The 72,089-nt window shown below is 47.2% G+C and overlaps 2 protein-coding genes and 2 pseudogenes across 2 annotated transcripts; 3 read left to right on the top strand and 1 right to left on the bottom strand.

Moving 5' to 3' along the window:
• Nucleotides 1-22,018: 22,018 nt before the first annotated feature.
• Nucleotides 22,019-23,308, bottom strand: LOC147984182 (uncharacterized). The gene has a single exon (XM_087540999.1). The coding sequence runs from the start codon at nt 23,306-23,308 to the stop codon at nt 22,019-22,021; it is 1,290 nt and encodes a 429-aa protein (XP_087397125.1).
• Nucleotides 23,309-29,103: 5,795 nt separating this feature from the next.
• Nucleotides 29,104-30,127, top strand: LOC147984181 (uncharacterized; annotated as a pseudogene).
• Nucleotides 30,128-32,482: 2,355 nt separating this feature from the next.
• On the top strand, nt 32,483-33,064 carry LOC147984180 (uncharacterized). The gene has a single exon (XM_087540998.1). It carries the CDS (start codon nt 32,483-32,485, stop codon nt 33,062-33,064), a length of 582 nt encoding a protein of 193 aa, XP_087397124.1.
• Nucleotides 33,065-51,672: 18,608 nt separating this feature from the next.
• LOC125535282 (uncharacterized) lies at nt 51,673-54,201 on the top strand (annotated as a pseudogene).
• The last annotated feature ends 17,888 nt before the right edge of the window (nt 54,202-72,089 follow it).

Below are 72,089 nucleotides of genomic sequence, written 5' to 3'. Positions count from 1 at the left end.
TGCATGATCATGTAGTTGACATCGTATTTGTGGCAAAGCCACCATGCTTAATTTTTCATACATGTCACTCTTGATTCATCGCAATCCCGGTACACCGCCGGAGGCATTCACATAGAGTCATATTTTGTTCTAAGTATCGAGTTGTAAGTAAATAGAAGGTGATGATCATCATTAGAGCATTGTCCCATGTGAGGAAAGGATGATGGAGACTATGATTCCCCCACAAGTCGAGATGAGACTCCGGATGAAAAAAAAGAGAGGCCATAAAAAAAGAGAAAGAAGGCCCAAACAAAAATAAGAGGAGAGAAAAAGAAAGAAGGGCCAATGTTACTATCCTTTTTCCACACTTGTGCTTCAAAGTAGCATCTTGATCTTCATGATAGAGAGTCTCTTATTTTGTCACTTTCATATACTAGTGGGGATTTTTCATTATAGAACTTGGCTTGTATATTCCAATGATGGGCTTCCTCAAATGCCCTAGGTCTTCATGAGCAAGCATGTTGGATGCACACCCACTTAGTTTCTTTGATGAGCTTTCATATATTTATAGCTCTAGTGCATCCGTTGCATGACAATCCCTACTCCTTGCATTGACATCAATCGATGGGCGTCTCCATAGCCCATTGATTAGCCGCGTTAATGTGAGACTTTCTCCCTTTTTGTCTTCTCATACAACCTCAATCATTATATTCTATTCCACCCATAGTGCTATGTCCATGACTCGTGCTCATATATTGCGTAAAAGTTGAAAGATTTTGAAAAGGCTAAGTATGAAACAATTGCTTGGCTTGCCATCGGGGTTGTGCATGATGAGAGCATTTTGTGTGACGAAAATGAAGCATGGCCAACCTATATGATTTTGTAGGGATAAACTTTCTTTGACTATGTTATTTTGATAAGACATAATTGCTTGGTTAGCATACTTGGAGTATTACTATTTTTATGTCAACAATAAACTTTTATCTTGAATCTTTCGGATCTAAACATTCATGCCACAATAGAGAAAATTACATTAAAGAATATGCTAGAAAGCATTCCATATAAAAAATTCTGTTTTTATCATTTACATACTCGAGGACGAGCAAGAATTAAGCTTGGGGATGCTTGATACGTCTCCAACGTATCTATAATTTTTAATTGTTCCATGCTATTATATATTCTGTTTTGGATGTTTAATCGACTTTATTATACACTTTTATATTTTTTTGGGACTAACCTATTAACCCATGACCCAGTGCAAATTGCTATTTTTTTGCCTATTTCAGTGTTTCGCAGAAAAAGAATATCACACGGAATCCAAACGGAATGAAACCTTCGAGAGAGTTATTTTTGGAACAAACGTGATCCAGAGGACTTGGAGTGGACGTCAAGAAATCATCGAGGATTCCACGAGGCAGGGGGGCGCGTGTAACACCCCGGATGTGATTTACCCAATATGTACTCCAACTCTTGCCGTTTCCGGCCTTAAGTTATTTTATTTTCTCGGGTTCGGGTTTTTGTCTTCGTGTGTCGTTGTCGTTGTCATGCATCTCATATCATGTCATCATGTGCATTGCATTTGCATACGTGTTCGTCTCATGCATTCGAGCATTTTCCCCGTTGTCCGTTTTGCATTCCGGCGCTCCGTTCTCCTCCGGTGGTCATTTCTACCTTTCTTTCGTGTGTGGGGATTAAACATTTCCGGATTGGACCGAGACTTGCCAAGCGGACTTGGTTTACTACCGGTAGACCGCCTGTCAAGTTTCCTACCATTTGGACTTCGTTTGATGCTCCAACGGTTAACCAAGGGACCAAAAAGGCCTCGTGTGTGTTGCAGCCCAACACCCTTCCAATTTGGCCCAAAACCCACCAAAACCCTCTCCATCATCTAGAGCGTTCGATCACGATCGCGTGGCCGAAAACCGCACCTCATTTGGACTCTCCTAACTCCCTCTATGCCTATATAAAGGTCTCTCCCCGAAATTTCGGATGAAACCCTAGATCCCTCCCTCTCCTCGCGCGCCGGACAAAAGCATCGCCGGCGGACATGTCCGCTTCTACCTCCGCCGCCGCCCGCAGCCTATCCTAAGGCGACACGTGGCCTGCCGTCGCCTCCCACCGCCGCGGCCCGAAGAGGCACGCCGCCCCGCGCCTTCGCCCCGCCGCCGCCTTCCTCAACGGCGGCGCACCCCGCCGCCGCGCGCAGGTCGCCGCCCGAACTCCGCCGGCAGACCTCCTCGCCGCCTCGCTCCTCGCCGGCCGGATCCAAGCTCCGCCGCGGCCGGCCAGCGCCTCCTCCGACCTCCGGCCTCGCCTCCCCGCCCGGATCCGGTGGCCCCCCGGTCTTCTTCTTCCTCTCCGACGAGCTCCGGCGCGAACTCCGCCCATCCTCGATCCGCGCGCCGAACCGGATCCAGATCTGGAAGTTGGGACGGTTGACTTTTGCCCTAACCCTAATTTATTTATTCATGTTCATCGTGCGCATCCGTAGCTCCGTTTTGGGCATTTAGCATATCAAAATGTTCGTCTTAGAGAGCACATCAATTCATCTCATTGCATCATTTTCATTTGAGTTCGTCTTGATGCACGAAATGCTGTTAGAAGAGTGCTACTTGAGATAATTGTCAGATCTGCTGCTCCAATTAGATATTTGTCATTTTTGCCATGATTATTGTGTGCATGATATGCCCATGAGCTCTACATACATTTTGTTAAGGGTTTTGCCATCTTTCTAGAGGTGCAACCCATATATTTTTGTGATGTGTGTGGTGACTAGCACAAGCTTGCAAAGTGAGGCATTTGTTAATGCTGATTTCAGGGACGTAGCATTTCCACTAAGTCCTTGGCCTGTTTATCTCATATGGCCATATGTTCATGTTGTTTCATAGTGATCCGTGCCTCTTTTGAGGATGATCAGTAAGGATTTTTTGTTAATCTTGTAGTGCTCTATCCATCCATGCCTTTGTTTGCAATTATGGAGCACGCTAGCGTGAGTCAATCGAGCTCTACTTTTGTCATTTCGTGAATCTGGGCAGATTGTCTACTTGTTAGCAATTTTGCCGAGGATGTTGTAGTTGATCCGTGCATGCTATGGTATTGTTCTCGCCATGTATAGCTTGTATTTTGTGAATTCTTGATGGGTGTATGCTTAGATTGTCATGACTTGCTCTGTAGTGAGTGCATCGAACTTGTAAACATGCCTACTTGATATCTGTTTTCAGCATGCCCCAGTTTTCACGAAGTCTGTGATCTGATTATGTTTTTGCCATGTTCACATGCTTGCAAATGTATTTTCTGATCCCTTTTGGCTCAAGGTCACAAAGGGACTTTTGTTAAGCTCTTTGAGTAGCTCCATGCCATGCTTTACTTTGCCATGTTCAGGTCCTGTAGCATATAGTTTTGATGCTCCGAAGAGTGCCATCTGATCTGAAATTCCAGACAAGTCTTAACTTCACTAAGTCTGAGATCTGTTTGTCAAATGCATTTTTGCCATGCTTGTTTGAACCTGTTAATGGATGAATTGGTCGTAGCTCAGTGCTAGACTTTTGTTAAGCTTCATGAAGGGATCCCTGCCATGTATTTTGATGCCATGTTTGAGTGATGTAGCATGTTCATCTTGTTACATTTAGATGGCTACTTGCTGTAAATCGCAGAACGTGGTCATATTTGAATTGCTTGCCATTTCCAAACCGTAACTCCGATTCCGGCGTTCTTTATATCGTTTTCAAGCGATTTCACCTCATCTTTCCAGTGGCACACTTGGATTTCCATGTTGAGGCCAGGTTCATGCATTCCTTGTCAAATCTTGCATATGCATCCCGTATTGCATCCCGCATAGCATACCATCTTTGCATCATGCTGTTTGAGTTTGCACGTGGTTGATTGTGTCCTTTTTGCTTGTTTGTCTTGTTTGGGTAGAGCCGGGAGATGAGTTCGCTAATGAGGAGGCCGTTGAGTTTGCTTTCGAGGATCCAGTCAACTCTGACAACTTTGCAGGCAAGATGATCATACCCTCGAAATCACTACTATCTTTGCTTTGCTAGATGCTCGCTCTTTTGCTATGCCTATGCCACGATGCCTACCACTTGCTTATCATGCCTCCCAAATTGCCATGTCGAACCTCTAACCCACCATGTCCTAGCAAACCGTTGATTGGCTATGTTACCGCTTTGCTCAGCCCCTCTTATAGCGTTGTTAATCGCAGGTGAAGATTGGAGACCGTTCCTTGTTGGAACACTATTTATTTGTTGGGATATCATTATATTGCCATGTTATCTTAATGCATCTATATACTTGGTAAAGGGTGGAAGGCTCGGTCTCTCGCCTAGTGTTTTGTTCCACTCTTGCCGCCCTAGTTTCCGTCATATCGGTGTTATGTTCCCTGATTTTGCGTTCCTTACGCGGTTGGGTTATAATGGGAACCCCTTGATAGCTCGCCTTGATTAAAGCTTTTCCAGCAATGCCCAACCTTGGTTTTACCATTTGCCACCTAGCCTCTTTTCCCTTGGGTTTCCGGAGCCCGAGGGTCATCTTATTTAAACCCCCCGGGCCGGTGCTCCTATGAGTGTTGTTCCAACCGAGCGATGTCCGGGGCTACTAGGGGCAACTCTGGGCTGGCCTACCCGACGTCTTGCTCATCCGGTGTGCCCTGAGAACGAGATATGTGCAGCTCCTATCGAGATTTGTTGGCACATCTGGGTGGTGTTGCTGGATTTGTTTTAACTTGTCGAAGTGTCTTGTAGAACCGAGATACCGAGTCTGATCGGAACGTCTCGGGAGGAGGTCTATTCCTTCGTTGACCGTGAGAGCTTGTCATGGGCTAAGTTGGGACTCCCCTGCAGGGATGTGAACTTTCGAAAGCCGTGCCCGCGGTTATGGGCAGATGGGAATTTGTTAATGTCTGGTTGTAGATAACTTGAACCTTAACTTAATTAAAATGAATCAACCGTGTGAGTTACCGTGATGGTCTCTTCTCGGCGGAGTCCGGGAAGTGAACACAGTGTTGGAGTAATGCTTATCGCAGGATGTCCTCTAGTTACTCGTTCGCGCTTTGCCTCCTCTTCTCGCTCTCTTTTGCGAACAGGTTAGCCTATATATGCTAGTCGCTTGCTGCAGCTCCACATATAATCCTTGCCTTACCTATTAAGCTTAAATAGTCTTGATCGCGAGGGTGCGAGATTGCTGAGTCCCTGTGGCTCACAGATTACTATTACACCAGATGCAGGGCCTGATGATTCCGCTCCAGGTGACGCGCATGAGCTCAAGTGGGAGTTCGACGAGGACTCTCAACGTTACTACGTGTATTTCCCTGATGATCAGTAGTGGTGCCCAGTTGGGGGTGATCGGGACCGTGTCGCATGTTGGGTTATCTTTTATTTTGGCGCCGTAGTCGGGCCATGAGTGTTTGAATGTTGTAATGCTATTTATGTACTTTGATTGACGTGGCGACTGTAAGCCAGCTATGTATCTCCCCTTTTATTATCTATATTACATGGGATGTTGTGATGATTGCCTAACTTGCGACATTGCTTTCAATGCGGTTATGTCTCTAAGTCGTGCCTCGACACGTGGGAGCTATAGCCGCATCGAGGGCGTTACAAGTTGGTAATCAGAGCCTTCCCCGACCTTAGGAGCCCCATTGCTTGATCGTTTTTAGCAGCCGTTGTTGAGTCTAGAAAAATGTTTTGAGTCATTTAAGAATTATATATCGGAGAGTTTAGGAATTCTTTTTACTCCCCAGTCTCCTCATCGCTCTGGTAAGGCATCCTGACGTAGAGTTTTGACTCTTCTCTTCTCAAATTTCACTAAAATGTTTTCTTAGGATCACGCGGGTATCTTGGAATCGTTCCGATGGTTTTGTGACGAGAATATTGTCTTGGTGCCTCCTGTCAGGGGTTTTGTGGAAGTGTCCCGGGGAGTTGAGCTCTGAGGTGTTGTCGTCATAATTTTATCGTTGCAGTTCTGGAATACCTGAGTTTAGTGCGCCGACATCGAAAATCTCTTTTATGCAGTTCGTTGGTGAGATAACCTCGACGCCACCCAGTACTGGGGCGAGAGTTCGGGAGTATCGCCATAACTTGTATAATGGATGCTTTTCGAAGGTTGAGGTAGATGGTTTCCGAAGTTTTTCTCAGTTATGTGTTGAAGGATGAAGGTTGAAGGATGGATGTAGGATTTGCTAGATTTGGGTGAGATATTATGCTTCCCCTGTATCCCCAACACCTGATTGCATAACCGGAAAGGTTCGGGAGTTTCATAGGTGGGAATTCTTGTAGCTCTAGTTCTTCTTCCACGGATATTTGGTTTGAGATTGGGATTTCTTACCGATTATTCGTTCTTGATCCGTACCTTGTTGATTTATTTCTCTACCTAAATTCTAAGTGGCTTCTCAATTTATGGATATGTGACCATTTCAAGAGGAATGCATTCGTTCATTTTGTTCGGATGTGAAGACTTTATGTTGCAATTTTCATTCCATTGGATTCAGCTTCATTTATCTGTCAATGTGTTAATGGTGGTCAACCTCTTCAGGATGGCTCCCGCTAAGAGCACCAATCAGAATCAGAATCAAGATCCGCCACCACCTCCACCTGCTCCGGAGGCATGGCAAGCTGTGATAGCCGCAACCAATGCAAACACACAGTTGATCATGCAAATTCTTCAAGAGCGCAATCAAGGCAACCAAGGGAACCAAGGCAACAATCAGAATCACTTTGCTACACTCAACCAGTTCCTTGCTAACGGGCCAAAAACTTTCAGCAATTGTGTTGAGACAACTGATGCTGACGATTGGCTCGTGGATCTGTGCAAGCATTTCGAGTGCAGTAACGTCAGGCCGGAGGACTTCGTCAAGTTCGCTTCTTTCCAACTCAAAGATCAAGCTGCAGAATGGTTCCAGCAGTACAAGGATTCCAGAGGAGGGCGTGCGATTACTTGGGATGAATTCCATCAAGATTTCAGAGCTCACCGTATCCCTCAGAGCGTGGTTGAAAGCAAGCGTGAGGAATTCCGCAACCTGAAGCAAGGCTCTTTGTCTGTCTATGACTACAACAAGTTGTTTCAGAAGCTCGCCCGCTTTGCTAAGCAGGACGTCCCTAATGAGAAGAGCATGATATACCAGTTCAGGGGTGGTCTCAGAGAAGAAATTCAGCTAGCTCTTGTTCTCTTTGAGCCCTTGAGGTACGATGAGTTCTACAACATGGCATTGAAACAAGAGGCCGCTCAACTGAGGTGTGATGCTTCCAAGAAGCGAGTCAGAGATGCGACGCCTTCTTCCTCTACTCAAGTGGCCAAGCAGCAGAAGTATTGGCTTCCTCCTCCTCCGTTCCGTCAGCCGTATCAGCAGAAGAGTAAAGGTGGTAGTGGATCTTCCCACCCACCCAACCCTGGCTTTCAGAACAAGACTTCATCTCAAACTCCAAGATCGAGTGCTCTGTATCACCGTCTGCTTTCAGAGATCACGTGCAACAAGTGCCAACAGAAGGGCCACTATGCCAACAAATGCTTCAATCAGAGGCGTCTCCCTCCTCCTCCTCCGATGAGATCGGCAAGTACAGCTATGGTCAAGCATAACAGCAAGTCCGCCAAGGTCAACTTGCTGAATGCAGCTCAGGCAGAGGACTCGCCAGATGTGATTATGGGTAACCTTCCTGTTAATGACATTCCCGCAAGAGTTCTTTTTGACACTGGTGCATCTTTATCATTTTTATCAAAGCCTTTTGCATCCATGCATGATGTGCATACCATTCATTTGCCTAAGCCGATAGCGGTTTCTTCTCCGGGTTTGTTCATGAACTCCAAAATGATGGCTCCGGATGTTACTATCACCTTGGGTGATTACAAGTTTCTTTCTTCTCCTATGGTTCTTGGTAACTCAGATATTGTTCTTATTCTCAGGATGGATTGGCTTTCTAAGCACAAGGCACATCTTGATTGTGTAGCCAGGAAGATTCAATTGACTCATTCGTCTGAGGATGTAATTGTCTTTGCCGCTCGGGATGATACAATCTGTTTGTTTTCTCTCAATGAAAAGGGTGAACTGGATGCCATCTTGCAGATTCCAGTCGTTTGCGAATATCAAGACGTCTTTCCAGAAGAGCTTCCAGGAATGCCTCCGCACCGGCCAGTTGAATTCGTTATTGATCTTGAGCCTGGCACGGAACCTGTGTGCAAGCGTCCTTACAAGCTCGGACCTGAAGAGCTGAAGGAGCTGAAGAAGCAACTCGATATTCAAGAGAGAATGGGTCTCATCCGGCCTAGTTCTTCTCCGTGGGGTTGTGGTGTTCTTTTTGTGAAGAAGAAGGATGGAACGGACCGACTTTGTGTTGATTACCGTCCATTGAACAAGAAGACCATCAAGAACAAATACCCACTTCCCAACATCAATGAGCTGTTCGAACAACTCAAAGGTGCCCAAGTATTCTCCAAGCTTGATCTCCGTATGGGTTCTCATCAGATTCGAATCCGTGAGCAAGATATTCCCAAGACGGCTTTCAGGACAAGCTATGGTTCATATGAATACACTGTCATGTCTTTTGGCCTCGTCAACGCTCCTCCGACTTTCTCTCGCATGATGAGCTTCATCTTCAACGCCTACACCAATGACTTCGTTTTGGTCTATCTCGACGACATTCTGGTTTTCTCGAAGAATAAGGAAGATCATGCCAAGCACTTGCGTTTGGTACTCGATAGGTTGAGGGAACACCAGTTCTACGCCAAGTTCTCCAAGTGCGAATTTTGGCTCGATGAGGTTCTTTATATTGGTCATATCATCTCTGCCAAAGGCATTGCGGTGAATCCTGAGAAGGTGTCTGCAATTGTGAATTGGGAACCTCCTCAGAACGTGAAGCAACTCCGTAGCTTCCTCGGTCTCGCAAGCTACTGCCGAAGATTCGTTGAAAACTTTTCTAAGATCGCGAAGCCTCTCTCAAATCTTCTCCAGAAGCACGTCAAGTACGTTTGGTCTCCGGAGTGTGACATTGCTTTCAACACTTTGAAAGAGAAATTGGTCACTGCTCCAGTTCTGACTCCGCCTAATGAATCCAAGCCGTACGAGGTCTTTTGTGACGCCTCTCTCCAAGGTCTTGGCGCAGTGTTGATGTAGGAGAAGAAAGTTGTTGCTTATACCTCTCGCCAGTTGAAGCCCAATGAGAAGAACTACCCCACTCATGATCTCGAGTTGGCGGCAGTTGTGCATGCTCTTTTGACTTGGAGACATCTCTTATTGGGAAGAAAAGTGGACATCTTCACCGACCACAAGAGTCTCAAGTACATCTTCACGCAGCCTAATCTCAACCTCAGGCAAACTCGATGGGTCGAAATGATTCAAGAGTATAATCCGAGTATCGAGTATACTCCAGGCAAGGCCAATGTGATTGCTGACGCCTTGAGCAGGAAGGCTTACTACAACAGTCTGATTCTCAAGCCTTATCAACCCGAGCTTTGTGAAGCTTTCCGCAAACTTAATCTGCAAGTTGTTCCTCAAGGTTTCCTCGCCAACCTTCAAGTCTCTCCTACCTTGGAAGACCAGATTCGCCAAGCCCAGCTTCTTGATTCTATGGTGAAAAAGGTGAAGATTGGGATTGCCAAGAGTCAACCCAAGTACAAGTGCTACCGCCTTGATGACAAGGATACTCTCTTCTTCGAGGATCATATTGTTGTGCCCAAAGGTGATCTTCGTAAAGTGATCATGAACGAGGCTCATAATTCTCTCCTCTCCATCCACCCTGGGAGAACGAAGATGTATCAGGACCTCAAGCAGGCTTATTGATGGACTCGAATGAAGCACGAGATTGCTCAGTTCGTGAATGAGTGTGATGTCTGCAGAAGAGTGAAGGCAGAACATCAAAGGCCAGCGGGTCTCCTCCAACCTCTTGCCATTCCAGAATGGAAGTTTGACCACATTGAAATGGACTTCGTGACTGGGTTTCCAAAGTCCAAGCGTGGCAATGATGCTATATTCGTTGTCATCGACAAACTCACTAAAGTGGCTCACTTTCTGCCTATCAAAGAGTCAATCACTGCAGCTCAACTGGCGGAACTCTATACCTCTCGAATTGTTTCTCTGCACGGTATTCCTCAAGTGATCTCTTCAGACTGTGGCAGCATCTTTACCTTAAAGTTTTGGGATTCGTTTCAGAAGGCCATGGGCACCAACATCCGCTTCAGCACAGCTTTCCATCCTCAAACTAGCGGTCAAGTCGAGCGTGTCAACCAGATTCTTGAAGATATGCTCAGGGCTTGTGTGATCTCCTTCGGCATGAAGTGGGAGGATTGTCTGCCATATGCTGAATTCTCCTACAACAACAGTTTTCAAGCAAGTTCGGGCAAGGCCCCATTTGAAATTCTGTATGGCAGGAAGTGCCGTACCCCTCTCAACTGGTCTGAAACCGGTGAACGTCAGCTTCTCGGAAATGACTTAATCACAGAGGCAAAGGAAATGTGCAAAGTCATTCGAGATAACCTCAAAGCAGCCCAATCCCGCCAGAAGAGCTACTATGATAGTAAGCACCGTGATTTAGCTTTCGAGATCGGAGATCATGTTTACCTCCACGTCTCTCCTATGAAAAGTACTCGTCGCTTCGGTATCAAAGGGAAGCTTGCCCCCAGATACGTGGGACCTTTCAAGATTGTCAGCAAGAGAGGCGATCTCGCCTATCAACTCGAGCTTCCTTCAAACTTTACAAATGTTCATGATGTGTTCCATGTCTCTCAGCTCCGAAAGTGCTTCAAGACTCCTGACCGCACCGTCAACTTCGAGGACATTGAGCTCCAAGAAGATCTCTCTTATCGTGAGCACCCAGTTGCTATTCTTGAAGAGACTGAACGCAAGACTCGAAACAAGTCAATCAAATTCCTCAAAGTCAAGTGGTCACACCATTCCGACCGTGAAGCTACCTGGGAACGCGAGGATCACCTCTGTTCTGAGTACCCGGCGTTCTTTCAGTCCTAGATCTCGGGACGAGATCCTTTCGTAGTGGTGGAGTGTTGTAACACCCCGGATGTGATTTACCCAATATGTACTCCAACTCTTGCCGTTTCCGGCCTTAAGTTATTTTATTTTCTCGGGTTCGGGTTTTTGTCTTCGTGTGTCGTCGTTGTTGTCATGCATCTCATATCATGTCATCATGTGCATTGCATTTGCATACGTGTTCGTCTCATGCATTCGAGCATTTTCCCCGTTGTCCGTTTTGCATTCCGGCGCTCCGTTCTCCTCCGGTGGTCATCTCTACCTTTCTTTCGTGTGTGGGGATTAAACATTTCCTGATTGGATCGAGACTTGCCAAGCGGCCTTGATTTACTACCGGTAGACCGCCTGTCAAGTTTCGTACCATTTGGACTTTGTTTGATGCTCCAACGGTTAACCGAGGGACCGAAAAGGCCTCGTGTGTGTTACAGCCCAACACCCTTCCAATTTGGCCCAAAACCCACCAAAACCCTCTCCATCATCTAGAGCGTTCGATCACGATCGCGTGGTCGAAAACCGCACCTCATTTGGACTCTCCTAACTCCCTCTATGCCTATATAAAGGTCTCTCCCCGAAATTTGGGATGAAACCCTAGATCCCTCCCTCTCCTCGCGCGCCGGACAAAAGCATCGCCGGCGGACATGTCCGCTTCTACCTCCGCCGCCACCCGCAGCCTATCCTAAGGCGACACGTGGCCTGCCACCGCCTCCCACCGCCGCGGCCCGCCCGGCCCGAGGCCGGCCCCCGTGGCCCGAAGAGGCGCGCCGCCCCGCGCCTTCGCCCCGCCGCCGCCTTCCTCAACGTCGGCGCACCCCGCCGCCGCGCGCAGGTCGCCACCCGAACTCCGCCGCCAGACCTCCTCGCCGCCTCGCTCCTCGCCGGCCGGATCCAAGCTCCGCCACGGCCGGCCAGCGCCTCCTCCGACCTCCGGCCTCGCCTCCCCACCTGGATCCGGTGCCCCCCCGCTCTTCTTCTTCCTCTCCGACGAGCTCCGGCGCGAACTCCGGCCATCCTCGATCCGCGCGCCGAACCGGATCCAGATCTGGAAGTTGCGACGGTTGACTTTTGCCCTAACCCTAATTTATTTGTTCCTGTTCATCGTGCTATAACTCCGCATCCGTAGCTCCGTTTTGGGCGTTTAGCATATCAAAATGTTCGTCTCAGAGAGCACATCATTTCGTCTCATTGCATCATTTTCATTTGAGCTCGTCTTGATGCCCGAAATGCTGTTAGAAGAGTGCTACTTGAGATAATTGTCAGATCTGCTGCTCCAATTAGATATTTGTCATTTTTGCCATGATTATTGTGTGCATGATATGCCCATGAGCTCTACATAGGTTTTGTTAAGGGTTTTGCCATCTTTCCAGAGGTGCAACCCATGTATTTTTGTGATGTGTGTGGTGACTAGCACAAGCTTGCAAAGTGAGGCATTTGTTAATGCTGATTTCAGGGACTTAGCATTTCCACTAAGTCCTTGGCCTGTTTATCTCATATGGCCATATGTTCATGTTGTTTCATAGTGATCCTTGCCTCTTTTGAGGATGATCAGTAAGGATTTTTTGTTAATCTTGTAGTGCTCTATCCATCCATGCCTTTGTTTGCAATTATGGAGTAGCCTAGCGTGAGTCAGTCGAGCTCTACTTTTGTCATTTCATTAATCTAGGCAGATTGTCTACTTGTTAGCAATTTTGCCGAAGATGTTGTAGTTGATCCGTGCATGCTATGGTATTGTTCTCGCCATGTATAGCTTGTATTTTGTGAATTCTTGATGGGTGTATGCTTAGATTGTCATGACTTGCTCTGTAGTGAGTGCATCAAGCTCGTAAACATGTCTACTTGATATCTGCTTTCAGCATGCCCCAGTTTTCACTAAGTCTGTGATCTGATTATGTTTTTGCCATATTCACATGCTTGCAAATGTATTTTCTTATCCCTTTTGGCTCAAGGTCACTAAGGGACTTTTGTTAAGCTCTTTTAGTAGCTCCATGCCATGCTTTACTTTGCCATGTTCAGATCCTGTAGCATATAGTTTTCATGCTCCGAAGAGTGCCATCTGATCTAAAATTCCAGACAAGTGTTAACTTCACTAAGTCTGAGATCTATTTGTCAAATGCATTTTTGCCATGCTTGTTTGAACCTGTTAATGGATGAATTGGCCGTAGCTCAGTGCTAGACTTTTGTTAAGCTTCATGAAGGGATCCCTGCCATGTATTTTGATGCCATGTTTGAGTGATGTAGCATGTTCATCTTATTACATTTAGATGGTTACTTGTTATAAATCGCAGAACGTGGTCATATTTGAATTGCTTGCCATTTCCAAACCGTAACTCCGATTCCGGCGTTCTTTATATCGTTTTCAAGCGATTTCCTCTCATCTTTCCAGTGGCACACTTGGATTTCCATGTTGAGGCCAGGTTCATGCATTCCTTGTCAAATCTTGCATATGCATCCCGTATAGCATCCCGCATAGCATACCATCTTTGCATCATGTTGTTTGAGATTGCACATGGTTGATTGTGTCCTTGTTGCTTGTTTGTATTGTTTGGGTAGAGCCAGAAGACGAGTTCGCTAACGAGGAGGCCGTTGAGTTTGCTTTCGAGGATCCAGTCAACTCTGACAACTTTGCAGGCAAGATGATCATACCCTCGAAATTACTACTATCTTTGCTTTGCTAGATGCTCGCTCTTTTGCTATGCCTATGCCACGATGCCTACCACTTGCTTATCATGCCTTCCAAATTGCCATGTCGAACCTCTAACCCACCATGTCCTACCAAATCATTGATTGGCTATGTTACCGCTTTGCTCAACCCCTCTTATAGCGTTGTTAGTTGCAGGTGAAGATTGGAGACCGTTCCTTGTTGAAACACTATTTATTTGTTGGGATATCATTATATTGCCATGTTATCTTAATGCATCTATATACTTGGTAAAGGGTGGAAGGCTCGGTCTCTCGCCTAGTGTTTTGTTCCACTCTTGCCGCCCTAGTTTCCGTCATATTGGTGTTATGTTTCCGGATTTTGCGTTCCTTACGCGGTTGGGTTATAATGGGAACCCCTTGATAGTTCACCTTGATTAAAGCTCTTTCAGCAATGCCCAACCTTGGTTTTACCATTTGCCACCTAGCCTCTTTTCCCTTGGGTTTCCGGAGCCCGAGGGTCATCTTATTTAAACCCCCCCTCGGGCCAGTGCTCCTTTGAGTGTTGGTCCAACCGAGCGATGTCCGGGGCTACCAGGGGCAACTCTGGGCTGGCCTACCCAACGTCTTGCTCATCCGGTGTGCCCTGAGAACGAGATATGTGCAGCTCCTATCGGGATTTGTCGGCACATCTGGGTGGTGTTGATGGATTTATTTTAACTTGTCGAAGTGTCTTGTAGAACCGAGATACCGAGTCTGATCGGAACGTCTCGGGAGGAGGTCTATTCCTTCGTTGACCGTGAGAGCTTGTCATGGGCTAAGTTGGGACTCCCCTGCAGGGATGTGAACTTTCGAAAGCCATGCCCGCGGTTATGGGCAGATGGGAATTTGTTAATGTCCGGTTGTAGATAACTTGAACCTTAACTTAATTAAAATGAATCAACCGTGTGAGTTACCGTGATGGTCTCTTCTCGGCGGAGTCCGGGAAGTGAACACGGTGTTGGAGTAATGCTTGTCGCAGGATGTCCTCTAGTTACTCGTTCGCGCTTTGCCTCCTCTTCTCGCTCTCTTTTGCGAACAGGTTAGCCTATATATGCTAGTCGCTTGCTGCAGCTCCACATATAATCCTTTCCTTACCTATTAAGTTTAAATAGTCTTGATCGCGAGGGTGCGAGATTGCTGAGTCCCTGTGGCTCACAGATTATTATTACACCAGATGTAGGGCCTGATGATTCCGCTCCAGGTGATGCGCTTGAGCTCAAGTGGGAGTTCGACGAGGACTCTCAACGTTACTACGTGTCTTTCCCTGATGATCAGTAGTGGTGCCCAGTTGGGGGTGATCGGGACCGTGTCGCATGTTGGGTTATCTTTTATTTTGGCGTCTTAGTCGGGCCATGAGTGTTTGAATGTTGTAATGCTATTTATGTACTTTGATTGACGTGGCGAGTGTAAGCCAGCTATGTATCTCCCCTTTTATTATCTATATTACATGGGATGTTGTGATGATTGCCTAACTTGCGACATTGCTTTCAATACGGTTATGTCTCTAAGTCGTGCCTCGACACGTGGGAGCTATAGCCGCATCGAGGGCGTTACAGCGCGCCCTCCCCCTCGTGGCTCAACCGACCTACTTCTTCCTCCTATATATACTCGTATACCCTGAAAACATTCAGGAGCACCACGGAACCCTATTTCCTCCGCCGCAACCTTTTGTACCCAAGAGATCCATCTTGGGGCCTTTTCCGGAGCTCTGTCGGAAGGGGCATCAATCACGGAGGGCCTCTACATCAACTCCATGGCCCCTCCGATGATGTGTGAGTAGTTTACTTCAGACCTTCGGGTCCATAGTTATTAGCTAGATGGCTTCTTTTCTCTCTTTGGATCTCAATACAAAGGTCTTCTCGATCTTCTTGGAGATCTATTCGATGTAACTCTTTTTGCGGTGTGTTTGTGAGATCCGATGAATTATGGGTTTATGATTAAGTCTATCTATGAACAATATTTGATTCTTCTCTGAAATCTTTTATGTATCATTGGTTACCTTTGTAAGTCTCTTTGAATTATCAGTTTGGTTTGGCCTACTAGATTGATCTTTCTTACAATGGGAGAAGTGCTTAGCTTTGGGTTCAATCTTGCGGTGCTCGATCCCAGTGACAGAAAGGAAACGACACGTATTGTATTGTTGCCATAGAGGATAAAAATATGGGGTTTATATCATATTGCTTGAGTTTATCCCTGTACATCATGTCATCTTACCTAATGCGTTACTTTGTTCTTATGAACTTAATACTCTAGATGAATGCCGGATAGCGGTCGATGTGTGGAGTAATAGTAGTAGATGCAAGCAGGAGTCGGTCTACTTGTCACGGAAGTGATGCCTATATACATGATCATGCATAGATATTATCATAATTATTCGCTTTTCTATCAATTGCTCGACAGTAATTTGTTCATCCACCGTAATACTTATTCTATCTTGAGAGAAGCCACTAGTGAAACCTATGGTCCCCGGGTCTATTCTTCATTATATTAATCTTCCGTCAACAAGCTATTTATATTACCTTTTATTTTGCAATCTTTACTTTTACTATCTATCATAAAAATAAAAAAATAATATGTTATCGTCTCTATCAGATCTCACTCTCATAAGTGATCGTGAAGGGATTGACAACCCCTTTATCGCGTTGGTTGCGAGGTTTTTATTTATTTGTGTAGGTACGAGGGACTTGTCTTCGTTCTCAGAAACTGAGGGAAATACTTACGCTACTTTGCGGCATCACCTTTTTCTCTTCAAGGAAAACCAACGCAGTGCTCAAGAGGTAGCACTTGGCCGCCTTCTTCTTCACCTTTGGGGCGGGTCGACGGCTGGGCCGCCGAAATTCGACTGCCGTCGGCCATGAACGGGGGAGAGAGGGGGCGGCGGGAGGGACGTGGGAGGGTTTGGGGGGAATGACGCCAAATGGGGCGCGAAGGGTTTTGCTTTGTGGCACCGGCAGGCAGGCCAGGGAAGGACAAGCGCGCGCGGCCCGCCCGTCCGCGCGATGTGTATTTCACCCCAAAAATCGACGCAAACAAGGCGGGATGGGTCAAAAGCGGATAGAAAACGGACAAAAGTTCGTTTGCTCCCGCGTGCTGGGCCGTCTGATTTGTCTCTTTTTCCGAACGGACGGGGCCGGACAGGATAGGATCGCGCGGTGAAATTGGCCTAGTCATTGGCCAGCCCAGTGGCGCGTTCTAGTGTCGGTGCAAGAATGCTGTCGAGACGACGGCGACCTGCCTTCCCATCCGATCCGAGAGTGGGGTATCAAGACTTGGTCAGAGCGCGTGTTGTTACTGGTGCTGCTGGGATCCATGAGACTAGAGCAGAGCACCCAGGCGAAGACATGGTCAAGCAGCACTCGCTTTTCCAGCTCGCATGTACGTACCTTCGTACTGTAGTACTCCGCACCGTACTGACGGGCCAAGTAACCAACCCTCTCTGCACTGTACGAGCGGTCGTGGTCCGTGCGAATGGATCACCTAGCTCTGGAAATGCTAAATGTCACTGTAATTTTGTACTAGCTCCTGCATGCACCTTTAAATGCCCTTTAAACCAAATTGGAGAAGAATCACGAAGAGTACTCAGTCATGCTTTGCTTTACTCGATCATGCATTACTGCCTTGCCCGTAGAAGGGTAGAACCCTTGCAGAACCCGCAGTTTTGCACGGCACATCCATAACTGAAACAAGAGGTTCTTTTTTTAAGAGTACGTCAATGACACACCTTACTTTTATAAAAAGGAGAAAAATCATTTACAAGAACTTGTGTAGGATGCAAACATCCTCACAAGGTTACAACCCACACCAATACCTTGAAGCTAAGGCTACTCTCTCACAAATCTATGTAGTACACCAGCACCCATACCTGCTACTTTCCATTCCTTGATCTCGTCCAAGATGTGCATTTGAACTTGTGCCACCGTCTCCACTTGGGGTTCACACGGCCAAGATAACTGAAACAAGAAGTTCAGTAACCAGGCCTGCTACCTGGGGTTCACACGGCCAAGATAATCGTCTACATTACGTGCTAGTATGTCTGCTGACTCGTGTCAATGCTAATCTGACCTCCAGTGTGTCATGCGTCTTTCAGAAAGCCATGACGAAGCAGCATTAGGCTGGTTATAGTGGGAAGTAACTTAAACTAGTAACATGCATATGTTACTAGTCTATATTACTATCTTTATAGTGGATGGTGTCATAGATGTGATAACATAGATTTCCTCATTTATTGCTTTGTAGAGCCATTTTGTATTGAAAAGCGCTATGTGATGGTAACATATTATGTTACTCTACTAGCCTCTCTCATCATTAATTATTTGCCACATCATCTTTCTTGCTCATGTGACATCTATGTTACTCTCTAAGTTACTCCCACTATAACCAGCCTTAGCCCACTATAGTTAGTTAGGTTTGACTAATGAAGCCGCTACCCTCATTAACAATGACTCAATCGGCAGCTAGATTGCACATCAGCATCGGGGAATTCAGCTCAGGTCGTCGAGCTGATGGCTACAGGTTTCGACTTCACAGGCTCTCACAGGTCTCCTCCAAGCTAATTAGTAGTACAGCGGCAGATTCTGACGAGTGATTAATTCAAAGATTTAGTAGTACTCCTTCTATTTTTATTTAATTCACGTATTAGCTTTGATCAAAATCAAGCTTTATAAATTTTGATTTATATACAAAAATGTTAACATATACAATAATAAATCAATGTCATTAGATTCATTATTGAATGTACTTTCATATCATATAGATATGTTACGTTAAATTTTCATATTTTTTTATAAATTTGATCAAACTTTATGAAATTTACGTTCAATCAAACCTAATATGTAGAGTAAAGAAAAACGGGGGGATTACTAATTTAGGTTTAACTTCATTTGACCAGATTAATTGGGACAAGATAGATCGGTCAAAATAAGACAGAGTGCACGCGTCCATCGTCTATGCCGCGCCCTCGCCCGCAATTGATGGATCTCATCCGTTCGACTAGATAGCAAACAACCATCACATTACATACTAGAGTTACAAAAGACTACTTTTTTTTTGAAAAAAACTACCATAAAATCGGTTGCCTGTTTCAAAAAATCTAAATGACCACGTTGTTTAAAATTGATCCGGATTATGACAGGATGGGCCTGCTCCTAACTAAACCATCTATTGACTATTTATTTGACCGTTTACTGAGATGTGAGACCTACATGTTAGCTCTTCTTCCTTTTTCTTTTCCTTCTCTCCCTGTCCTTCCTTCTCTCTCTCCCGGCGCCTGCTTCTCCTATCCTGGTGTGGCGCCTTTGCAGCCCACTCGTTGCCATCGTGGGCCGCTGCCCGATGGCCATTGCCTGAGGCACACACCCACAGCGGCAGCGCCGCTACCTAGCCGCAAGCATGTAGTAGCGACAACCCTCCACGGTGATCATGCGTAACATCAAAGAAGAGATTAGCTTGTGGGTGTTAGCGGGCGCTAAGCATCTGGGTTTTGTAACACCGCGAGAGTAACGGTTTTTTTCTTTTTCGCCCTTTGTTGGGCTCTGTCACAGACATTCTCCCTTATTTAATGAAACGACAATTTTTTTGCCTTGTTTAAAAAAATAAGAAGTAGCAACAGCAACAACACAACCTAGCCGCAAGCAAGTAGTAGCGGCAGCAACACAAGCAGCAAGCACACGCCCGACCACTACCACATCAGTGCAAGCAGCAAGCACACATCCGGAGGGAGGCGACAGCTCCGCCGGCGGCTCGCGGATGCGGAGTGGCCAGAGGGACCACACCCGGCCACCACCACGCCGGCACATAGGACCGGATTGCTTTTTAGAAAAATACAAACAGGGACCGATTATTTTTTAGGTTTTTTTTACGAGAGTACGCCTAGACGTACCATATTTTTATTTTTTCGATAAAGGGTTTTTCATTAAATTGAAATATCGAGTTGATACAATCGCATCAAAAATCACCCGGCCTCTGCATAGATAGATGCACACAACCAAAAGTTCGAAGAAGTAAAGATCGAAATAAACTGGCCAAAAGCCAAAAGTAAAGATAAATAAAGCCCAGCCTATATAGGGGATGATTCTATCCGAAGATCACACCGCCATCCATGAGGGTAGAAAATCTCCCGGGCAGAATGCTCCAGCCGAGTAGATGCCATCATATAAAGGTCTCTGTCCTCCGGCTTCTGCAGGATAGACCACATACGGAGCCATCACGAGCATATATGAATAACCTGCATAGGAGATGGAACACGTTTACGGTTAAAAACAATGTCATTCCTGGTGAGCCAGAGTGCCCAACATAAGTCAGCCGCCCCCACCAGAATGTGAGCAGAAAACTGTTTATCTATACCCCTCAACCAATTGCCGAATATATTCCGTGCACTACGTGAGGGATATAGATTCAAAGCTATTTGGACGATGGCCCACACAGATCGTGCAAACTTGCATTCAAAAAATAAGTGTTTAATCGACTCATCATGGTGACAGAAAACACATTTTTTGCAGCCTTGCCAATTTCGTCGTGCCAAATTGTCCCTAGTTAAGATAATCCCTTTATTGAAAAACCGTAGGAAAATCTTCACTCTAAGAGGAATCTTAAGCTTCCAGAGTTTTCTATTATCAATTGGAACCTCATTATGTACCAATGCATCATACATGGATTTGACCGAAAACTTTCCACTCTGATGCAATTTTCATCGAAAGATGTCTGGTTCCTCCGACAGCTGAATGGCTCCCAAACGGGTTAGCAAATCTCCCATGCTACCAAACGAGGTCCAAGGGGCGTTCTACGAAAAGAAATATCTGGGTTTTCTTGACCCAACACTTGCTTAATCGTGACAAACTTATGTCTAACTATCCGATATAAGCTTGGATATTGCACGTTTAAGGGGTTGTTCCCCAACCATGTGTCTTCCCAGAATCGAATTTGGGAGCCGTCCCTGACCGAGAACGTTCCAAATTGGAAAAAGAAATCTTTAGCTTTCATCACCCCACTCCAAAAGTGTGAGTCACCCGGTTTCCAGTAAACTTGGGAGATTGCTTTGGAACCCACGTATTTATTACGAATGATTTCCTGCCAAATGCCATCCTCAGTGAATAGTTTATGTACCCATTTGCTGAGCAATGCAATATTTTTGATCTCTAGATCCTGGATACCAAGTCCCCCTTGGCTTTTTGGACGACATAAGACATTCCACCTAGCCAAACGATATTTCTTGGTTTCAAAATCACTTTGCCAAAAGAATCTTGATCTAAAATAATCAACACACTGAAGCACACCTTTTGGAGATGAAAAAATGATAACATGTAGAGAACCATATTGGTAAGGACGGAATTAATCAGAATTAATCGCCCCCCATATGACAGGAGTTTGGCCTTCCAACTAGCCAGATGTTTCTCCATTCTCTCTTCAACATGCTTCCATTCAGCTATTGTCAATCACCGATAATGAATAGGGATACCCAGATATCGAATCGGAAATTGTCCAAGTTAACAACCAAATATTTCAGCATAATCTTGTGATGCTTCTGCGGCCTCGCCGAAGCAGAAGAGTTCACTCTTATGAAAATTTATCTTTAGTCCAGATAAATCCTCGAAAGCACATAACAGCAGTTTGAGGTTTCTGGCCTTTTCTAAGTCATGATCCAAAAACAAAATAGTGTCATCCGCGTACTGCAATATTAATAGGCCTCCTTCAACTAAATGAGGAATGACTAGAAGACAGAAAAATTGTACAAGAAATTACAACTTGTTGCAAACAACAAGTGTAGCTCGAACTCCACACTCCATCGCGACAATTACAAAATATGTGAGCCCCATCTGTGATAACTTGTCGACGGTCAACCTGGCGAGTGGACCTAAGCTGTCATAATCATGCTTAAAACTTAACGGTTTGATTTTTTTGAACAGCCAACCAATTTTATGATAGCTTTCCCCTAAAAAAATTATGATAGCTTTTTTGAGAAATTAAGAAAACAAGTAACCCTAACCTGTAATGCGGTATCCCCACAAAAAAACTGTAATGCGGTAGTTTTCTTTTTTGTTTACTCCATCTGTTCGCATGCGCTACCAAGTCGACGGCTATGAGGCCAACTCCACCGCGCGACCCCAAACGGACGTCCGTTTTGTCCTGTTTTTCTCCCTTTGGGTAGGGATTTGTGGTCATGTCCGGGCCTGTCCTGGGATGCGGTGGCCGTGCGCCCAGCGCGCTGCCGCATCCTTTTGCCCCATCCTGTCCGCCAGGGCCAAGAAATGCCCAAATTTGCATTAAAACTAGTTTCGAACCCAAATTTTTGTCTGAAAATTAAAATAGTTTTACAACCCAATTGAAATTGTCTTTAATAAAATAGTTTTACAACCAAATCGAAATTGTCTTGACTGAACATAAAATGGAAAAATACATCTATTGGTTGCCAATGTGATCCCACACGTGCTCAACCAAGTCATTTTGAAGATTCACATGAGTGTGCCAATCACGCATCTCACGGTGGAATTGGGCAAATTGTTCAAATGTGGCCGGGTCTTGGTGCAGGGGCTCAATATTTTCACCTTGATAATCAAATCCTTGGTCGAAGATACTCTTATCACACTCGTCCTCGACGATCATGTTGTGCATGATCACACAAGCAGTCATCACCTCCCAAAGCTTCCCTTCATCCCATGACAGTGCAGGGTTTCGAACGATACCCCACCGGGATTGAAGCACACCAAAAGCACGTTCCACATCCTTTCTAACACTCTGTTGCATTTGGGCAAATCTCTTTCTCTTCTCACCTTGGGGTTTCGAGATTGTCTTCACAAAAGTTGACCACTGAGGATATATACCATCTGCTACATAGTATCCCTTATTGTAATGGTGGCAGTTGATCTCAAAGTTGACAGGTGGGGAGTGGCCTTCTGCAAGCCTCGCGAAGACTGGAGAACGCTGCAGCACATTGATATCATTGTGAGAACCTGCCATGCCGAAGAAAGAATGCCATATCCAAAGATCTTGTGATGCCACCGCTTCTAATATGACAGTGCACCCGTTAACATGCCCCGTGTACTGGCCCTGCCAAGCAAATGGACAGTTCTTCCACTCCCAGTGCATACAATCTATGCTGCCAAGCATACCTCGAAAGCCTCTAGCTGCGTTGGTCGCCAACAATCTCTCTGTATCAGCGGCAGTTGGCTGCCTCAAGTACCCTGGGCCAAAGACCTCGATCACAGACTGGCAAAACTTGTACATTGACACCAGACATGTTGTCTCACTCATACGCACATACTCATCCACCAAATCGCCTGGAATTCCATATGCAAGCATGCGGAGGGCCGCGGTGCATTTCTGGTAGGAGGAGAATCCAAGCTTGCCAAGGGCATCCGTCTTGCACTCGAAGTATGGGTCATGAGAAACCACTCCCTCTCGGATACGATTGAACACATGCCTTGCCATACGAAAACGGCGACGAAATTTATCCGGCCTGAAGAGCGGGGTGTTGGCAAAGTAATCGGCATAGAGCAGGGCGTGGCCTCTCTCCCTGTTGCGGTTTAGGTTGGGAGCACGGCCAGGGACTGACCCCCTGTACCGAGGAAGCTGCCGTTGAATATGGTCGTGAACGACCAGTGCAGCCACCACATGATCGTCATCATCCGACGACGAATCGTCCGATGAACAAAGGAAGTGATGGAAGAAAAACTCGTCTCCACTGTCCATACCTTTGTTGGCAAAAGGTCGAAGACCTTGCGGTCGTGGTGGCGAAGAGGCCGCGATGATCACCTCGACGCAGCAGGGTGGTTGCCGGCCGGCTACAGGCCGCTCTGGAGCTCTCGTCGGAATCTGCCTCGGCCGCCGTGGTACGTCGCCGGCAGTCGTGTCCCCTCTGCCACCGGCAAGGACGGCGACGGCCAAACCTCCTCCGATCGACGACCAAAACTACGGCGGAAGCGCGGGCGTGGTGGCAGCCATGTCGAGACGTGGTTTGGTATGGACGGCGGGGGGGGGGGGCTGCGCGGTGAGGAGGCGGCCGGAAAATAGCGGCGGCGGCGTCGGCGGCGGGGCGGGGCGGGGCGGGGAGAGAGGGTGAAGCGTTGGGAGCGGAGGGACTGCTAGTGTCCCCGACAGGCGGGCCACGGGGGGACAAGGGCGTGCGTCGAGGCCGTCCGCGCGCGTCCGTTTCACCCCAAACCGAGCGCAAGTTTGGGCCGGGGATGGGTCGAAAGCGGACGGAATCCGGACATTTGTCCGTTTGCGTCCGCGCGTTGGGCCGTCTCGTTTGTCCCTTGTACCCCAAATGGACGGGGCGGACAGGATAGGGTCGCGCGGTGGAGTTGGCCTGACTTGACATCTACTAGTATATATGTTTTCTTCTAGAAGAAAGACACACGGTGCAGCGGATCCAGACATACATCCTGTAGGCTGGCTGGGTCGAAATAAATCCAGTCGTGGTCGGTCGCACTCGTACCTGAGTGCTCCAACTAAAGGAGGATGGAGACAACATTGGCCCATAACAAACATGAACACCACACCAAGATGGCCGGAGCCATGAAGAAGATGGAGTCCATGCATGCCGCGTGCAGTGAACACACGATGCGCCGGCCCTGTGGTTCTCTCGTCAGGTCGCTATACGGCGGCCCTGTGCACATAATCAACGCGATGGCGTACATGCATGCGTCCGTCTTCCAGGACAAAGGACGACGCCCGTCATGGGCTCACGGCGCCTGGCTGCTAGTACCTAGCAGTACGAGCTAAAGCACTGCATCAGCCGGCGACTCTCGCGCCACACCCATCCTGCTCTCCGTGACTCCGTCCATGGCATGGACTCCATGCCTCGACGAGCAAGCAGTGGATGCATGCATGTGTAGTTTGGAGAGGCGGGTCTTTCTGACCAAGCTGATCGCTCGTCGGTCGAACCGGCGGCGCGTCTCCGAGCGAGGTCTGTGCATGGGCGTGCACACGGCCGGTCGACGTGTGCGCTGCACCCGTCCGAGGCACGTCGCGCTCTGTCTCGTCGGTCCGATGGCCGTGTGTGTGTCCATGCATGTGTCCATGTCTCACGGTGGTGTCTGATCGAGTTCGCTCGCCCGTTCTCAGCACGTGGGGCCGTGCCATGGAGACGCGACCCCCATGCCATGTCATTGCCATGAATCTCCCGTCTCTGACCGTAGCTCAGGTCACCAAGTTACTCTTTGAGGGCCATCCCAATGGAGTATGGCCGCAACAATGATAAATGGGTCACTTAAAGAAGGCCAGCTAAGCGTGTTAGGAACTTAGGATTAGGATTAGGGTTCATCGACGATTCTAGACAACGTCTCTTGTGTCCACAACGAAAACGTACGTACGTATCTCTCTCGGTGCTTCTGTCCAGATGTGTCGTGCCGTGCTGGCACAATCTGAATGCGGCGCCTGGAGTATAGCGTGGCAATGCCGCGGCCGCGACACGTCAAACGAACGACATGATACGAATACGTATAGTGATGTATATGCTTGGGTCAGAGCACTTGAATTCCCCTTGGATTATACAGAAATATCACATGAAGTAGACCACATCCACTAATACTATAGGTACCCAAAAAATAATATCCGGGAAATAAGTGAACGCTGGAAATCATGTGAGGTGTTCAGATTATGTCTGTCACTCCACGCTTCATTCGCATACTTTGACTTTAGAATGATTTATATTTATTACGTATATTTCATACTAGCTGGCAGAAGAAAAGAGTTCAGGGAACACACTGCACTGTGGGAGGAACAATACACAGGAAGGAACAGTGCACCTGAGCCCACAGGAGGCGCCAAAAAATTCAGCACTTGTGTGGTAGGCAGAGAAGAGGTCAAGATGAGAATGTATACTCCCGACAAGCCCATTGATTCGGCGAGTTATGGGCTTGTGATATTTCAGGCCCAACCGACTAGACAGAAGCCACATTCGACAGATGAACTATCCAGTTAGGTCATGAGAAATGTCACTGCGCTGTCTATTTCTCTTTTGTTTTGATCAACTTTGTTTTTGCGGGAGAAAGGAGAAACTATTGGCTCATGGTGACTAGACAGATCAACTTGCTGGATGATGCTCCCATCTACATGATTGAAACGAACCCTGGATATTCCCGCAAAAAAAGCAGAAAAAAAACGAACACTGGATGTTAAGCTTACTTCACAAATCAAAAAAGTGACAAAAATAGAACCACGTGACACATGTGGTAAATAATTCAAAAAAAGTGAAAAAAAGATTCCATATACCAAGCTGATTAAGTAATTTTTTGATTCAACTCCTCATGATAAAATCTTTAGCAGAGTACATTTACTCATGATGATCTCTCCTTGCCAAGTACTCCTACATACTCTAGTTGGAGTAGTACTCCTACACATGACTCATTAGGTAGGTAGTACTGACATAGTCTGGTTGAAGTACTTGTCTTAGTAATTATTTATGAGGCGTTCAAATGTCAAGCTTCACTTATGAATAGTGTACTTCAATTTGTAAAACACTAGTATGAGTGACAGTTTTAATTAGTGTGGGGCAATTCTAGAAGTTTTTCTGCTGGATAGGGCCAGAAGAAGGCAACTCAAGCACTCCTCATAGGAAATAAAACTATACTCGAGCTATCATTCAGGTCTGAAATTAGTCTCAGGAATGTAGGCACAGCCACTGACAGATTGACATGTGCTTTACTGGGTTGGCAACTTGATACGGCTCCAAGAGTGGATTTGCCAAGTAATGAATTCGGTCAAGCATTGCTACTGATCCATCAAGCAAGCACGCAATTCTTCAGAAATTAATTTGCTTTCATTGCTACTACGACAGAACTAATTATCAGAAGCTACAGTACTAGCACACCAGTTGTCAAACACCACTTGGTTCACACAAAGTCTGACCGTTTGAGCAAGCCCGGCGGGTTGATCCACTTGAGCTTCAGGTTGAGGTTCTGTCAGGGTGTCATGTCGGCGCTGCTAACTAAGAACATTTCGATTCAACTCATCTACAAGATCATACTGTTTCCAATCTTCAAAGGTCACAGCTGGTCATACTTTTCTTTTTTCTTCGGAAATACTGCAATTATTGTAGTGCAATCCGTTCCTGTATACACCGCTGATTATGTGTATTTTCTTAGGAAACAGATTTACAGATTCCTACCACCATGGAACATCAAAAAATTAAGATGGCCGCAGCGAAAACCGGAGCTGAAGAGAATGTGGCGGCAGGCCTGAATTGGCAGGACGATGGGTTCAGCAGTGGGCACTACTTTTGCTGGATGAATTAAGAAAGCAGGCCCAATTATTGTGAAAACGACGATCTCGTATGTCTCTGTGTCATACCGATATTTTCATCAACCTCAGTCTCTTGATCTTACGTTGCCAATTCTCTCGGCGCCCACAAGTGGACAATGGCAAGAAAATCGCGCTGTCTTGAACCCTGATGCCGATCTGTGCGTCGGTGGATAGAGAGATATTAATGCGTAGGTAAAACCTATGAATGATTCACACATTAATGTGCTAGGTGTTAGGGCACTAGATTGCCTTTGTGAGGATCTATTACCCTCTTCCGTGTTACATGAAGAGGATGCAGAAACGGTTTCTGAGGGGTATACGGCCCCTCTGCAACTAGATTTGAGCGTGACTGATCTCAGTTATATGGACCGAGCAGTTGGATAGAATAAGCCAAAATGCACCTGGAAGAGGAATGTATATCCTGTATCCGCTGTGCGTAGAAGCACGAGAATTTGGACCGCAAAGAAATTTCATGATAAAAATGATAGGGATCTTTTGGAATAACAGAGATCTGGCAGACTTGGCTAAAAAAAGGTTCCTGGAGGAACCATCATTAGAACATAAGTTGGAGTTTATTGCCTTACTTGAGACTGGTAGGGATAATTTTACATCACAATATCTTGGCATCTTATCTGGTGGTGCTGACTTTGATTGGCACTGTCTACCTCCAAGAGGAAGATCCGGTGGAATCTTACTTGGGGTCAAGCGCGAGACACTAGAAGTCTGTAACGTAGTGCTAGGGGCCTTTGCCGTCAAATTTAGGGTGCGCTCGAAGATAGATGGATTCCAATGGGCGCTAGTTGCAGTATATGGAGCCGATCAACCGGAGCTCAAACCGGACTTCCTAGCAAACCATCTGCGGGTTTGTGGGGAAGAGAGATTATCTATACTGGTCGGATGTGATTTTAACATTATCAGGAGGAGAGACGAAAAACATAATCATAATTTTGATAGCAGATGGTCATTTATGTTTAACACGATTATTGAAAGTCTAGACCTGAGAGAGATAAAACTCTCAAGCTGAAAGTTTACTTGGGTCAACACACCGCTGAGTCCAACTTACGAGAAGTTGGAGCAAGTTCTCACCAATATAGAATGGGAATTAGAAGTTTCCTTTGGTGGCAGTCCAAACTTTACACGGAGAGATCTCCGATCACACCCTGCTTCTTGTTGACTCTGCGGAGGTGACACATGTAGGAAACAAGAATGTATTCTCTTTCGAACTAGCATGGTTTGAGAGAGAGGGCTTCATTGATCTCATAGCCCGGGAATGTGCTAAGGCCACAGGAGGAAAGTCGAATATTGAGAGATGGCAAAATAAGATTATGCACTTGAGGTAGATCATGAGGGGCTGGGCTAATAATGAAAGCAAAATTTATAAGGTGAAAAAGAATAGCTTATACACCTTATAAATGAGCTCTATCTCAAGGCCGAATCCGCCTTTTTAGATGCCGATGATCGGGCATCTAAGATGGAGGCTGAGCAGAGATTGTGAGAGCTTCTCAGAGAAGAAGAGATGAAATGGACACCTAGAGCTAAAATGCAAAAGATCGTTCAAGGGGATGACATTACCCAGTTTTTTCATATGATTGCAAATGAAAAACACAGGATATAAAGTTGTTTTGCTATGCAACGTGCCAAGAACTACACGACATCACAGGACATGGAGTACTCCTAGCTAAGAGCATCTTCAGCCGCGCCCCCAACAACCCCCCCCCCCCCCCCCCGACCCTGTTTAGCGCCGGTGCTAAAGAAACGGTCCAGTCGCGCCCCCAGAAGCCCAATTTTCGTTGGTTAGGCCCGATTTTGGCGCCGGTGGACCCAGCCCGAACCCGGCGCGTTGGGGGGCGCCCGGAGGCGGGGGGGGGGGGGGGAGCATTTTGGCGCGAAAGCCCGGTGGGACAACCGAGTCAGCGACCCTGGCACATCGTCGTCCTCATTGCCTCGGTTCTCGCGGGAATCAATGCGAAGGCTGTTGCGCTGCCGCGCCGGTCAGTCTCCATTGATGCCTCACGGGCGGCGCAGTGAAGGCACCGCGGCACATGTCCCGCCCGATCCCGCCAAGCGTACGCATGGCTGCCGCCCTCTCACCGCCCAAGCCCAGCTATAAAAGGCCGCCCCTCCATCGCCGTTGAGCACACGCTCCATTGCCGCAGAAACTCTTTCCCCCTCTCACCACCGACGCCCCTCTCGATCGAGAGAGCGCGCCTTTCCTCCCCGGCTCCCTCCCGCCGGTGAGCATGGCCGAGCGTTATCCAAGCGACGGTGCGGTGGACAACGGCTTCGGCCGTCGTCACCTCCACGAGGACAAGGCGCGACTCCTCTACGAGGCCGACTACCCTGCACCACCGGACATGCGGGTGCCAGGCACGTGGAAGCTGAGGGCCGGCGGAGTCCCGGTGCCACCCCCGCCGACCGGTGCGGCCCGGCGCGGCGAGATAGCGCGCATCCAGTCCTTACTGCCGGAGCAGGCACGCAACGAGCTGAGGTACGCCCCCGACAACAACGCATTCTGGACAGCGTACTTGGAACGCCGCCATGCCGATTTGCTTGCCTCCCTGAACAGCGTCGACCCCCGCGGCCGACACAACTCTGAGGGGCGGCGCTGAAGGTGGGGCGTCCATGTCCGCACCCTCGAGGCCGTCCTCGAGCACATCGAGGCCGGCAACACGCCACGCTTGGAGTAGCCCGCGCCCCCACCTTCTCGCGCCGTCGCGGCAGCTCCTGGACGTCGCGGCGAATGGAAACGGCGACCTCCTCATCCTCGGGTTGTGCCTCCCTGTCCTCCGGATCACCGGCACTCAGCCCCGTTAAGCCGGAGACACAGGAGACGTCGCTCGGCCGCAGCCGCGGCGGCGCCCTCGTCATCAATGAGGACGTGCGCCCTCTCCTCCTTCTTCCCGCCTCGTCAGGTCGAAGATCGAGCCAGGGTTGCTCCCCGTGAAGAAGGAGAACGCGGACATGGCTGCCGACGACGAGACCGCCATCAAATGGGTGAGGGCGGACTACGTACACGAGCAGATGGAGCGCCAGCGTCGCGCCTTCGAGGAGATAGCCGCGCGGCGCCGCGGTCGCGACGTAGGCGGAGTCGTCATCCTCAACAGCGACGACGAGGAGGTGCCCGGGCCATCCAACCCCCCACGCGTCGGCGACGCTGGTCAGAGGTGTAGCAGGGATGGCGGCGGCGGGCAGGACGGCGGCGACGATGACGGCGACGAGGACGGCGGCAACTACACCCGGTTCTACAGGCTCCTCGGGATGTAAAAGGCGGGCGGGCGGCGGCGACGGCGCAATAGTTTGAGGCGTAGTTTCGTTTTTAGTTAGTTTTCAATTGATGTTTTAAGTTTTTCACAAATATCAATGAAATCGACTAGTTTGGATGAATTAGTGACGTGTTTTGCCAAAATTTAGCCGAATTGTTGTTTCAAAAATCGGAGTCTGGGGGCGACCTGGGTGCCGCGGCTGGAAAACCAACCGCCCCAGACCGATTTTATCGGCGGTTCATCCCCAGGCGGGTGCTATTTTAAGCCCTGGGGGTCGAACGGCTGGAGATGCTCTAAGCATAGCCCTACAATCTGTTATTCTGAATATTTTGATCTGGTCATAGAGATTTGTTTTTTTAGTTGATCTATTTATCCGATTTCATAATTATGGTTTCTCTTACTATTACTGCCATAAGATAAGCTTGTGAACTAAATCTGACTGTTGTGTCATATTTTTTATCATCTGATTACTGATTAAATTAACCGTAAGATATTTTATACCCTTCTGTGGATGGTTCAAGACTTTGCAACTATTCAGAGAAATGTTGTGCTATTCAAGGGGTTTGCGAGCGCTAATAAAGAATCTGTTGCTGGACTATTGTATCACTAATGAGTAAAGTGAGTTCTTTATAGTTTGCTTCAATTTATTGTAGGAAGATATCTGGTGCAAAAGCACAATTCGGTGCAGGCATGCCTTTTTGTCTATGAATGTATTTTGACAATGTTCCTATATAGTTCCAGTTATAAATGTATCCTTAGCTCCCTGAAGCAAACCTCTCCTTTTAATCTTAACTCCAGCATGTTTTCAGCCTCTAAACTCACCTGACACTGCCCGGAATGGTGATGTTCGGAAAATGGGTAGTGTTGTACTGGTGGTCATGTGTCCGCCCATTAACTGTAGAACACCTAAGATGATTCTTTGGGGGAAAGTATCTAGTGCTCCCAGGCCTAGGGTGCTCCCGGTGCTCCGATGTGAAAAACATTTTTTAAAATGTTCAGAAAATTCTGAAAAAAATGCAGCACATCGACGGAACATCGATGTCTCGTGTCGCAAAATTTCAAATCAAAATTCGAAACATTGCTCGAGATACAAAAGTGACAAATTTGACATCAATGTGATAATGGGCCAAAACTAAAGCCCAACTTATGTTATGTACAAAATTTTGTCATTTTGTATCTCGAGCAATGTTTCGAATTTTGATTTGAAATTTTGTGACAAGAGATATCGATGTTCCGTCGATGTGCTGCATTTTTTTCAGAATTTTTTGAACAGTTTAAAACTATTTTTTGAACATTTGGAGCACCGGAAGCACCACAAGCCTGGGAGCACTCGATACTTTCCCGATTCTTCGGGACTTATACATTCCAATTACTCATTTGGCTCTTTTTCTTACTGTGATACTTATTTTTACTTAGTAATCTTAAGATCAACTCTTTCAATTTATAACTATATATAGAGCACAGGACCCAACCTTGCATGTGGCCGGTTTAATTTGTTTACTGAAGAAATTAGTTTAAAAATGTTCACAGTTTTACACATGTTCACACTATTTTTGTTTCAAAAAAATGTGTTTGCACTCTTTTAAGACTCATAAAAAATTCCAAAAAATGTTCCGTTTTTGCTAAAAAAATCTTTTAGAAATGTACAAAAAAATCAAAAAATTCTTTAAAGAAAAAATGCCTGTTAAAAATGTGTTTTTTGGACAAATGTTCAAATTTTCATAAATGTTTATTATTCTTAAACACGAGTTCCAATTTTTATGTAAACCTTAACTTCTTTAGAAAAGAGGAAATTTTCATGTTTTCCAGAAAAGCCAAAAAGATAAATGATTGACAAACTATTCGATGCAAAACTGCTCTTCCGTCTGATGAAGAATGCTAAGTTGGCTTCTTCATGTCCAAACTTGATTCTACAAAAGGCAATAATCCGCTTTATCTTATTATCGACGTGTATAAGTATTGAATATATAAAATGGTGCACAAGGGAATATAAAGTTGGTTGTGCCTTTTTTTCCCGGTGCAACGCAGTTTTATTCCAAACATGCAAGCACCACATGTAGTAGGATCAAGCCGCTATATATTAAAAGCATCTCCAATAGCCGCGCCAAAAGGCGGGTGCGCTAAACTGAGTTTTTAGCGCGCGGGGGACGTTTTCGCGCGCTCTAGCGGTGACGGGAAATTAGCGTGCGTGGGAAAAGGCGGCAGCTCGCGCGCTATTTTTGGCGCACCTCTTCCGGTGCGCCTTTAAATTGCGGCGCTCGCTACGCGGCTATTCCACTCTCTCTTCCTCTTTCGCTACCACACACGCTTCCTCCGCTTCCTCGTTGCTTCCTCACCGCTCCAGCGCCCCGCCACCATGCCGTCGCGCCGTCGAGGAGCGTCGGGCTACCGCGGCGTCCGCCAGCGCCCCAACGGCTGGTACTACTCCGAGATCCGGTCCGGCGACGTCCGGCTCGGCCTCGGCACCTTCGAGACGGCGCACGAGGCCGCCCGTGCGTACGACGCGGCGGCGTGGCGCCTAGGCAGGCCGCGCCGGCAGATGAACTTGCAGGACGTCTACACGCTCCAGCAAGCGCTGGACGTCGCCCCTCCGCCTCGTCTTATCACGGCACAAGACCTTGCGGAGCACGCTGAGCGGCAGCGCCGCCTCCTCATCGCCGAGGAGGACGAGCGGGCCATGGCGGAGTGGCGCCGGCGCCACCCGAAGGATGTCGCCGACGAGCAAGCCTACTGGGCGGAGCAGACGACAAAGCGCCACGCGGACCGGTTGGATAGGCGTCGGCGGAAGGCCCTGGCATTATCGCAGTGCGAGATCGTTGAAAATGGTGGGCAGTCGATCTTTTCGGCTAATGATACTCGTTGTGACGACATGTGGCTCGATATCTCGGACCAGACCAGCGAGGATGACGGTGATGATGATGACGACGACTGGGAGTAGGTTGTAGTTTATCTAGTTGCACTATCTAGTAGTTTTTTATGTCGTTGCACCGTAATTTTATCTATCTATGCCGTGGAACTAAGTAAAATCTCTATGTATCGTTTTTATCTATGACTAGTAAATGCGCACGTGCAACACACGTTAATATTTAGACAGTATATTAATTGTACGTGGATATTAGGTATGCTATTATTTGTGTGATAGTTTTGTGATTAGTGCAATATTTGGTATGATATTAATTGCACGTTAAACATGTTGAATGCTCGCCATTGGAGTAGTGTAGATCGTTGGATTGACCTTGTTTGATGGTCGAGATCAGTTGGATCTGCCCTTTGGGTCTTTTTATATTGGTAATATAAATATGTACACAATGTGCATGCGATAGCGCACTGCATTTTAGCGCGGCTGCTGGAGCTACGTGCGCGCTAAATTTTAGCGCGGCTGCTGGAGCCAGTGCTGCCCGCTGCGCTTTTCCAGGCGATGGGCGCGCTGCAAACTACTTTTTAGCGCGGCGCGCGTTGGGCGGCTGTTGGACATGCTCTAAGAGCAACTCTAGCAGACCCAGCATCCGCCCCAGACCCGCAAAATAACCGCCAAAATGCGGGTACGGGCCGGAAAGCCTGCCCGATCAGACCCCGCACCCAGTCCTGGCCCGCAAAAATTTTTAGGGGGCGCGGCAAATTCACGACCCCAACCCCGGAAAACGCGGGTTTCCCCCTCACGGCTGCGGTGCCCTGCATCACAGAGAAGCAGTTGACGGGAGGGACATTTCAGCCCCGCGCTCTTTTCCCCCTCCATCCACCGCCGCCCGCCCTTGCTTCCGCCCGCCCGCCGCCGGCGATTCCGGCCATATTTGCGGGCGGAATCGCTCCACGGGCTGCCCCACACCCTCCCGCGCCGAGCCGCTACACCGCCCTTCCGGATCAGGCAAGAAGAGCCGCCCCCAGTCGCCGTCGCCGCTGGGATCGACCACCGCCGAGCGCACCACCCTCGTCGCCGCCCGGAATCACTCGCCACCGGTTAGTCTCCTTTTTGTGATTTTTGCGAGCTGTGTAGTAGATTGACGCGTCGGTGTGCGTGTAGATGGAATTGACTCCGTGCGAGAAGTTCTTGCTATCCGATTCGGACGACTCGGATGTGGAGACCATGCTTGCGACCTTTCGGCAGCAAACATTGGTCATGGCGCTCGCCGTGAAGGAGCATGAAGACGAGTACCGAAAGAGGAGGCGAGGATCTACTGTCGGGCGTCTGTGCATTCCGCGGAATCGCCATCTTGGGAACGAGATGTTGATGCAAGATTATTTTTCGGAGAATCCTACATATCCTGCACACCTCTTCCGCAGAAGGTACCGAATGCGTCAATTCCTTTTTGTGAAAATTGTTGTAGCTTGTGAGGCAAATTGCCGGTATTTTACTCAAAGAAGGAATGCCGCGGGCTTAAAGGGATTTAGTGCATATCAAAAAATCTCCCTACCTATGCGGGTGATTGCATATGGCGTTCCGGCTGACTATGCCGATGAGTATCTTCACATTGGTGAAGATAGCACAATTGAGTCTGTGCGTAGATTTGCGAAAGTGATCGTCCGTGTCTTTGGTCCCGAGTATCTTTGGGCACCAAATGAAGATGACACAAAGAAATTGATGGCAGCTAATGAGAGGAGAGGTTGGTCTGGCATGCTAGGTAGCATTGATTGTATGCTTTGGAATTGGAAAAATTGCCCCAAGGCTTGGCAAGGAATGTATTGTGGCAAGTCTCGTGACGCAACAGTTGTGCTAGAGGTGTAGCATCCGAGGATTTATGGATTTGGCATTGCTTTTTTGTATGCCCGGCACACTCAATGATATCAATGTGTTGCAATGCTCTTATTTGTTTTACTAGGCTTGCTAGTGGTGATGCTCCTGCTTGCAACTACACTATCAATGGGCATGAATACACAAAGGGGTACTATCTTGCAGATGGTATATATCCTCCTTGGTGCATATTTATGAAGAGCATCAAAGAACCCAAAACAAAAAAACAATGTGAATTTGCAAGGGTGCAAGAGGCAGCCCGAAAGACATCGAAAGAGCATTCGGTGTTTTGCAATCTAGGTTTGCCATTGTCCGTGGTCCTCCTCGTTTTTTGGATAAGAAAACCCTGAAGAACATCATGACTTGATGTGTTATTCTGCACAATATGATTCTTGAAGATGAGAGAGGAATGAACTTAGAATTCTTTTACGACAATGTGGGTAGCCGTGTCAAACCAGCTAGAGACTCAAACCGCATTAGAGCTTTTCTTCAGACATACAAGGAGATTGAAAATGCAGACACACACTTTCAGCAACAGGAAGATCTCATTGAGCACCATTAACAAAAGGTTGGACAATGACTAATTTTTGTATTTATTTGTATTTGTATTCATGACAAGTTTGCTACGGTGATTTGAATAATTATTTGTAATACAGATGATTATTGTTTTATGTTTGTTTTGAATAATTCAGTTTGTTTTCGATTGTTGAATTATGTTGGATTTGATATTTGCGGGCTGATGATATGCGGGGATGTAGCAGCGCAAAGAGCCGAACCCGCATAGCCGACCCGTAAAAAAGCATATTCCGCGAATATACTTTTTTACAGATCCGTTTTGAGGGTCTGCATATGTGCCAGCCCGCGCCGACCCGTAAAAGCTGTTTTGCGTGAACTGCAAACGCGTTTTGCGGGTCGGCGTTTTGCGGGGTCTGCTAGAGTTGCTCTAAGGAATGGTCCATATACGTCAAATGTTATTTTTTTTCTTTTGGAAAATATGCAATGCAAGAGCCTCTCAGCCCTTGAATACACGGCATGTGAAGGGCTTGACTCCCGGATAGCAATAATGCACTGCACTGCACTGCACTGCACTTCGTTTCCAGGCTGTGGAAAATAGCTGAAGGGGGACTAAAAGAGGGCGTCATTCATGGACGCCCTGCTTGCCCAAATTGCCAAACGGCCAATGTTGCATTGCGTCCATGCATGTATGGCCCTAGTAGCTCCTTTTGCTCTTGCATGCTGTTAGGCCTTGAGACGCTCATGCCATGGCATCCAATGCCTTGAATGCATGGAAAGTATGTGCAGCTAGCGTCCATTCAGCGTACCCAAGGAGTACATTTCAATCCATACAACCTAATTAGATTGCCTTCAATTATTTGAATTGGTACTAAAAAAAGATGCCTGTTTATTTTCAGATAATGGAGGAAATGACAATCTCGGTTTTTGCACCCTTCGAATGCACACAGGCGACCAATTTTATTTACGAAACTACAACATGTACGAGGCTGTGTTGCTCGACGCATATGCCGGCATACACTTTGTTGGATATCTTAAAAGGCTATCTCAAGGATAACTGTTCATATGTTTAGATTTGAGAATTAACCGGTACTGGCCTCGTTGGATCTTATGAAATAGTGACCCATGCCCCTTGTTTTTACTACAACGGGCTGGACGCACGTACGACCCGTTTTCATCTCTTGATCCACTTTGATTAGTCGCTGCTCGCTACTGATGGTCCCGTCGACTCTTCGGACTTACAGCAACTCCAATGCGTCGATCTAAATAAATGCACACTTTGTCCGCTTTTTATTCATTTGTGTTGGCCAAACGGATATGCCCATCCGCTTTTCGATTTAGTCGACAAATGTGCACAACGAGAGGCATACCCTTTTTGGCCCGTGTGACCAAAATAAATTTTTAAAAAAACTTTAACATAAGTGGACGGTCAACGCCGGCAGTCCTCTTAAACGGTAATTAAACATAAGAAAATAAAACCCCGCCCACACGCTGCCCTAATCGTCCGCCTTGCCCTTTCCTTCGTCGTTGTCGCCGCCGCCGATGAGGTCGTTGAAGACGGGAGATGGTCCAGCCCAGTTGAACATGGCTTGATAGGCCACAAGGGTTGCCTCCTCCGGCGTCTACTGCGGCGGCGGCAATGCGGCAAGGCGGGCGCGGTCCTTCTCCTCGCGCTCCCTCTGCATACGCCACTCGCTGTCGGCACGCTCCTCCGCCAGCGCGCGCTGCCTCCAATGCTCGAGGTACGCGGCCTCCTGCGTCGGCGTCACGCCGAGCCAAACGCGCGCGGGGAGGGGGGGGGGGGCTGACCCACTCCCGCAGTTGGCCGGTTCAGACGTACTGGTCGACCGGTTCAGGCGTAGGCGTCGGGGGATGAGAGGCAGCGGCGATGGCGGCACCACACATTCGTCGTCGCAGAGAGGGCGATGGCCTCCGCCAGCCTCGCCTGGTAGTCCGCCTCCTCCGCTTCCGCCTTCAACCGCTCTTCCTCGATGGAGGTCTCCAAGGCCACAGCCAGTGCCGCTTGGTAGGCAACCTCCTCCTCCTTCTCCTCCGGCTTGATGAATGGGGAAGCGGCGGGTTGACGTAGTGGTGCTGCACACCGAGCCGCAGTCGCTCCTCGTGCTCGAGGACAAACCAGACCTCCCAATGGGGAGAGTTTGCCGTGTACTCCGGCATCCGTCGTTGCTCCGGAGTGAGTTGTGCCCGCGTTTCGCACCTCCTCGGCGTCCGCCCGCTGTGACCACGGCCACGCATGCATCGGGATCCGCTGCAGATCGAGATGCCAATCATGCGGCAGCGGCTGCCTGAACTCCTAGTGCCACCACGCTTGATGCACCGGTATGAGCAGCGGTGCCTCGCGGGGCTGGCATACGCCGGCGGAGAAGGAAGAGCGCGTGGGAAGGAAGCGCCGGGTATGAACTTTGCCTTGCTCTTGCCGGAGTCGCTCAATAAACCCATGGCTAGGGTTAGGTTGTCGCCGGCGAAGAAGCACGCGGGGGACGGCTAGATGTGGACAGCAGTGGGATCGCGGCAGACACTGAGGGGACGTGCGGCGCGTCCGCTTCGTGTCTACGCGGACATGAAACAGACGCGTTTTGGATTTGGATCCGTGCGTTGGGCCAGCGTTTTTATCCACGGCGATCCAAACGGATGTGGGCAGGCAAAATGAGTCGACAGGTTGGAGTTAGCTCTTATTTCATGTTTCTGCATTCGAGGGAAAGGTTCTGATCTCCCCCATTCGCAGCTGATCTATGGTGGCACATTAGATGAAGACAGTGTCGACCGACCGATGCACTTGGCATGCAGCTCATTCGATGAAGACGAGATGTGCCGGATGCACTTGGCATAATACAAGCAGCAGCGCCGTGTCACTATATATACCGATGCCGTACAGACACGGGCTTGTTTACGGCGGATTTTTTTAGCTGTAACCATCATCAATACCGCCAACATGCTAGTACATACTTGTTCTGAGCACTGCTGCCGGGTCTTCTCGGAGGGAGTGGCACTGTAGGTGTAGCACATCTTGTGATCTCGTTTTGTTCTTGAGTGAGTGTATACTGTACGTGGCCATCACCATTTCGATCTGCATGTTATTTATTTCCCTCGTTCCAAATTACTCGACGCAGAAATGGATATATCTAGAAGTAAAATACATCTAGATACATCCATACTCACGACAAGTAATTCGGAACGGAGGGAGTACTTTTGATTAACCTGTGAGCTAGCAAGAGTGTATGATGCAAGTGATCACTACTGCAGGCATGCATGCATGGACCGTTTGATCAGTGACAGCTCGGAATTGAGCTTTATGTCTGTGATGATGATCACACCGATCAGAGAACGTAGTACGTCGCCGCTCGTGATTGCAGGATTAAACCAAGCCGATGGCACCAGATAATAAAGGCCCGTGGGAAAAAGAGGAGGAAAAGGGGCAGCGCCATTGCCAGCCTCTGAGGTGTGGGCCCGCATGCACAGTGCATCGTGTGATCCCTAGTCTCCCGTAGGCCACGGCAGATTGGGCTCAAGACAGTCTGGCCGACATGCCATGCCTCTTCATTAAGTGCCCTGCGAGACTCCAAAGCACCATGAATTTATCGCTGTGTTGAAAACTATAAACCCCACTTATGGTGGTAGTGTACCAAGATTTTAGTCTTCGAGCACGACCTCTCCTGCCATCAAGTGTACTGTGCTGTACGTTCCCCTTCCATCAAGTTTGAAATGTGACTGCTGCTTGTACACGTGTGCCCTCGCATTGTGTTGTCCCGAGGCCCGAGCTGTAAATTTATAGTGAAACAACCGGCCTCGTAGTGGCCCCGATAGCCACACTCACCAGTCACCACACCCCGTACGTATATTCGCAGCTGCACATCCAATAAACGAATAAAATGATTGATAGTTTGAAAGAGAAATATCACACACCACAGAGCATATACAAATAGTTATCGATGGTAGTTTATTAACGACTGCAATAAGCAGTGAAGTATGTGTGCCGAGCTCGACGGGTGTACAGTGAGGCAGCGACGGACGCTGTGGAGGTGTAGAAAGTCAGCTCAGACATCCCTCTCCTCGTCATAAAATCGTCCGGCGGAAAATCATTCTGCAACGCGATCAAGTCAGCCCAGAATTGATGGCGCGCCTCCCAAATCCAATGATGCCAGTCGATCGGTTTTGTCAAGGGAATCAACATACCACGCTGTCGACGCGACAGTGCCCGCGGCCGGTCGGTCCGTCGGTGCCGCCGTCATCCCATGCTCCATGCACGGGGCGCCGGCGCCGCAACGAAATCGGCAGAGGTCGCGCTCCAGCCGTACCCTGGCGCGCGCGCGCGCGGCATCTCGCGGCTCCCGCGCCCCCGGAGAAAGTGGGCCCCAAGCCTGGCGCGCGTGGCATGCAGGCGGGGCCGTATCACGCCGGGTCTCGGTCTGGTATGTGGTTACGTGAAGGGGATGCCATGCACGTCGACCCATCACCACCACCGATGGAATTTTGGGGATGCACCGTTCACATACGTTGCCGCCGCCGCCGCGCGCGCGGCCTAAACCACGCGTGGCGACCGGCTTGCGACGCCGCATCATACCGGGCAGGGGTGGATACATCATACATGCAAGTTGCCCTTGCCATAGTACGTACGCATCACTACATTACCACCACGAGGCTAGGAGCTATCGATCGTTGTTTCCACATTCCATTGGCCAGGAGGTCATGCACGTACATTTTCTCGTGGTCCGAGATCACCCTACAGCTACAGGTCGACCTGTCTATCGTTCCCGTCGCGAACAGCTGCTTGGCTGGCTGGCCTGGCCCGTCGATCCTGTGGCTTATCCCCGTACTAATAAGTGGCGGAGCGAGGCGCCGGCCCGACAATCCGGTGGCGCATGTATCGACCTTTGCTGTCAAATCACCAACATGGATATATTCGGACGGCTCGTGTGGCCGTGTCCGTCCATTTAGATTCAAAACACGACAGGGCAGCAAATTATTGACGTGATCGGCCATTTCATAATGGGAGTGCATGCATTGAAACCGATACACATTCGATGTAGAAGTACTCCACATCCCAGTACGTATGTGCATACGTACGTACGTGGGAGGCACATGCGTGCATGGCCCTAGTTCTCGGTGCTTGGTCTTATCTACGGGCATCCCAAAGAGCACAGAGATTAGAGGATTCAGGAGCAACCTTGTGGATGTTGTACATGGGCCCTCCCTCGGAGCTAGATTTGCCTCCCAATGGTCGTGTTACGTACAGTGCTGTTTAATTGGATGACTGTTTTTTTAATGTTGATGGGAGAACTGTCAAATTCGTTGATTAGGAAGAGGTATTATAAGAACACCCCAAAGAAGCAATGCACCGCGTAAAGGCGAGTCCTAAAAAAGAAGAAAGGAGAAAAGGGGCTGCTCGGTTTATTGAGGAAAATCGGACAATAACAAAAGTAGCGCCTAGCTAGACTAGAACTAAAGCACCACAACATATACAAAACGCCAGAAAGCCAAAACCCCACAACACACCTGGGCGAGCACTGGAGGGCCTTCGCTGCTATCAGAGTGCACACAGACAACCGCCGTATTGTACTTGGCTGCTCTGAGTATACACGCAAACATCAAGGACACTGGAGAGGAACGATACATCCGAAAGATCGAGACATATGTCGTTTCGATCCCACAGGGCTAGCTAACATAGCTTCCCTGACGCTACTTGTATGCAAAGGATGCTCCTGCCGCTCTCACCGTCGACCGATGATCAACTCCAAACAGATGCACCACCAATGCTCCATGTTCACCAAAACGTTGCCCGCTCCAGATCCACCACACCAGCACTACTCGGGTGCTCCCAACACCAGACTCGACTCCGAGGCAATGCTTCCAACGAAGTAAAACGTCAAAGGCGCCTCCATTGCACGCAGTTTTCACCGGGAGACAAGAACATGGACCAGGGAGACGTGTCGGATCCCCTCGATGGCACCTCCGACAAGCAAAATCACACTCGAAGGCGTCATTTGCCATCAGCTCAAACCATAGTCGAGCATGACTTTCGTCAGGGAACCGAGCACCTATGTCGTGACGACATCTCCAGACACGCCACCACCAGACCAGAGCATTAGGTGCGCCATTTGCTGCACAACTAGCCAGAGCACCACTGGTGATGCAAGCCCAAAGCATCCCGAAGGCACTGCCTAGACCACGCTGCCCCAGACCACCATCCCGACAAGGAGCCACCACGCAGTCCGCTTGGAATCAGTTGCCAGCTGAGCCACCTCTGGGCCTTCGGCCACCATAGCGCCAGATCCGACCGCTCAAGCCAAAGGCCGCCACTCAGGGGAGCCCGTGTCCCCCGGCATCTCCCCACGACGACGACGCGCGCGGACGCCCCTGGGGATCCCCGCTATAGTGACTGCGCCCAACCCCTCCGTCGCACAACCAAGGGCACACGCGCACCAGGTGCTCAATGGGCGCGCGGCCAGGCACCTCCACCGCGCTTCCACAGACGCGAATCATGCAGATCCGGGCGTGCAGACCGCAGATCCCAAGCTCCGGCAAGCGCCTGCGGATCTCCATGGATGTGCCGTGAAGCTGCCCCTCTCGACGCACCGTAGTGGCAAGGGATAGCGCCCCGCCGCCGCCTTCCTCGGGGCCGGCCCGAACTTCGCCGGTGAGCGCCCTCTGGAGGCAGCAAGACGGGTGGGAAGGGGCAGGGACGGTGGCGGCGCTAGGGTCTCTACCCTCGTGTCACCAGAGCAAGGCGATGCAGCGGTGAGTCTGTTCCGGGTGTGCGACGATCAGATGAGTGGTAGAAAACTAAAATACAAGACATAAAGCCAAAATGGCAGTGGTACCACATACCCCACCAATCCCTGCTCCGCCGTGGAGAATGTTGCGCTTCCGACGGCTTTACCATGGCCAGGCGGGCTACGTCATGGTCCACACAGTGCCTTCGATGCCATGTTGCCATGCTCGCCTCATCGGCCCGTACGCTCGTACCCACTGCGATTCTACTTCATTGCCTCCACGTCATGTTTCTCACAATCACCTCCGTTTTGCAATTGAAGAAATGGACGCCCAAACGATTGGGAGATGAAGGGTTGTCATAGTAGAGATAGGTATTTCTTTAAAGATTAAAAATCCTAATACTCATGCTTAAAAAGGCCGTGTGCATCACTAGTTGATGTAGAGGCCACGGAAGTAAAATTCTCCTCCCAGTTTTAAAGAGGGGGTACCGCCTCCCGCCACTGGAGGGAGCTCCGTCACCGCCGCTCGATCTCCCTCCACCGGCCACCTCCTTTGCAGTAGAGAGTAGATAAGGAACCCTCTCTCCATCCCATCCCGAACCCCGCGTCACACCTGCTCGGGCGACTTGGGTGGTGTTGCAACCTAGCCGTCGGGGCCGTCACCTCCTTCCTCCCCTCCCCTCCGACTCACTTGGCTTGGAGGAACATCTTGCATGATGTTGTCAGCGGCCGTCGGCACCCTCTCTCCAGCCTCAGGGTTCGGTATGGTCGGCCTCATCGTTGTCCTCGAGCTGGATTATGTCTATTGGCGCTGCAATCACAAACATGTGTTAAATGTCAGTCTGCGAATCACTCAGACATGAATCAAAAACTAATTATTCGGTACCTTTGGAAGTTGCTGCGTCCGCAACATCAACTTCAGTCTGGCCCTTTGATAACCCACAAGTATAGGGGATCAATTGTAGCCTCTTTCGATAAGTAAGAGTGTCGAACCCAACGAGGAGCTAAAGGTAGAACAAATATTCCCTCAAGTTCTATCGACCACCGATACAACTCTACGCACGCTTAACGTTCGCGTTACCTAGAACAAGTATGAAACTAGAAGTACTTTGTAGGTGTAACGGGATAGGTTTGCAAGAATATAAAGAGCACGTAAATAAAAACTAGGGGATGTTTTAGGTAAAGAAGCAATAAAGTTAGTATAGAGAGTGTGGAAAAGTGGTGATAGGAGTTGCAAAATTGTCCCTAAGCAATTGACTACTTTACTAGACCGATAGCAAGTTTTATGTGGGAGAGGTCACTGCTAGCATGTCATCCCTGACTTGAAATTCTATGCACTTATGATTGGAACTATTAGCAAGCATCTGCAACTACTAACGTTCATCAAGGTAAAACCCAACCATAGCATTAAGATATATTGGCCCCCCTTCAATCCTGTATGCATCAATTTCTATGCTAGGTTGAAGCTTCTTTCACTCTTGCCCTCCAATACATAGTCCTATCAACATACAACTAACACTATGGTGTGATCCACGCGCGCGCTCATATGATGGGCACCAAAGAACAACAACATAACCACAAGCAAATTAAACCAACCATAGAAATTCACCAATTACCAATAGGACAACGAAAATCTACTCAAACATCATAGGATGGCAACACATCATTGGATAATAATATGAGGCATAAAGCACCATGTTCAAGTAGAGGATACAGCGGGTTGCGAGAGAGTGGACCGTTGTAGATAGATGGGGGATGAGGGAGTCCTGGATTAGGGGGTCTCCGGACAGCCGGACTATCTCCATTGGCCGGACTGTTAGACTATGAAGATACAAGATTGAAGACTTCGTCTCGTGTCCGGATGGGACTCTACTTGGCGTGGAAGGCAAGTTAGGCAATACGTATATGGATATCTCCTCCTTTGTAACCGACCTTGTGTAACCCTAACCCTCTCCGGTGTCTATATAAACCGAAGGGTTTTAGTCCATAGGACAACAATCACAACATACAATCATACCATAGGCTAGCTTCTAGGGTTTAGCCTTTCTGATCTCTTGGTAGATCTACTCTTGTACTACCCATATCATCAATATTAATCAAGCAGGACGTAGGGTTTTACCTCCATCAAGAGGGCCCGAACCTGGGTAAAACATCGTGTCCCCTGCCTCCTGTTACCATCCGGTCTAGACGCATAGTTCGAGACCCCTACCCGAGATCCGCCGGTTTTGACACCGACATTGGTGCTTTCATTGAGAGTTCCTCTGTGTCGTCGCCGTCAGGCTTGATGGCTCCTACTATCATCTATAGCGATGCGGTCCAGGGTGAGACTTTTCTTTCCGGACAGATCTTCGTAATCGAGCTTTGCACTGTGGGCTAATTCGCTTGGCCATCTGGAGCAGATTGAAAGCTACGCCCCTGGCCATCAGGTCAGATTTGGAAGTTTGAACTACACGGCCGACATCCGCGGAAACTTGACCTTCGATGGATTCAAGCCACAACCGGGTGCACCGCACTGTCGCGATGGGTATGACCTAGCTCTGCCGCCGAACAGTACCCCAGAGGTTGCGCCCGTATCAGCTTCGACCCTTAGCTCGGAGCCAACTGCGCCAGTCGAGGACGGGTGGTTAGACACCGCCTCAGGGGCTGCAGTTTCAACGGCGATCGAGCCAAACACCAGCCTAACCCTCTGCGCAGCCCGTGACTCCAAGGTGTCGGACTCTTTTCCGGACTCCGAACCATCCGCGCCCCTGCCAATCGAATCCGATTGGGCGTCGATCATGGAGTTCACCGCCGCGGATATCTTTCAGCACTCGCCCTTCGGCGACATTCTGAATTCACTAAGGGCTCTCTCTTTGTTAGGAGAGCCCAGGCCGGATTATGGCCAATAGGATTGGGATGCGGACGACGAAGAAATTCGACGCCCACCCACCACCCACCTAATAGCCACTGTCGATGACTCAACCGACATGCTCGACTTCGACTCTCAAGACATCGACGGTATGGACAACGATGCGGGAGGCGAAGAGGAACCACCGCCCACAGGGCGCTGGACGTCCACCTCATCATATGACGTATACATGGTGGACACACCAAAACAAGACGACGACAAGGAACGGAAGGACGCACCAAAGGCTTGTTCCCTCGAGAAGCAGTCAAAGCGGCGGCGCAAGTGCCACCCCAAATCCCGCCTCGGCAGAAAGAACGATCATACAGACCCAGCGTTGGAGCAGGGCGAACCACTGCCGGACTACGGCAATACGGAGAATCAAACCGAACAAACTAATTCTGTCAAAGATAATAGTCCGGATGACATAACGCTGGACAGGCACCTGGAGCAGCATAATGCCCGTCAAAGGCTTGTTGCCACCACGAGGAGTCTGAAAAAGCAGAAGCAAAGGCTCAAGGCTGCGCAGGACACACTCCAAATCAGATGTAGTAAAGTACTCAATACAGCAGCGAAGTACGGCGACAATCGCCCCACTAAGAGCTACCCAAAGCGGAAGTTGCTACCTGAATTCGATGAGGAGGCCTCAGACCCCCCACAACCAAAAATCAAAACAGCCACCTGGCCGGATAGACGACCTCACGGCCAACATCGAGCGGCAAACAACGCCACTCACAAGCCAGTACGCGATACACGCGAGGGCTCGCACCAAAAGGACAGCACAACTAGATCCATCTATGGACCACGCAAGCGTGCCCCAGCATACGATGTAACATAACAAACATCCGAACAACGCGGTACACCCAGATACAGGGGTGCCACACACCCCCTATGTTTCACCGACGAGGTGCTGGACCATGAATTTCCAGAGGGATTCAAACCCGTAAACATAGAGGCATACGACGGAACAATAGACCCTGGGGTCTGGATTGAGGACTATATCCTCCATATCCATATGGCTCGAGGAGATGATCTCCACGCCATCAACACTACACCATGCACCAAAATTCCCTACTGGCGTGTGTTGGGAAAAAGTCACCATTGCCGACCCACAATATGTCAGAAAAATTTCTAACAGACTGTGGGTCGGGAAACATCTGTTCAGTTACACACTATCGGTCGGGAATGCTATAACATATATCATCAAACAGTCGGTCGGGAAATCCTTTATGGCCCATAGACCATCGGTCGGTAAATAACGCCGATCGACATTCTGAAGCTAACTAGGCCTCGCTCGCGAACGGCCAAATTTTAGCGCCAATAAATGGCCCAGCCCGCGAACATTTCCCCCCCAAAACCCAATCTCCTTCGTTCCCCTCGCACGTGCACGCACAGGACAGCCAAATCCTAGCTCGATCTATTCGTTCCCCACGCACGCCGCCAGTGCTCCCGCCGGTTGATCCCATGCGGCCCCACGCCGTCCCACCGCCGTCCCATGCCGCCCTCCCTCTGCCGCGCCACTCCACCATCGCCCCACGCCGCCCTCCCTCTGTGGCGCCGCTCCACCGCCGCCCTCCCTCTGCAGCGCCGCCCCACGCCGTCCTGCCTCGTCAACGTCCCCCAACGCCGTCCTGTCTCTCTACCACCGGCCCCATGCCCTAGTGCTCTCTCTCTCCGGGCGCCTCTCTCCAACCAGCAGTAGGCGTGTGAGCATCTTGGGAAGCGGCAAGCCACCCTCCCTGGACTGACCCCCCCCCATCTCCATTGTCTAGCTCTCGAAGACACACAGCGGCAGCGGCAATGGTCGATGCGGCTGAGGTACAACTCTTCCCTCTCTGTCTTTACCTCCCCCCTCCCCTCTCTCTCTCTCTAGGCTTTGTTGTGAGAGTGGGCTGGTGGGGAACGGGGAGCTCCGGCAGTAGGGAACGGCTACACCTCTTGCTTTTCTTCTCTTGTTTGATGTGTACTGCAGCTAGTCTGATTGTGAGATACTATGCAGGCAAAAATGTGCTAATCAATGTACAGAGTAGAAGCTTGGTGGTAGCAATATGAACTAATTCTAGAAGTTGAGCTGTTGTGTGCAAATTTTGTTTTTTCCCCATTGCAGTTCTGTCATTTAATTCCACCATCCCGATAGAAAGGAATTTGTAGTCATCGGTATCGAGTTTTCTTGTCTGGATGATCTCAAGACAAATGAAGAGAGTTTAACTATAAAGTTAATACACAAAAAGAGCGCCGAGGAGCTAAATATTGTCATGCATATGGATTGACCTTGCCAACAGTATGTATTACTTCATTAAAAAGCATCATCTTGACTTTTAGAATCATGTTTCCTTTAAAAACATGCAACTCGGACATACATCCAAAAAACTGGAGTCTCTGAAAACATACAACTTAACTGACCTGATGTTATACCTAAATTTCAGTAACAAAAATTTTAAACTTGAGTTTCTCTTTTGTTTACTGAAGTAGATTTTGCAGTTAAAGAAAACATGGCAGAAATATATAAAGCACATCATCTCAAAAGTTGTAGTCTACTTGTTCATATGTCTTGTTTTTTCTACAGGTAACATAGAGGAGCGCTGCTGGTAACATTGAGCCGACAAAGAGAAGTTGTAGAATATTTGCTGCAACCACTAGGTGAGTTTCTCTTCCCCACTCAAGTCCAGAGGCCCTCCATATGTGTGGATGTCATGAATATGTAGAGATGCCTCCTCATGTTTGACACTGACTTTTATTTTGTCTAATTATTTTGGTTATTAGGATTCTTGCTGCCAACGACTCAGCTTCCAGCAGCGGTGCAGCGATCCCCCTCCCGTGCTTGTCGCTGCATCCTCCACCAGTTGGTGAGTCAACCACAACTTTGATCGATTTTATTTATGGTGGTATATGCCTTTACTATGTGTACTACCATTGAATTGGTTCTATGATTCTTCGTTTCTTTTCCGCGCCAATTTAGTTATAGTACTTAAATTGATTCCTTGCATTCTCTGGTTTTGATATTATTCGTTCAGGATTTAGTGTTGACTTGGTGGTAACCAATTGTGAAGCTAAGATACCATGGATAAAGGTTGGATGGGTGCGCCTAGGTATAACGCCGCATATATATTTTGTTTTGCTTATATGCTGAAACTATATATAACACACTACACATGTACACTTGCATGTAGGCATACATAGAAGTACTTACAAGGGCTCGCCAAATTCCTAGGCTATGCATTTAATAAATCATCGGTTGAGAATAAAATCTTGTGTCCTTGCAAAAATTGTGTGAACTCATACTGGAGAGAAGAGTCTGAAGTCCGTGAGCACTTGGTATGCGAGGGATTTGTAGATGGCTACAAACAGTGGATGTTTCATGGAGAACATGTCTCTTCTTCTTCCATTCCTCCAAATCTAGATGAGGGTGAAGATAGGGATGAGGGCGATGATATATCTGATTTGCTAAGAGATCTTGCTGCTGGTTTGGATAAAGGGGGAGATCTTGAACATGATTGTGGTTTAGATCAGGATGATTCTTTTCTAGAATCTCTCCACAAACTTGAAGCTGATTCTAGACAAGAGCTATATCCAGGCTGTAAGAATTTCTCAAAGCTTCGTTTCCTAGTGAGACTTCTTCACACCAAACTGCTTGGAGGGTGGTCTGATAGAAGTTTTGATCTGTTGTTAGATCTACTAAAAGATGCTTACCCTCAGTCCGCAATACCCCAAAACTCCAATGAAGCTAAAAAACTAGTCAAAGGCCTAGAAACTTGGGTATGTTAATATCCATGCATGTGAAAATGATTGCATTCTATTTTGGAAGAACAATGCCAATGCCAATTCATGCCCAGAATGTAAGGCTTCAAGATGGAAATCTGAAAGGAAGAGTGCAGATGGGAAACGTGTCCACAAGGTTCCTAAGAAGGTTCTTCGTTACTTCCCAATAAATAAGAGGCTTCAAAGGTTGTTTGTGTGTTCCAGAACTGTGGCTCTCACAAGATGGCATGCAGAAGAGCGCACACAAGATGACTTGATTAGGCATCCTAAAGATTCCCTCCTTTGGAAAGATTTTGATGAAAAAAATAAAGATTTTGCAAAAGACAGCAGAATCTTAAGCTTGTAGTATGTGCTGATGGTTTTAATCCATTTAGATCCATGAATCTCAGCTATAGAATTTGGCCAGTATTATTGATTCCTTATAACTTTCCACCCTGGATGATTATGAAGCAATCAAATTTCATCCTATCACTGTTGATTCCTGGTAGAAATTCTCCTGGTAGTGATATTGATGTCTATCTTGAGCCACTAGTTGATGATATGGTAGATATGTTTCTTGATGGTGTTAGGACCTATGATGCTTCAACCAGAGAGTATTTTCAGTTGCATGCTGCCATAATATGCACAATTATGGATAAACTGGGTCTTGGGTCTTTGGTTGCCTGTGCTTCCTCTGGAGAAGGAGCTTGCCTTGAATGCCACTCTCAATTATGTTCTCTTAGGCTAAAAAATGGTAGCAAGACTTGCTATATGGGGCATCGTAGGTTCTTACGTGCAGATCACCCCTTGAGGTATGATACACGCACATTTGGTGACATAGAACGTGGGACAGCACCCGTTCCACTTTCCGGTAGGCAAATCTTAGAGCTGACAGAAAATATGCAAACCAAGTTTGGGAAGGATCCTATAACGAAGAAGTCTAGAACTAAGAAATGCAAGAAAGGGGATCCGCTGATCATTTGGAAAAGAAAGTCTATTTGGTTTAAACTACCATATTGGAAGGATTTGAAGATGCATCATAACTTTGATATCATGCACATAGAAAAAATGTGTGTGAGAACATAGTTAACACTTTGTTGGCAGTCAATGGAAAAACCAAGGATAATATTAATTCTCGATATGACCTTCAAGCACTCAATATTAGAAAGGATCTTCAACCTATTGATCTTGATGATGATGAAGTTTTTTTCCTCCGGCACCTTACACAATGGAATCTGATCAGCAGAGGACATTTTGCAAAGTATTTAAAAATGCCATGCTTCCTAATGGTTATGCACCCGACATACGCCGTAATGTGCATGTTAAGGAGAAAAAGATAACTGGGCTAAAGAGCCATGACAACCATGTCCTTTTGCAAGACTTGCTGCCACTTGCAGTGAGAAGAACATTACCAGAAAGAGTGAGTGCGGTACTGATTCGTGTGATCAGATTTTTCAAGCGAATGTACTCACAGGTTACTCGCATAAGTGACATGCAAAGGTTACATGATGAAATAGATGAGACCTTGAGCCTTCTTGAGGCCATATTCCTTCCATCATTTTTTGATATTATGGTCCATTTGATGGTTCATCTTCCAGCACAAGCAATGATAGCTGGTCCAGTACATTTTCGCAGCATGTGGGATGTAGAGAGGTATATAGGAAAGCTCAAGGGACATGTCCACACCAGAAGTCATGTGGAAGGATCAATTGCAGAGGGCTATTTGTTTGATGAGAGCTTGACATTTTGCTCACACTATTTGGATGATGAGAGTCAGTTGAGTCGAGCTAGGAATGATGGAGGTTTGGATATGGAAGTTGATGATACAACTCCTTTCTTCCACAACATTGGTCGAGGGCTGGCTGGCAAGTGCATGGTGATGTTAGATAACAAAACTTGGCTGCAAGCCCACAAATACGTCTTGTTCAATTATGACAACATAGAACCATACCTAGAGTAAGATATCCCTACTATGTATTGCTATTAGGTTATTTCTCTCCTCCTTGTCAATTGATAAATATAACCTATATGCAGCAAACATATGGATTACCTTTCTTCTATTGGTGTTTGAAGTCATCGAGAAGTCAAGCGTGTGCATTATGAGACCTTTCATGAGTGCTTTAAATTGCACGTAAGTGGGCATGTGACTGTCAACCTATAAGACATATAATTCCATCCCATTGTAGAGTAACAATAGCATTTCATAATCATAGGTGGCAGAAATGGGCGATGAAGCACCTCATGAGATAAAAATATTAGCTAAAGAGCCAAACTTGGTTGCTATGAAGTATAGTAGCTACACTATAAATGGGGTAGACTTTCATACACAATCATATGATGAGGGCCAGTCATTTCAGAGTAGTGGAGTAGCTCTTGTTGCACAAACCACATCCTTTGCAAAAGGAAAAGGTGACAATATTAGTGTAAGAAACAAGACCTATTGTGGCATTATAAAGGAAATTCTTGAGTTGAATTATCAACATGAAGGGAAAGTAGTGTTGTTCAAATGTGACCGGGTTGATAATCGTGTAGAAGATGCATGGGTGCAAACTGATCAGTTTGGAATCACTTCTGTGAATTTCAAGCATTTGTTCAATACCGGTGAGAAAATATCAGACGAGCCCTTCATATTAGCCACACAAGCAACTCAAGTTTACTATGTTGAAGATCCCATTGATGCTGAGTGGTCTACTGTTGTCGTTCCATCATTATATGACATAGAAGAATCTAAAGATGACAACGGTAATGTTTTACGTGTGACGTTGCCTGATCCATGTACTGCTATACGTGTGAGTGTTGCGGATGGATGCATTGGTTCTGCTAGGACAGATATAGATGGACTAGTTCTTAAAGCAAGTGATATTGAAAAAAAGTAAGTGTTGTGTATGATCCTCTAATGTTTTGTATTTTCAGCGATGTACTCACATAGTGTTACTTTTGCAGGAGGAAAAATGGCAAGCGCAAACGAAAGAGCTAAAGATGGTGGGGTAATGGAGGAACAACTGAAAGCGGTAGAGTATGAACTACTGAGAAGCAAGACGATTGAACAGAATGATAAACGGCTAGCAGCGGTACGAGCAACAAGAGCTTCTATGCAGGAAGATATGGAAGCGAACCAAGCCCCCAAAAAGAAAAGAAAGGTATGTAGCTTCCATCACATTCATGTTCTACCTGAAGGAAGCAAATGTAGCTTGCAACACTAACCTATATATCTATGCAGGCACCCTCCAGCGCACCTGTAAGCGCGAATGAAGGACGTGTTTTGAGGTCTAGGGTATCAAAAGATCAAGATCATGTTGATCTTGAGCATCAGCCTTCCAAAGGTAGCCTAATGTCACTTGCTATAATTGTTCATATTCTAACCTAATGTCACTTGCTAGAATTGTTGTATGACTGTTAATTTTCTTGCATGAAGAGATTACTCGTGAGCTTGATGGTGATGGTAGTCAAAAGAAAGGTGGAAAAAAATTACTCGAAAGGCTAACATATATGCAAGGCCGAATCAACCCAAAATCCATATTCCACTTAATGGGGATGGCCAGCCTGTTGGGCCAGATGCAACTGAATTTGCCAATTTCATTGACTTTGGTGAGGAAGCATATACCACCTGCAAAGTTAGATTGGCGAGATGTTGATGTAGAGAAAAAGTTGTTTGTGTGGGAGACCTTGAAGGTAGAAATGAGCATAATTTATAACTTACACACTCTTTTTTAATGCCATCTAACTGAGTGTCCTGTTTTCTCTCATTTTAATAGGCATTTTATGAGCTGGACTCAACTGCTTTGAGCTTTGTTATCAACACTTCACACATAAAATGGAAGGATTGGAAGTCAGATTTAAAGAGGTACAAGTTTGATGCTGCACTCACTGATGCACAACTTATGAAAAGACGTGACAACAGAATTAGTGAAGCTGACTGGAAGACCCTTATTACTTATTGGAGATCTTCGACATTTGAAGTAAGTCATCCTGCTAATCAAAACTGTAGTACATCTTTGCAGTACACTCTGTCCTGGACACAGATAAACAAATATGCATGTAATGATTATCAAAACACAAACAATATGTGTGATAAATCTCCTTTACTTTTTGCTTGTAGTCTCGTAGTGCTATCGCCAAAAAGAATCGTGCCAATGCAGTACCTCATACATCTGGCAGCAAGAGTCATGCCCGTGTTGCCAATGAAATGGTAAAAAAATTACCCCAATTATAAATGATATGCCAGTGTGATTCAGTGACTAATGCATATTGAAATAAATAAATGATTGTAGGCTGTCAAACTTGGGCATGATCCTCGGAGAGATGAAGTTTATATCTAAACACATACATGCAAGAAAGGGGAAAGGAAAGGGAGTTATGTGCCACAGGCAGAAACAACAATTGTATGTCTCTTTTGCCATGCTTTTTCAATATTGCTCAGAAATTGTAGAAGTAGAATTTACAGAGCTCGTAAATATCATTTTGCAGAAAGAACTCATAGAGAATGCTGAAAAGCACCCTGAATGGAAGGAAAAGAGCATTCAAGAAGGTGATCTGTTTGCACGTGTATGTGGAATGAAGGAGCCCAGGGGTCGTGTCCGTGTGTTAGGTCTAGGCCCAACACCTCAAGATTTGGGCACACCAGGTACACGGGGTAAATTGAGCACAAGAGTTCTAGTTTAAATGCAAGGGCGTCGAGAAGCTGAAAATCGCTATAACATGCTCCAGGGGCATGTGCAACAAATGGAAGAACGAATGAACCGAATGGAATTGATGTTAGCTTCACAAGGAAGGCATAATCTGGAAACTCCTAGCTCGCAGCATGGTTCCAATTCTCGACAAGTAATGAACTATTTCCACATCCTTTCAATGCATAATTAATCCATCTTGCATGCACTAACTCTATTTCCATATTGTTGTCTGGTAGAACTCCGGAGCTGAAGCTGAGGAACATAATGATGCTGAAGAAGATGTTGAACATGATGATGAAGAGCCATTTGTTCAAAGAAGAGTTGTTGCAAAGCCCCCAGCAAGATGCTCATCAACCTATGAAGATGAAAGCCTTGTAATCTTCACATCATTACCTATATGTTTAAATTCTGTTTTGTTTTCATGTTTGTAAAATAATCATTGATTCAGATTGGTATGGATGTGCTTCTATATGCATGGACTGGTCCTAAAACTCCTATTGCCAAGGCAACAATTATCTCAATTGACCCAGACACTATTGTGGGCGGAGAGACCCTTGGACCAGGAACTTATGAGGTTCTTGTCAATGTTGCTATTAGAAGGGATGCTACGGTGCCTTATGAATATGACGGTTTACAAATTATCGCTGATGCTGTCACAAGGTCCATTGCATGGCCAGCTAGCAAGGTAATCACCAACAATATGTGTTTTGTCCACTTATCTCAAATTGTTTGATATGTGATACTGACTCATGATCACTTTGCTAGATGAAACCCTATAAACCAGGGGCATCTTCCTCATCCCGCCGCTAAGGTATATTTGAATCATGAGCTAGTATTTATTTTTTGAGCTACAAAACCAGGGATCAAAATGAACTTAACCACACCCTTGTGTCTTCTTCTTCCTCATGATAGTTGTTATCTAGCTCTGTACATTGAGCAGTAATGATCAATGCTCGTCTATCTTCTCTTATTTTCAATACCTGCCTAGTTCATTGCCACTTCTTAATGTATAGTTCATAGCTTACATGATTTAGTCGAAATACAACGAAATAATAATGTGATGCAAAAGTTGCTCTTATGTCCATGCTATTGTTTACAAGAGTTGTAGTCTTAAATTGGTACATAGACTCGAGCAATTCCCGTGTTGGGTGGCTCAAGTTGGCTTTGGTAAGTTCTACTTGCCACATGCCTCATTTCCCAAATCTGGTGTAGCCTTAAAAACTATTATTTATTGCTTGGGTGCTCCCTGGGAGATGCCTGGAGCTTGTTTTGTTGGTGTCCATGGGATGAGTGGTTAGCCTGGGCCTGGGAATGTGGTTAGCCAAGAAACATAGACGCCTAGACGTTTCTAGAGGAGCTGGCTGGCACAAATTTGTAGTTGCTCTCCGGCACCAACCAAGCTAGCCTGTAGTGCTCTCCACAGTAAATAGTATCATGTCTTCTGAATTAAAGCTGGGAGTCCGGACATGCTAATTTTTTGCCTTATGTCCAGATGATGGAAATACAACTTAATTATGTTTCCTTGTGTTGCTCCGAGTACACCTCTATATTGCTCATATTTCCTCAAATATATACTTCATGGTCACGTTGCATTGATGCTTTATGATGTCCAACACAGCAAAGATCTAATTAACACATTTGTGGCATTGTTCTGACCTTGAGCTATTTTTTGTAACACTAAAATCCCATAGTTTTTAATTGCCAATTGCCATAGATGCTTTATACAATTATTGTTTTTGCCATTGTCTCTGAATGCATGCTCACCATGACATTTTTATCCTTTGTAGGAAAGACATACAAAAGGAGCAGGAAGGAACCAGGAAGATGTCAGTTTGCATCGGCTAGAGATTTTCTGTAATGGAGCAAAAACAATGCGTCTTTAGGTCTCATTTTGTAAACCTATATGTCATCTTGTCACCTGGGTATTTGGAGTAATGGAGCAAACAATGATTATCGGAGATGCATCTATCATTTTGTAAACCTGTTGGGTGATTCGGTCATTGAACCATAAATGTTTCCTTTACTTGTGAGAAGTAATTAATATGTTATCCTTCTTTGGTCATGATTTAATATTTTCGGAGCACATGCAAGTTACTGTAACTTGACTAATATCATATTGTAATGAGATATGCAACTTGATTGACATTGTATTGTAAGGCAGATGGGAAATCAAGGGTACGTGGGTATTAAACATTGCTCAGCTAAGCAAAATGCTGTCAAATTGTTGGTTGGCAAAACAAAACATCATCCTATTGTTGGTCGGCAAAGGCTCATGCTAGGACCAACAGAAAGTCAGTCGGCAAAAAAGACACCATCGCACAGTTGGTCGGGAAAGGTTCAGGATAGGGGCAGCAGAAAGTCGGTCGGCAAAGACTGTACTATCAAACGGTCGGTCCGGAAAGCTTCAATAGCAACGCCAGCTGAAAATCGGTCAGGAAAGATTCTGGGGTAGGCCATCAGAAAGTCGGTCGGCAATTCGGTTTATAGGCGTCCGACTGTCGGTCGGGAAAGACATGTCGGTCGGGATAAGGTTTTACCGTCTGGACTTACCCCAACAGACGCTCTCGGTCGGCAATACTTTTTCCCGACCGACTGTGTGTCGGCAGACGTTGTTTTTCCGACCATCCTGTTTGTTGGGGATGTGGTGCTGTGGTGTAGTGCAAGTACTTATCCCTCAAGCTCAAAGGGCCAGCTCGCCACTGGCTTAAAAGCCTCCCCGAAAACTCCATTGGAAGCTGGGAAGAGCTTGAAGACGCTTTTTGGGCAAATTTTCAAGGGACTTATGTCCGACCTCCGGACGCGGACGATTTGAGTCATATAACTTAACAGCCCGGAGAGTCAGCCCGAAAACTTTGGAACAGGTTTCTTACTAAAAAGAACCAAATTGTCGACTGTCCGGACGCCAAAGCCTTGGCAACTTTTAAGCATAGCGTCCGTGATGAATGGCTTGCCAGACACCTCGGCCAAGAAAAGCCGAGAACAATGGCAGCATTAACAAGCCTCATGACCCGCTTTTGCGCGGGTGAGGACAGTTGGCTAGCCAGATGCAGCACCAGCGACCCTAGTACATCTGAAGTTAGAGATGGAAACGGGAAATCACGGCGCAACAGCAATAACAAACGCCGGAATAAAGAAGACAACACGAAGAGCACGGCAGTAAACGTCGGATTCAAAAGCTCCCGGCTAGGTCAGCAAAAGCCGCCCTCTAAAGGCGCCAGAGACGAACTATCCAGCCTAAACAAAATTCTGGACCAAATATGTCAGATCCATAGCACCCTTGGTAAACCCGCTAATCATACCCACAGAATGTTGGGTCTTTAAGCAATCCGACAAGCTCAACGCCATACACAAGGGGGAGGATAGACCAAGCGAAGACGAGGATGAGCCTCTCAAGCAAGACACTGGGGAACAAAAGAAATTTCCACTAGAAGTCAAAACAGTAAACGTGTTACACGTGATCAAAGCAAGAAATAAAACGGCACTCCCAGAAAAATATGCCCAAGGGCCTATCACCGCGGAGTCCTGCCACTGGTCGTCTCAACCGATCACTTTCGACCATCGTGATTACTAAGCAAGTATCCAGCGTGTAGGATGGGCTGCCCTGGTATTAGACCCAATAATTGACGAATACCACTTCACTAGAGTCCTGATGGACGGTGGCAGCAGTCTAAACCTGATATACTAGGACACAATCCGCGAGATGGGGATAGACCCAGCAAAAATTTGCCATAGCAATACTACCTTTAAAGGAGTAACGCCAGGACCAGGGGCTCATTGCACGGGCTCCCTGCTACTAAAGGTTATATTCGGCTTCCCCGATAACTTCTGTAGTGAACATTTAACCTTCAACATCGCTCCGTTCCAAAGTGGATGTCAAGCACTACTCGGACGCGAAGCTTTTGCTCGCTTTAATGCAATACTGCACTACGCTTCCCTCACACTCAAGATGCCCGGCCCATGTGGCATCATTATAGTAAATGGAAGTATTAAGCGATCTTTGCGCGCCAAAGAGAGTGCGGCTGCCTTGGCAGCCGCACACTAAAAACGGCCTCACCAACTAAAGCATTTAACAGGTCGTCAAGACCTCGGACACGGTTAGTCAAGTCCGGCGCAGCTATATGTAATTCATACCGGATCAATGGTCACACCCCTATTACAAATACAAGGGGCTCAACGCGCGCAGACAAGCGGCAATTTTTACTCATCTTGAATTATACATGGTTTCTTTAAAAACTATCTTTTTGCACAACAACTTTTTCACCTAAGTTCCTCTCTTTTACAGATGATCATCGTGCTACACCCGTCCAGGATACGGCACAACGGAGACACAGGCGCAGACGTGCAGCAGGGACCCGCTCCAAGGATTCTTTTTAGATTAAGACCCTGCGTAAACCTTTTTTACTGTCTCTTGTTGATACATATCCACCGAATTCTCAGCACAGTTGAGAAGGATGCTGACGTCTTGGCATGTGGCCACGTCAGAATAATGCACGTACCTGGACACAAGGGGCTTCTTACAAAGGGCACTATTTAGGCCCGGTTTATACCATAAAGACCGAATACCTTAGGGAGTGTTCGGCGTCACGAGTTTGGCCTTATATGCATCTGCTCCGAATCATTGTCTTTGGTCAAATGTTGGGTTTGCCCGGCTCCTGCGTTTTGGTGCCTTACATTCCGCTTTATCGGCTAAGGTAGCACCAGGAGAACTACTGCGATTGTGCCCTGGTTCATCCGGATGAGCACCTCAGTAGAGAAAGCCAAAAACTGACTGTCATGATATAGCGTGAGACTGGTCAACCACTCGATGACCTATCGGAATGTTAGAATTCCTCCGCCTTAACGAAGGGCCGTTTTCCAGCCAGGCATGTACGTACCCCGCGGTCGGGAGAGTGCGGAGCCACTAGGGGCTATCTAGTAGCCCCACTGTCAAACTCCTATGGCTAAGTGAAAGTGTTAAAGCATTATAGTTCGGTTGCCTCGCTCGCTACGCTATCACCTCCTTAATAGGACCAAGACGTTGGGTTAAGTGTGAACACGCGTTTTTTGTGAGCACCTCCGCATTATATGCGTGGGGGTTGAAGCCGACGGCTGCAATGTTTCAGGTTATACACATGTATACATAAACGGCCGCACAGGAGGCATCATACTACTTTCAGGCAAAAGTATAAACACAGCCTTATAAAAACTTCATAAAAGCATTGTGCTTACAATGAGAATACATATCACTCAAACATAATATTCTTCGAGCACTGGGCCTCTATCAAATGAGCACCCTCGAGAACCTCCTCGAAATAATGCTCGGCAGCCACTCGACCTATGGCCGAACCCTGCGCCGCAACAGTGGTAGCGTCCATCTCCGCCCAGTATGCTTTAACACGGGCAAGGGCCATCCGCGAGCCTTCTATGCACGCCGACCTCTTCATCGCATTAATGCGCGGCACTGCACCAAGGAACAGCTGCACTAAGCTGAAATAGCAGTTCGGCTTTGGCTTTTCCGGCCATAGCTGATCCACAATAGACCTCATGGCGAGTCCGGACAACCTATTCAGTTCGGCCCATTCGGCTAGCTGGTCAGTCAATGAAAGCAGACGCTCTGGAATGTGGAATTGCGACCAGAACAGCTTGTCCACTTCACGATCTGTCTGACCTTGGAAGTACTTGGCCGCATCGGCAGCGCTCGCCGCCAAATCCATATACGCATCTGCCGTACTCCACAGTCGATCCAGAGGGGCATACCGTGGATCTCCGAACTTCCTTCGTAACATGAAGGGTTTCCCAGCCGCAATATCCCCGGCTTCTCGCAGCTGCTCCTTCTTCGCTCTCATAGCAGAACGGGTGTCTTTGTCCGCCGCCGCGGCCTTCTCAAGGTCTGTTACCTTTGCTCGGTTTTCTTTTTCAAGGACCCGGCAACGGTCGGTAGTGTCTTTTAATTCTACAGCCATCTTGGCCATCTTTTCTTGGCTCTCGCAATGTGCGGCCTTCTCGGCCTTCAACTCTTCGGTCGCCTTCAAAGCAGCGGCATTACTAATCCTCGCTTGTTCCTTGGCTCGGGCAAGTTCTGCCCGCAAGGTTTCCACGATGGCAGCTCCATCTACAGTCACAACATATTAAAGATACTGGCATCATGCTGCTCTTACTGTGTGGCGTTCACCAGATAATAACACTTACCCTGTGCCTTGCCAAGCCTCTTGTTAACAAGCTCGATGTCGGCGTCTGCCGCATCCAGTTGCCGTTTTAATTTGGCAAACTCACTAGTCCGGCTAGCCACCGGAGCTTCCACCACCTGCACATAGGGGCAGTCTGGTTATTGCCTGGGAATATGATCCTCTGTTCGCCGCCGTTCTCGACGACAACCAGAGTCTCAGGGGCTACTATCTACACAGGGCACACCTAACATGTGCAGTACTATCACATATTATCTCACGTACCTCAAAGCCTGTCAGTAGACTCATAAAGGCTTCATGTAATCCGCTTTCGGCGGACGAGATTCTCTCCATCACCGTACCCATCAGCGTACGGTGTTCTTCTGAGATGGCCGCTCGCCCCACCAACTCCCTCAGAACGTCCGACCGCACACCAGACGGTGCCGGACTCTTTTGCCTGCTCTCTTCGGGAGCCGGACGCTGGGGACTTCGGGGGTCTATAGGATTATCTTCTGGCCTCACAGGATCCGGAGAGGCCCTCCGTGACGACACTTCGGGGTTGCCCGCTTCTTGAGCGGAGGAGTCCGGGGGAGGCGTTTCGCTCTCCATCATCTCTGGAAGAAGATCCCCCGAAGACGAGCTCAGCTGAGAGGGGCTAAGGCCCGAACTGCAAGATATATGCGGTGGTTATTTTCTCAGAAAAAAGATAGCATACCTTTACTATTAAAGTATTTTGGATCACTTACGACTCGTTGGAGGGCTGATCCCCCCGCGGACTTTGTGCGGCAAAAGCACCCCCCGAGGCAGGACCCTCTGTGGGAGACTTCTTCTCCCGTTTGGAGGCTTCGGCTTCCGGATCCTCGGAAGCAGTCCTTTTCCTCCCCCAGTTGTCCTCCCTCGTGGAGACACTCATTCCCTCGGTTGGAACGGGCAGCAATGGGGGCCCGCGTCCGCTCGTATTACCCCCCCGGTATCTTCCTTCGAGGGCTCCGGGCAAGGTGCGACCTCGAGCATCTTTTCCAATACCAGATTTTCCAAACCCTCAGGGAGGGGGGCCAAACAGCGAATCATCTTCGCCTTTGTTAGCCAGTCCTGGTCAAAAAGTGAACTCTCAGAAATAACTTCGTGACGAATAAAAGACAGTGTGTTCGGCCAGAGGATTTCTTACTTGTTCGGCGGCGCGGTTACTGCTCAGGCCCACGTCCTCGGTAATATCCGGACACTCTACTTGAGGTCCGAAGAATGACTAGTACATCTCCTCGTGCGTTAGGCTGAGGAAACTTTGAATGGCATGCGGTCCCTCTGGGTTGAACTCCCACAAGCGAAGGGGCCGGCATTTGCAAGGCTGGACTTGACGAACCAGCATAACTTGTATTACCACAGCCAAATTAAAATCTCCCTCAAAGAGATCTCGGATGCGGCTTTGCAGCATAGGCACGTCCTTTGCTGGACCCCAGCTCAGACCTCTGCTAATCCATGGCATCAGTTGTGGTGGTGGAGGGGGGGGGGGCGAGCGGAAAGCGGGGGCAGCCGCCCACTTGGCACTTCTGGGAGCCGTGACGTAAAACCACTCCCGTTGCCGTAATTCGGACACCTCTGGAAAGGAACCTTTCAGCCATGGAGCTCCTGCCATCTTGCCTATTGATGCACCTCCGCACGCTGCATGTTGCCCCTCGATCATCTTCGGCTTTACTTCAAAGGTCTTGAGCCACAGGACGAAGTGAGGGGTAACACGGAGGAAGGCCTCACACACGACAATAAATGTCGAGATGTGGAGAAAGGAGTCCGGAGCTAGATCGTGGAAATCTAGCCCGTAATAGAACATCAAACCCCTGACGAAGGGATCTAGAGTGAGGCCTAGACCTTGGAGGAAGTGGGATACGAACACGACGTTCTCGTTGGGTTCGGGAGTAGGGACGATCTGCCCTCGAGCAGGCAGCCGATGCGAAACCTCGGCGGTCAGGTATCTGGCCTCCCTCAACTTCTTAATGTCCTCTTCCGTAACGGAGGAGGGCATCCATCGGCCTTGAAGGCTGGATCCGGACATGATTGAAGATCCTGAGCACCTAACCTGGGCTTTGGGTGTTAGAACTCGAGGCGGGGGAAGGGTTCGATTGAGCACGAGAGGGAAAAAGCGAAAACCTTGTCCCTTTATAAAGAGGGTGAATATCAAGCATCCTCTCCGTAGCCGTTTAGGACATGCCTATAATCTAGGAGTCCTAGACATGGTTGGGTTACCCACGACCGCATTAATGAGAATCCCGTAATTGGGGGAACACGATCTCCGCTTCGGCAAGACGTGTCAAGAAACCGCCTCGCGTTATGTGTGGAAAAACGGTTCGAATAATCACCGGGCCATGACATAACGTCGTGCTGCCAAAACAAGCCAGCAAATTAGATCTACGAAAATATTATTCTCTCTACGGTGGAATATGGAACTTATTTTGCAGGGTCGGACACTATCCTCGTATTCAAATTCTTCTGATGTATTCGGAGAAGGAACCCGCCTTGCAATGCCGAAGACAATACTGCGCGCCGGACTCATCGTCATTGAAGCCTGGTTCAGGGGCTACTGAGGGAGTCCTGGATTAGGGGGTCTCCGGACAGCCGGACTATCTCCATTGGCCGGACTGTTAGACTATGAAGATACAAGATTGAAGATTTCGTCTCGTGTCCGTATGGGACTCTACTTGGCGTGGAAGGCAAGCTAGGCAATACGTATATGGATATCTCCTCCTTTGTAACCGACCTTGTGTAACCCTAACCCTCTCCGGTGTCTATATAAACCGAAGGGTTTTAGTCCGTAGGACAACAATCACAACATACAATCATACCATAGGCTAGCTTCTAGGGTTTAGCCTCTCTGATCTCGTGGTAGATCTACTCTTGTACTACCCATATCATCAATATTAATCAAGCAGGACATAGGGTTTTACCTCCATCAAGAGGGCCCGAACCTGGGTAAAACATCGTGTCCCCTGCCTCTTGTTACCATCCGGCCTAGACGCACAGTTCGGGACCCCCTACCCGAGATCCGCCGGTTTTGACACCGACAGGGGAAGGTGATGAAGATGTTGGTGAAGATGACGGAGGTGTTGGTGTAGATCGCCGTCACACGATGATGGCCCCGGCGGCGTTCCGGCGCCACCAGGAGAGAGGGGGAGAGGGGCCCCCTTCTTCTTCTTCTTCCGTGACCTTCTCCCTAGATGGGAGAAGGGTTTCCCCTCTGGTCCATGGCCTCCACGGCGGCGAGGGGCGAGAGCCCTTCAGAGATTGGATCTGTCTCTCTGTCTCTCTCTGTTTCTGCGCTTCTGATTCTGCCCTTTCACCGTTTCTTATATCCCCGAAGATCCGTAACTCCGATTGGCTGAAATTTTAACATGATTACTATCCGGATATTGGCTTTCTTGCGGCGAAAGAAGGGCACCAACCGCCTTACGGGGTTGCCAAGAGGGGCCAGGGCGCGCCCCCTGCCTCGTGGCCCCCTCGGGCATCGTCTCACGTTGATTCTTCTTCTCAAAAATCACATATATTCCAAAAAAATATCTGTAAGTTTTTATCTCGTTTGGACTCCGTTTGATATGGGTTTTCTATGAAACAAAAAACATGCAACAAACAGGAACGGGCACTGGGCACTGGATCTATATGTTAGTCCCCAAAATAGTATAAATAGTTGCCAAAAGTATGTAAAAGTTGTAGAATATTGGCATAGAACAATAAAAAATTATTGATACGATGGAGACGTATCACCCTTCCCAGGAGCATTCGGGTCAGGCGAAGTCGTTGACATCTCAGCACCGCAATCATGATATCACTCGGTCATTAAACAATACAGATTTGCACAACAAAGAGACTCAGTCTCGCTACTTACGTCGATGTCACTGACACGGTCACCAATATTCGGCAGAGCCACGACGTTCCGAGGCTTGGTGGAAGCCTATTTGAGCAGCTTGCGGAACCTCACGGGCGGCTTCACAGACTCGGCTCGACCGTGCTTTCAGCTGCATGCGCTGGGAACCAGAACAACCGGATTTGGAGCACCCGGCGCCTGAGCACCAGCCGTGCGAGCTCTCATATGTTGGTTCCATTGGACCAGAGTTCCTTGGGGACAATCTCAGATGGGGAAGATCCCGCCTCTTTGCCTTCCTCGGTGTCCTCCTCTTCATCACTCTCCTCTTCCTCGCTCTCCTTGGTGTACTGTTGCTCGGTGTCACTTGCCACGCCCCCTGGGGCACGGTCGACATTCGACACCTGCGAGATCATGTTCTGGAAGCTCTGCTGAAAAGGAAATCACAAAGTAATATCCAAGCATATGAAAAACTTCACCGAAATGACTCGGTCTCTCAAACGCGAACTTACCTCAACGAGCGGGTTGTCCTGATCATTGGGAGGCACTCTCCTTGTTCCTTGCGGGTTGTCGCGCGTGGAAGTGATGGCCTTGATATTTTCACCCATGGCCTTCTCAGGCAGGTCCTCAGGGTGCACTCGTGTGGGGTCACTCAGCCTCTCATACATCTACATGGGATGTGCCTTGTCTTGCAATAGCGGATCCGCTGACTAAGGAAGACCTCCAGTAGATCCATCCCATCAACTATAGCTCTCACGATGCCCACCAAGGCGTCGACTAAAATCCCTACGTCTGCCTTCTCCTCCTTCTCCATCTTGAGGGACGGCGGGATGATACGTCTCCAACGTATATAGTTTTACTAACGCTTTTCCTCTTGTTTTGGACTCTAATTTGCATGATTTGAATGAAACTAACCCCGGACTGACGATGTTTTCAGCAGAACTACCATGGTGTTGTTTTTGTGCAGAAATAAAAGTTCTAGGAATGGAATGAAACTTTGCGAGGATTTTTTATATCAATAATAAGAATTTCTGGAGCCAAGACCCACCAGAGGGGGCACCTGGGTGAGCACAACCCACCAGGGTGCGCCCCCCCTCTCCTGGTGCGCCGAGGTGGGTTGTGCCCACCTGGTGGCCCCACAGACCCCGAAACGGACGCTATAAAATCCTATTTTTCCAAAAAAAAAATCAGGGAGAAATAATTATTGAGATCCACAAGATGGAGCCGCCGCCACCTCCTGTTCTTCATCAGGAGGCCAGATTTGGAGTCCGTTTGGGGCTCCGGATAGGGGGGTCTTCGTTCTTCTTCATCACCAACCCTTCTCCATCACCAATTCCATGATGCTCCCCACTAGGAGTGAGTAATTCCTTCGTAGGATCGCTGTCAGTGAGGAGTTGGATGAGATTCATCATGTAATCTAGTTAGTTTTGTTAGGGCTTGATCCCTAGTATCCACTATGTTCTTAGATTGATGTTGCTATGACTTTGCTATGCTTAATGCTTGTCACTTTGGGCCCGGGTGCCATGATTTCAGATCTGAACCGTTTATGTTATCACCATTATATCTATGTTCCAGATCTGATCTTGCAAGGTATAGTCACCTACTACGTGTTATGATCCGGCAACCCCGGAGTGACAATAGCCGGGACCACTCCCGGTGATGACCGTAGTTTGAGGAGTTCGTGTATTCACCGTGTGTTAATTCTTTGTTCCGGTTCTCTATTAGAAGGAGGCCTTAATATCCCTTAGTTTCCAATATGGACCCTGCTGCCATGGGAGGGTAGAACAAAAGATGTCATGCAAGTTCTTTCCATAAGCATGTATGACTATTTACGGAATACATGCCTACATTATATCGATGAAATGGAGCTAGTGTCATATCGCCCTAGGTTATAACTGTCTCATGATGAATATCATCCAACAAGTCACCGATCCAATGCCTACAAATTTATCCTATATTATTCTTGCTAAGTTACCGCTGTTATCATCACTGTTACACTTGCTACAGAACTATTGCTCTCACTGTTACCGTCACCGTTATTGTTGCTACTATCATCAAAACTATCATACTACTTTGCTACTGATCACCTTGCTGCAGATAATTAATTCAAGGAAATATGCCCTAGAGGCAATAATAAAGTTGTTATTTATATTTCCTTATATTATTATAAATGTTTATTATTCATGCTAGAGTTGTATTAACCGGAAACTTAGTACATGTGTGAATACATAGACAAACAGAGTGTCCCTAGTATGCCTCTACAAGACTAGCTTGTTAATCAAAGATGGTTAAGTTTCCTAGCCATGGACATGTGTTGTCATTTGATGAACGGGATCACATCATTAGAGAATGATGTGATGGACTAGACCCATCCGTTAGCTTAGCACTATGATCGTTTAGTTTATTGCTATTGCTATTGCTTTCTTCATGACTTATACATGTTCCTATGACTATGAGATTATGCAACTCCCAAATATCGGAGGAACACCTTGTGTGCTATCAAACGTCACAACGTAATTGGGTGATTATAAAGATGCTCTACAGGTGTCTCCGATGGTGTTTTTTGAGTTGGCATAGATCGAGATTAGGATTTGTCACTCCATGTATCTGAGAGGTATCTCTGGACCCTCTCGGTAATGCACATCACTATGAGCCTTGCAAGCAATGTGACTAATGAGTTAGTCATGGGATGATGCATTACGGAACGAGTAAAGAGACTTGTCGGTGACGAGATTGAACTAGGTATGATGATACCGACGATCGAATCTCAGGCAAGTAACATACCGATGACAAAGGGAACAACGTATGTTGTTATGCGGTTTGACCGATAAAGATCTTTGTATAATATGTAGGAACCAATATGAGCATCCAGGTTCCGCTATTGGTTATTGACCGGAGATGAGTCTCGGTCATGTCTACATAGTTCTCGAACCCATAGGGTCCGCACGCTTAACGTTCGATGACGATATGTATTATGGGTTATGTGATTTGATGTGCCGAAGGTTGTTCGGAGTCCCGGATGTGATCACGGACATGACGAGTAGTCTCTAAATGGTCGAGACTTAAATATTCATATATTGGAAGGCTTCATTCGTACACCAGAATGATTCGGTTCGTTTCGGATAAGTTTCGGAGTGCCGGGGGTTAGCGGACCCCCCGGGAAGTTATTGGGCCTCATGGGCCTAATGGTGGAAGAGAGGAGGCAGTCCAAGGTGGGCCCCCTAGCCCAAACCGAATTGGACTAGGGCTAGGGGGCCGGCCCCCCTTTCCTTCTCTTCTTCCTCTCCTTCCTTCTTCTCCTACTTGGACTAGGAAAGGGGGAAACCTACTTCTACTAGGAGTAGGAATCCCCCCCTTGGGCACACCCCTTGAGGCCGGCCCTCCTCCTCCCCTCCTTTATATACGGGGGAGGGGGCACCCCATAGACACACAAGTTGATATTTAGCCGTGTGCGGTGCCCCCCTCCACAGTTTTACACCTCGGTCATATTGTCGTAGTGCTTAGGCGAAGCCCTGCGTCGGTAACTTCATCATCACCGTCAACACATGTCATGCTGACAGAACTCACCCTAGGCCTCAGCTGGATCAAGCGTACGAGGGGCGTCACCGAGTTGAACGTGTGCAGATCGCGGAGGTGCCGTGCGTTTGGTACTTGATCGGTTGGATCACGAAGTCGTTCGACTACATCAACCGTGTTACTTAACGCTTCCGCTTTCGGTCTACGAGGGTACGTAGACACACTCTCCCCTCTTGTTGCCATGCATCTCCTAGATAGATCTTGCGTGATCGTAGGAATTTTTTTGAAATATTGTGTTCCCCAACAGTGGCATCCGAGCCAGGTCTATGCGTAGACGTTATATGCACGAGTAGAACATAAAGAATTGTGGGTGATAATAGTCATACTGCTTACCAGCATGTCATACTTTGATTTGGCGGTATTGTTGGATGAAGCGGCCCAGACCGACATGACATGACCGTGTTCATGAGACTGGTTCTACCGCCGTGCTTCGCACACAGGTGGCTAGTGGGTGTCTGTTTCTCCAGCTTTAGTTGAATCGAGTGCGACTACGCCCGGTCCTTGTTTTAGGTTAAAACATCACACTTGACGAAAAATCGTTGTGGTTTTTGATGTGTAGGTAAGAACGGTTCTTGCTAAGCCCGTAGCAACCACGTAAAATTTGCAACAACAAAGTAGAGGATGTCTAACTTGTTTTTGCAGGGCATGGTGTGATGTGATATGGTCAAGACGTGATTATATAATTTGTTGTATGAGATGATCATGTTTTGTAACAGTTATCGGCAACTGGCAGGAGCCATATGGTTGTCGCTTTATTGTATGAAATGCAATCGTCATGTAATTGCTTTACTTTATCACTAAGCGGTAGCGATAGTCGTAGAAGAAATAGTTCGCGAGACGACAACGATGCTATGATGGAGAACAAGGTGTCAAGCCGGTGACGATGGTGATCATGATGGTGCTTTGGAGATGGAGATCAAAGCCACAAGATGATGATGGCCATATCATATCACTTATATTGATTGCATGTGATGTTTATCCTTTATGCATCTTATTTTTCTTAGTACGGCGGTAGCATTATAAGATGATCTCTCACTAAATTTCAAGGTATAAGTGTTCTCCCTGAGTATGCACCGTTGCTACAGTTCATCGTGCCGAGACACCAAGTGATGATCGGGTGTGATAAGCTCTACGTTCACATACAACAGGTGCGAGCCAGTTTTGCATAAGCAGAATACTCATGTTAAACTTGACGAGCCTAGCATATGCAGATATGGCCTCGGAACACTGAGACCGAAAGGTCGAGCATGAATCATATAGTAGATATGATCAACATAGTGATGTTCACCATTGAAAACTTCTCCATCTCACGTGATGATCGGACATGGTTTAGTTGATATGGATCACGTGATCATTTAGATGACTAGAGGGATGTCAATCTAAGTGGGAGTTCTTAAGTAATATGATTAACTGAAATTTAATTTATCATGAACTTAGTACCTGATAGTATTTTACATGTCTATGTTGTTGTAGATAAATGGCCCGTGCTATTGTTCCTTTGAATTCTAATGCGTTCCTAGAGAAAGGTAAGTTGAAAGATGATGGTAGAAACTACACGGACTGGGTCCGTAACTTGAGGATTATCCTCATTGCTGCACAGAAGAATTACGTCCTGGAAGCACCGCTAGGTGCAAAGCCCGCTGCAGGAGCAACTCCAGATGTTATGAACGTCTAGCAGAGCAAAGCTGATGACCACTCAGATGTTCAATGGGTCATGTTTTACGTCTTAGAATCGGGACTTCAACGACGTTTTGAACGTCATGGAGCATATGAGCTGTTCGAGGAGTTGAAGTTAATATTTCAAGCAAATGCCCGAATTGAGAGATATGAAGTCTCCAATAAGTTCTATAGCTGCAAGATGGAGGAGAATAGTTCTATCAGTGAACATATACTCATAATGTCTAGGTACCACAACCACTTGACTCAATTGGGAGTTAATCTTCCTGCTGACAGTGTCATTGACAGAATTCTTCAATCATAGCCACCAAGCTACAAAAGCTTCGTGATGAACTATAATATGCAAGGGATGGATAAGACAATTCCCGAGCTCTTCGCAATGCTAAAGGCTGCGGAGGTAGTAATCAAGAAGGAGCATCAAGTGTTGATGGTCAACAAGACCACTAGTTTCAAGAAAAAAGGGCAAAGGGAAGAAGGGGAACTTCAAGAAGAACGGCAAGTAAGTTGCTGCTCAAGTGAAGAAGCCCAAGTTTGGACCTAAGCTTGAGACTGGTGCTTCTACTGCAAAGGGACTGGTCACTGGAAGCAGAACTGCCCCAAGTATTCAGCGGATAAGAAGGATGGCAAAGTGAAAGGTATATTTGTTATACGTGTTATTGATGTGTACCTTACTAATGCTCGCAGTAGCGCCTGGATATTTGATACTGGTTCTGTTGCTCATATTTGCAACTCGAAACAGGGGCTACGGATTAAGCGAAGATTGGCTAAGGACGAGGTGACGATGCACGTGGGAAATGGTTCCAAAGTCGATGTGATCACCGTTGGCACGCTACCTCTACATCTACCTTCGGGATTAGTATTAGACCTGAATAATTGTTATTTGATGCCATCGTGAAGCATGAACATTATATCTGGATCTTTTTTGATGCGAGACGGTTATTTATTTAAATCAGAGAATAATGGCTGTTCTATTTATATGAGTAATATCTTTTATGGTCATGCACCCTTGATGAGTGGTCTATTTTTATTGAATCTCGATAGTAGTGATACACATATTCATAGTATTGAAACCAAAAGATATAAGTTTAATAATGATAGTGCAACTTATTTGTGGAACTGTCGTTTAGGTCATATTGGTATAAAGCGCATGAAGAAACTCCATGTTGATGGACTTTTGGAATCACTTGATGCTTGCGAACCATGCATCATGGGCAAGATGACTAAGACTCCATTCTCCGGAACAATGAAACGAGCAACATACTTATTGGAAATAATACATACTGATGTATGTGGTCCAATGAGTGTTGATGCTCGTGGTGGGTATCATTATTTTCTGACCTTCACAGATGATTTGAGCAGATGTGGGTATATCTACTTGATGAAACATAAGTTTGAAACATTTGAAAAGTTCAAAAAAATCAGAGTGAAGTGGAAAATCATCGTAACAAGAAAATTAAATTTCTAAGATCTGATCGTGGAGGTGAATATTTGAGTTATGAGTTTGATCTTCATTTGAAACAATGCGGAATAGCTTCGCAACTCACGCCACCTGGAACACCACAGCGTAATGGTGTGCCCGGACGTCGTAACTGCACTTTATTAGATATGGTGCGATCTATGATGTCTCTTACTGATTTACCGCTATCGTTTTGGGGTTATGCTTTAGAGACGGCTGCATTCACGTTAAATAGTGCACCACCAAAATCCGTTGAGACGACACCATATGAACTGTGGTTTGGCAAGAAACCCAAGTTGTCATTTCTTAAAGTTTGGGGCTGCAATACTTATATGAAAAAGCTTCAACCTGATAAGCTTGAACCCAAATCGGAGAAATGTGTCTTCATAGGATACCGAAAGGAGACTGTTGGGTACACCTTCTATCACAGATCCGAAGGAAAGATATTTGTTGCTAAGACTGGATCCTTTCTAGAGAAGGAGTTTCTCTCGAAAGAAGTGAGTGGGAGGAAAGTAGAACTTGATGAGGTAACTGTACTTTCTCCCTTATTGGAAAGTATTTCATCACAGGAATCAGTTCCAGTGATTCCTACACCAATTAGTGAGGAAGCTAATGATGAGGATCATGAAACTTCTAATCAAGTTACTACCGAACCTCGTAGGTCAACCAGAGCAAGATCCGCCCCAGAGTGGTACGGTAATCCTGTTCTGGAGGCCATGTTACTTGACCATGACGAACCTACGAACTATGAGGAAGCGATGATGAGTCCAGATTCCGCAAAATGTCTTGAGGCCATGAAATCTGAGATGGAATCCATGTATGAGAATAAAGTATGGACTTTGGTCGACTTGCCCGATTATCATCAAGCCATAGAGAATAAATGGATCTTCAAGAAGAAGACTGACGCTGACGATAATGTTACTGTCTACAAAGCTCAGATTGCTGCGAAAGGTTTTCGACAAGTTCAAGGAGTTGACTACGGTGAGACCTTCTAACCCGTAGCGATGCTTAAGTCCATCCGAATCATGTTAGCAATTGCCGCATTTTATGATTATGAAATTTGGCAAATGGATGTCAAAAATGCATTCCTTAATGAATATCTTAAAAAAGAGTTGTATATGATGCAATCGGAAGGTTTTGTCGATCCAAAAGGTGCTAACCAAGTGTGTAAGCTCCAGCGATCCATTTATGGACTGGTGCAAGCATCTCGGAGTTGGAATATATGCTTTGATAGTGTGATCAAAGCATATGGTTTTATACAGACTTTTGGAAAAGTCTGTATTTACAAGAAAGTGAGTGGGAGCTCTGTAGCATTTCTGATATTATATATGGATGACATATTGTTGATCGGAAATGATACTGAATTTCTGAATAGCAGAAAAGGATACTTGAATAAGAATTTTTCAATGAAAGACCTCGGTGAAGCTGTTTATATATTGGGCATCAAGATCTATAGAGATAGATCAAGATGCTTAATTGGACTTTCACAAAGCACATACCTTGATAAAGGTTTGAAGAAGTTCAAAATGGATCAAGCAAAGAAAGGGTTCTTGCCTGTGTTACAAGGTGTGAAGTTGAGTCAGACTCAATGCCCGACCATTGCAGAAGATAGAGAGAAAATGAAAGTCGTTCCCTATGCTTCAGCCATAGGTTCTATCATGTATGTAATATTGTGTACCAGACCTGATGTGTGCCTTGCTATTAGTTTAGCAGGGAGGTACCAAAGTAATCTAGGAGTGGATCACTGGACAACGGTCAAGAACATCCTGAGATACCTGAAAAGGACTAAGGATATGTTTCTCGTTTATGGAGGTGACAAAGATCTCGTCGTAAACGGTTACGTCGATCAAAGCTTTGACACTGATCCGGATGACTCTAAGTCACAAACAGGATACGTATTTTTATTGAATGGTGGAGCTGTCAGTTGATGCAGTTCTAAGAAGAGTGTCGTGGCGGGATCTACGTGTGAAGCGGAATACATAGCTGCTTCGGAAGCAGC

Source organism: Triticum urartu, chromosome 2A, assembly GCF_056163025.1.
Source record: "Triticum urartu cultivar PI428250 chromosome 2A, HENAU_Tu73, whole genome shotgun sequence".
Lineage (NCBI taxonomy): Eukaryota > Viridiplantae > Streptophyta > Magnoliopsida > Poales > Poaceae > Triticum > Triticum urartu.
This window is presented reverse-complemented; position numbering and strand designations above follow the sequence as displayed.

Excerpts from the sequence above, each read along its gene's own strand:
- LOC147984180 (XM_087540998.1), top strand. The coding sequence starts at position 32,483 with ATGCCGTCGCGCCGTCGAGGAGCGTCGGGCTACCGCGGCGTCCGCCAG.
- LOC147984182 (XM_087540999.1), bottom strand. The coding sequence starts at position 23,308 with ATGGACAGTGGAGACGAGTTTTTCTTCCATCACTTCCTTTGTTCATCG.